The sequence below is a fragment of the Ylistrum balloti genome, unplaced genomic scaffold, assembly GCF_031769215.1.
Source record: "Ylistrum balloti isolate Yb309-2 unplaced genomic scaffold, AGI_CSIRO_Ybal_v1 Utg369612, whole genome shotgun sequence".
Classification (NCBI taxonomy): Eukaryota; Metazoa; Mollusca; class Bivalvia; order Pectinida; family Pectinidae; genus Ylistrum; species Ylistrum balloti.
In genome coordinates this window covers 1091454-1163542 of record NW_026781887.1, presented here as the reverse complement: position 1 = coordinate 1163542, position 72089 = coordinate 1091454, and the positions used below count along the sequence as shown (strand labels likewise).

The window sequence follows — 72089 nt, the reverse complement described above, 5'->3', positions numbered from 1 at the left end:
TTTCTTAAAGTATCGATGCCGTAAAAAATAGTTCAATTTCATATCAGAAACAGTATAAGGTGTCGAAAATGACCAATGCACTTCGTCATACTTTTCTTGGAAAGAGAACTTTCTGATATATTGACTGCCCTCGTCCATCTACAAACGTGAATGTCATGTTGTTTCTGACAGTTTCAATGTAGGCAAATCCCCCAAGGTCCTGTGCTTTGGCCCACATGAATTTGGAAGAGCCATTTGGAACAGACTTGCTGTGTTTGGTACTCGTATCAACAAAGTTTGCAGCACCAATCACAAACATGTTGATGGGAGGTTCAGAAGTAACCGATTCCAGGTGCTGAAAAGGTAAAGAAACTGTTATTATTTCGCGTGCTGTCTACTTCACATTGTTTCGATGATGAATTATTATTCTCTTTATTTCCTCCTTTAAGAAGATTTCATAAAAAGAACAACATTAATTTAGTGAAAGAGAACGTTGAATTGGCATGCAAATCAAAATTATTACCAAGATATTATAACATTAGGATAATTATAGTAATTAAGTCGTTCCAAAATCACATCGGAACATTGAAGTACATCATTTTTGCAATAGTAATTATTATAACATAAGTATAATAATGATTAAATAGTTACAAAATACCAAAGTAACATATAAGATGTATCATAATTACATTACTCATATATATATATATATATATATATATATATATACATTGTACTTAATGATAATTCTTTAGATGTAATTTGTATCATATACATTTTAGCCATAATATGCTTTAAGCATTTTTGAAACATAATGGACTGAATTAAGGTAAAACTGTGATATTTCTTTTAAATTCAATTCATACATTACTTCTCCACCAATCAAGATATGGAATAGGTCAAAATCTGAGTGATTATGCAAATATATGCTAAACTCATGATCACTGATATTGATCATTTGACACCATAATTGATCTCGGATTTCTTCAGTAAAATTGCACTGTAAGACTATATGAGTATACACATCTTCATACGTTTGGCCACATCTGTGACATAATTCAACTGTGTTTACATTTCTGATGGCCACAATAAGTTTCATAATACTACCTATGGATTCCTTATTCTGAGGAAACTTAATTAATAGCTTCCACAATATGTGTGGAGCTAGTTTATTATGAATTAATTTAAATCTATAGAACTCGCGGTCATCATCCATTCTTTCTTTCCACGAGTTTTCTTCGTATGAATGAACTGTACATTTTACTTTGTTCTTCCATTTACTTTTTGAAGGGAATGATCCGCGTGCTAAACATTCTTTTACCATTTCATACAGATCATATTTTCTCAAAACTCGAACAACATCATTCATGTATCCGCGATCATTCAATTTACTTTCATGCATATTAGTGCTTACATCCGCCATAAAAAGGCGAGTAAAACATACAGTACAAGACACACTCTCTTTCCCTAAATTACACAATCTTCCAAAAAATGTTAGCTTCCTAATATCTATATATGATTCTAAGGTAAGCCAACCAAGCAAGCTGCTACACATATCCGTTCGAGTCCTCATATGGAACCCCTGAATCGATTTGAGAATAAAACGTTGAGTTCTTTCCAACATTTAAACTTCTGCTTTTGCAAGACACCATAATTCACAGCCATATAGGGCTGTTGGATAAATTCTTGTTTTAATTATTTTACTTACTGTTATGGGGTTTAATGCACAAGGATGAGCACCACATTTAATGAGGCTCATCACACCACTCTTTAATCTGTTGCATGCACGTATTGTACGTTCTGTACTGTTGAAATTATTGTTTAACATGACACCAACATGCGTTATATTTTCTACTACTGGAAGAGGATGCTCATACAGATACAGTTGTATACTTGACCCTTTCTGCTTTCTTCTAGAAAAACACATAATATTACTTTTAACTGCAGAAAACACAAAGCGCCACTTTTTACTATAATCTTCACACTCGCTTAACATGTGTTGTATACTTTTATGTTGTGTACTGACTAGACAAATATCATCTGCCTGTGTTGGTATATTAATTCTTAAATCGGCAATAATAGCACCCATTCCACATTTTTCAACACAATCTAGTAAATCATTAATGAAGACGAGATACATTTTTGCAGATAATGCGCTCCCCTGTAAGATCCCCCTTTCCATCTTTATCCATCTTGATCTTAAACCATTGAATAAGACACTACTTCTTATGTCTGTATATATTGCTTTCAAAATGTGCCATGACTTATCAGTTATTCCCAATTGATGTAACTTATAAAGTAAACCGTCATGCCAGACAGTGTCAAAAGCTTTGTTACTGTCTAAAAAGGCTACAAAAACGTTTTCTCCCCTTTCTACATTATAATGTATACATTCCTGCAGGTTAAATGAGGTTAACAAACTACAGAGCCCTTTTTGGTAAGCTGATTGTTACTTATTTGGAAAAGAAACAGAAGAAAGAACTGGTTCCAATCTATTCGCTAAAATCATTTCGAACACTTTAAAGATGACTGGTGGAAGAGTTAACCCCCTATAACTATTAGGATCATCCTTAGGTTTAGGATGACCTTTGTACAATGTGATAATAGTCCCCTTCTTCCATCCATATGGTATATATTGACTCTCAACTACTGCATTGAATAACTTTGATAAATGAGCAAAAAGGTCTGAGTTTCCCAATTTCAAGTGCTCATATACTAGATCGTCCATACCTCCTGCCTTATTTGATTTTAGATTCCTGCAGATTATTTCGATTTCAGCTTGCGTGATTGGATCTTTTAAGAATCTCTCATCTTTCAAATCTTTTCTTTCTATTTCTTTCACTTTACTTGATATATGGATCCTAAAGTTTTCATCAAATATACTATTAGAATCATCTTTAAAAATTCTCTCAAAATGAGAAGCCCATTTATCTACAATAATTTCCGGGTCTCTGAAAGTTTTTCTGTCACATCTAAATTCAGTTTGGCAAAGTCTTTGTTTTGTCGTTTTATTTCTGATTAAATGCCAAAAAAGTTTCTGATCTATGTCATTTGCTCGCTCAATTTCTTTTAATTGATCAGACATGTATTTATCGAAAGCTTGTCTAAGGTTTCTCCTGAATTCTTTCTTCATCCATTTATATTCTTTAAAACTGTTCGAACAATCTCTAGGTCTCCCTTCAGCAATCCATTTTTGTCTGCTACTTTTCATATTACTATGAAACTTGTGATAACTGATCATTCCAGTATGGTTTTAAGTAGGGTTTGTATTTCGACACAGGTACAGATTCTATGGACGAATTATATATAGCAATCACAATATCACAATAATATTTCTCGATCACATTCTCACTTAGACTCACATTCTTATACTCAATATTCTCAGCTCCTACAATCTTAATACGAGCTAAATTCCGACTTAAAGCTACTTTATAGTTCTCAGCTACAGCTCTTTTCCAACTAAACCGTGTTTGGTTTACATGATTATTTAAGGAAGCATCTACTGGTATTCGAATTGAACTGATTACAGGAACATGTTCCGACAAATTAAGTTCACTTTCATCTAAAATTGACGCACTCTGTACTAAATCAAGGGAGCTTGCTTCAATGATAATATGGTCAATAAGTGTTGATTTACCCGTTTGGGATGGACCTCTACACGTATTTTGTACATTGATGGATATCAAATTACACCGGCTTAAAAACTCCTGAAAAATCTTAGACCTATCATTTTCAACAAAGCTACACCGAGGACCTTTAATCTTGACATTCATATCGCCCATAAACATAACCTGCCCCTTCTCAGAATAAACTGAGTATAGGCATTCCAGAAGTTCAACATGTTCTGTAAACATTTCAATTGTTCTAGACGCGGCAGGCATATATACAACAAAACAATACAAAATCAAATCGTCGGAAAGAGTAATCTCTGCCCCAACTATTCTTGGACTATCTACCTCTATTTCTTGTACTCTGAAAAATGGTCCTTTGTACAACAGAGCAACACCTCCTCTAATGTTACATTTGTATTTGAACGGATCTCTTTCAAAAACGGGTTTAGCTATAACACTATACCCTATGGATTTAAATGTGTTGAAAAAAGACATATTAAATTCACGTAACAAGTGTTCAGATATACCACAAATATTAATGTTGAATTTCTTGAGACAGTTCACTAGGTAAGGTGTTCCTGCCATGATACCCTCAATGTTCCAACACAGTGCGTTCACAAAGTCAGCCATGCCTGTGTTCACTCAAAAAAATTTCACGCAGCTGCCACTCCCTCATGTAAATTCCTTCAGGCCAGAAGGACTTGTTACTGATAATCTCCTCATCTTCCGCCACGATATTGAGTTGTGCCGAAGCGGTATTTTTCCAACGTTTCTCAAAGTATCTAATCCATGTTACACGTACGTTTGCCTCTTCGAGATAACTTCGCATAACGTTTTCAGAAGATATGTGGCGGTTAATACCATGTACATAGAAACGTTTGATTCTCCTTCTTGGCTTTTGACTGAATCCTACAAATCGATTTGCCACTGGATTGCAAACTGAAGAAGGAAAGTGGACCCTGATAGACTGTTGCGACTCTGCATCAAGCTCGTGACGCCTTAATACATTGTTGTTTCGCCTATTGTGAAGAGATTGCGTAGAACCGTTGACAGACGTGCGTTGCCTACCAGCCACCTTAATGGACTGATTGGAATCCTGAGAAGTGCCCGGGCCTGATGCAGTCTTGGCTGCTACACCTTTTGTGATATCTTCCTGGTTTTCTGAACACAGGACCTCAAATCTGTTGGATGTCACGATAGCCGGTATCGCTTCTATTGTACTCGAGTTGATGTTGGCTCTGACAGGATTGATATTTCTTCTTTTTTTTTCGTTTAGAAATTTTCATTATATAAAGTGTAGATTTCAATACAAAAAATTCTGTGTCCGTGGTTTTGTGAACAAAATCAAATGGCCCCCTTCCTTAACAAGAATGTATTCCAAGTAATCGATTCAGTTAATAAATATGTTTTTTATATACATGTACGTATATTTACCTGTATGCTGTGCTCGTGGGGACCGATTTAGATAAGATATATGTCATATATTTACCTATATGTTGTGATAGTGTCGTGACTGCAGATGTAAGATATTTGTTGATATTTACCTGTATGTTGTGCACGTGGGGACCGATTTAGATCAGATATATGCTGTATATTTACCTGTATGTTGTGATCGTGGGGACCGATTTAGATAAGATATATGCTGTATATTTACCTGTTTATTGTCGTGACGACTGATTTAGGTAAATAATTAGTTGTACATATGAGTGTTTGTCGTGGGTAACTACAGATGCGTGTAAGATATTTACCTGTAAGTTGTGATCGTGACCACTGAGGTAGGCAGTGACTTGATATTTCTGTAATAATGGTAAAAGTTGCTTAACCAAGCAATCTGTCGGGCCATGTTCTGCGATGGAATACACAGGAAAGTGACCTGCCACAAGCAAGAATTCAGCTCTGAAATACAAAAGTTATTTAAAACACAAACATATTTAACTAATATACCGGTAAGAGCTGCATCCAATAAGTCACAGAAACTGGGTTGCATGACATTTGTTTAATTTTGAAATGAATTTAACTTTCAGCATATATACTGAGACAGTGTTGATAAAACTAGTTTTTTTTAGTTATTTAGATATATATGTATGATATATATTTTATCGAAGCAGAAATATTGAGATCTATATAGATCATCAGACAGGGTTAGGAATCCGATTTCAGTGGGTTTTGTTATTGTGCAGAATTTATTGACAAATCATGACATCTACAATGTACAAATGTTTATAAATTGACACATAAAGCGGAAGAAAACGGATGGATGCTCTTGCTATTAACTTCACCAAAAAATCTAAACTTACAAAAACCTAAAACATTAGTCTATACAAAGAGCCGCTCTCTTTCAATGACCTAAATCAGATATCCTTCCTCAGCTACTCAATTCAACGACTGCAAACTTCAATGTTTCAAAGACAGTCTTAAGATATTCACCTTATGACAAAGTGATTACGCATTGACTAAAATCATTTAATTTAAACATGTATGTTACGAATCGCATGTTATCCTGGGCAAGCTATGATATTTAAAACGGAATCGATACCTCTTTAGTCGGAAATCGGACAGATCTACATCCTGACCCTTACTCTCCTGTGATCCTGTGAAATATCTACAACCTGACCCTTACTCTCCTGTGATCCTGTGAAATATCAACAACCTGACCCTTACTCTCCTGTTATCTTGTTGGGCTAGGTTTTGTTAGAGATGCCTCGTCTTGTCACATGTCTATAATCTTGTTGGCTAGTTTTTGTTAGAGATGCCTCGTCTTGTCACATGTCTATAATCTTGTTGGCTAGTTTTTGTTAGAGATGCCTCGTCTTGTCACATGTCTATAATCTTGTTGCTAGTTTTTGTTAGAGATGCCTCGTCTTGTCACATGTCTATAATCTTGTTGCTGGTTTTTGTTAGAGATGCCTCGTCTTGTCACATGTCTATAATCTTGTTGCTAGTTTTTGTTAGAGATGCCTCGTCTTGTCACATGTCTATAATCTTGTTGGCTAGTTTTTGTTAGAGATGCCTCGTCTGGTCTTCATCTTACTTGCTCGACTGCAGCATGCTACTGATCCAGGTCCATTGGTCATCTGCAGCTTTAAAATCTGTCGGTCCCTTGGGCTGGGCCCCGTCTTGGTCCATGCCTGTGTTCCCACAAAGTAATATTGTGTCTATCATAATGATGTCCAAGTTGGCGCCCCCTGGAACTGTTAGTGATAATTTGTAGTAGAAATAAGGGAAGTTCCTGAAAAAACAACAAAAATTTATCAGATTACTGAAATGACCTTGTAATAGGGAAATATGTCATATTACTGAAATGACCTTGTAATAGGTAAAAATATGTCAAATCACTGAAATGACCTTGTTATAGAGAAATATGTCAGATTACTGAAATGACCTTGTAATAGGTAAAAATATGTCAAATCACTGAAATGACCTTGTTATAGGAAAATATGTCAGATTACTGAAATGACCTTGTAATAGGTAAAAATGTCAAATCACTGAAATGACCTTGTTATAGAGAAATATGTCAGATTACTGAAATGACCTTGTAATAGGTAAAAATATGTCAAATCACTGAAATGACCTTGTTATAGAGAAATATGTCAGATTACTGAAATGACCTTGTAATAGGGAAATATGTCAGATTACTGAAATGACCTTGTAAGGTAGACAATAGTTATCTCTGGGGGAATGCTAACGTGAATCACCGTATATCCAACACCGACTGACTGACTGAAGGTCGTCGTGTGGTGTCACTAAACCCATTTTATTTTTATCACAGTTTGAACTTTTAAATTTCCAATACCTGGCCACTTAATGCTAGTGAACTTTTTTCTCTAAACATTTTAATGCTTAAAGTGTGTCATTGTCAAACTTGCCGTTGACAAGCGAATCAGCGAATTTGATGTGTAAAGAAAGGAACATGCATAATTGTCTCGACACGACATTTTACCTCTTGTCATTTACAGCTATGTACTTCATCTGTTTATATGCTGATATGCTACAGCCACTGTTGGAATTTTCGTCATAACTTGTCTGTGGTGATTTTAAACGCTCTCAAAAATACATAAAAGTGACGAAGGCGACAGACATGACCTTTTTAAAAAACTTTTTCAACAATAGATAAAGGTATCCAAACAATACTGATTTTTTAAAGAATGTTTTCTTTAAAAAGCTTACTGAATCATCAATCATTATAATGCAAACAAGCACAAACACAAGTGATAAACAAACCAAAACTTGTAACAATGTTTGTATGAATGAAATAACAGGTGAATCAAGAGGGGGACATCCGCACCCTCCAGATATAAAGACACTAGAGTGCTGACTAGGATTTTTTAGAAACAGACACCACAAGCTTGGAACTCCAGCTTCATCGTGATATTGTCCACTATGTGAATTTAAATTCCTAAAGATATTAAATCGCTGGAGCGCTGACAAGTATTTCCAAAACTAGGAACAGTGACCTTGACCCTGTTATCATTTGTCCCATTTACAGTTCCCGTATAAATCGATCCTGAGGGTGAGTTGTAACCTTCGGTCGCCAGTTCGAATGCGATCGGTACAGTACTACCAGCTACATCTGATAGAAGACGGACGTAAGGACAATATAGTACTTTAATGGACGCTTAGCGGTCTTGACTCAATATATTTCCAGGCAATAGTAACAGCACTGGCATGTTGTGTGAATCTTTAGGTACACATTGGTACGTAACCACAAACATAACCGAAGTATATCTAAGCGGTAGGAAGGTCCGACATTGTCACATGCTTGGGTACACAGGGTAATCGGGATCTGAACTGAAGGAACGAGATCCGTGAATTGATGTTGTAGGTTGTGACGGGTATTTTTTACTATATAATATTATATCGATGAATCTGTGAATAGTTTTCCTTACGTACTACAGTGTTACACGTGATGATCACCAAACCCATTGGTTCTGTTTGCCGTCCCTACATACTATACACGGAAGCTCTAATGGAGATATGAAGACAAAAGGGTTAGTTCAAACATGAAATAATAATCTTACCATCGGTCGTCAATCTTAGAATATGCGATTTGAGCAGAAACATTTCCCTTATGATCATGATTTCCTGCAATCACATGCCACGGTACCATCAACGACTGCCTGGTGAAAACGTCCTCGTATGTTTCCTTTAAAGATAAATAATTCATGTACACGTATCACGTTTCGGATCTGTCAATATGATTGAATATCTTCAATATATAAATTATCTTTCTATATCAAACATAAAAACAGCTTGAATATAAATAAATCGGTAAATGTATTCCAAACAATATATGAAGGCATGAACAAAACATACTGGTATCGTGAAATGATGGAATTCAATTCGATTGATATAGTATTTGTGTTAATGTAGAATCGTACAGGCTTCGGAATTCATCCAAAATCAACATATTACAAAATTAAACTTTAATAACATTTCATCAACTTATAGGAATAGGTATATTGAATGTTCATGTCAGTTAAATAGAAGGTTATATACACTATGAATAGTTATGACAGTTAATAGAAGGTTATACACTATGAATGATTAAGACATTAAATAGAAGGTTATACACGCTATGAATGGTTATGTCAGTTAATAGAAGGTTATATACGCTATGAATGGTAATGTCAGTTAATAGAAGGTTATATACGTTATGAATGGTTATGTCAGTTAAATAGAAGGTTATACACTATGAATGATTAAGACATTAAATAGAAGGTTATATACGCTATGAATGGTTATGTCAGTTAATAGAAGGTTATATACACTATGAATGGTTATGTCAGTTAATAGAAGGTTATATACACTATGAATGGTTATGTCAGTTAATAGAAGGTTATATACACTATGAATGGTTATGTCAGTTAATAGAAGGTTATATACGCTATGAATGGTTATGTCAGTTAATAGAAGGTTATATACACTATGAATGGTTATGTCAGTTAATAGAAGGTTATATACACTATGAATGGTTATATCAGTTAATAGAAGGTTATATACACTATGAATGGTTATGTCAGTTAATAGAAGGTTATATAGGCTATGAATGGTTATGTCAGTTAATAGAAGGTTATATACGCTATGAATGGTTATGTCAGTTGATAGAAGGTTATATACACTATGAATGGTTATGTCAGTTAATAGAAGGTTATATACGCTATGAATGGTTATGTCAGTTAATAGAAGGTTATATACACTATGAATGGGTATGTCAATTAATAGAAGGTTATATACACTATGAATGATTATGTCAGTTGATAGAAGGTTATATACGCTATGAATGGTTATGTCAGTTAATAGAAGGTTATATACACTATGAATGGTTATGTCAGTTAATAGAAGGTTATACACTATGGATGATTAAGACATTAAATAGAAGGTTATATACACTATGAATGGTTATGTCAGTTAATAGAAGGTTATATACACTATGAATGGTTATGTCAGTTAATAGAAGGTTATATACACTATGAATGGTTATGTCAGTTAATAGAAGGTTATATACACTATGAATGGTTATGTCAGTTAATCACATAGTTAAATAGAATGTGTTATATATGTACACACTTTGCATATTCATGTCAGGCAAATTGGATGTCACATACATTTTGAATATTCATGACATCCAAACTGAAGGTTATATATATACTTTAAATCGTAGTGAATTCTACATTGAAGGTTTAATATACGTAAGAAATAACTGAACAGTCGGTAAAATCAAATGGTATGGTTACCTACATTGAAAAAGTTCATGAAAACGAAAGGCAAAGTTCGTCTATTAATGACTGTATTTTTGCAGATGAAAGTTACAGGTTAAAAATTGCAAGCACTTACTTTGAAACGTTTGTCTGTGACATCCTTCACCCCATCAAAGTAGAAATTGTCTCCTAAGGCAAGAATATTCTGTGGTGCGTACCGATCTGCCAGAATACCCATCTGTTTAGCCACGCTGACCTCTACCAATGTCCTGTATGGCAGTATGTCGATTCCCCCCCAGTCCCCAAGTACTAACAGTCTCGTACTGTTGACAGCAGAACAAACTTGGAGACTCACTGAAAGTAAGGATAGAATATGACACATAAGATAAAGAGACAAAGTGGAGGCATGTATGGAACATGGAAAACTTACAAAGCAAATAGATAAACTGAAGTTCAAGCATGAAACGCAAACACGATTTTGGTCCTTATTCCTACATACATTCTGACTAAGCCATACCTACAAATGTTCATCAGACAAGTCTCCATTATTTGGCATATAGTAAATATAATAATTATATATCTTATATGTAAGTCAGATCCGTAACTACTTTTTAAATAAGTAATTAAGCACAACATCTATCTGAAACAAAACAGACATACATCATACCCTATAATCTTTTTATTTAAAAACTGGGTAAATCCGACCTTTGATCCATCAAAATTAAAAGTTGTTAAAAAAATCTATGTCTTCAATTTTATGTAATTATTTAGTGTGGACAAATAGCAACCGATGTATTTGCTTGGAAATAGCAATGTATACAACTTGATTAATGGACTGTATGTATCAATACTGATGACGTTACAATTGTATCTACGTGTAAAGTGATACATATGAAGATAAAAATAAAACACTCATCGTGTTTCGTAGTTTATGATCTTTTTTTTCTATATAACTGGACACTGAGAATTCAACAAAGTTTTAACACATACACACGTACACGCGCGTGCGCGCGCGCACACACACACACACACACACACACACACATACACACACACACACAAACACACACACACACACACACACACACACACACACACACACACACACACACACACACACACACCCACACCACACACACACACACACACACACACACACACACACACACACCACCGATGTGCTATCAAACAGAAACGACCGTATCTGCCTGTAGCAAGACATTTCACCATGCCAAGACATTCGTGGTACCCATTGGCCACTGCAGGAGTTGGGGTGACCAGCAACGCCTCCGTAAGGAGGGACACTGAATCAACCAAACCTGCTGCAACTTCCTTTCCAAATGTATTGCACTTCTCGTTTAGTTCCTAAGTGTCTGCTTTCGTTCAAATTTAAAATTGGCGCCGATTATTGACTCTAGTTCGTAAGCAGAAAATCTAGTTTTTCTGGGGAGAATTTTTGTAGGCGAGTTGATGAGTCTGGGGCCTATTCGACCATATTCAAAATAATATTTTGAAAACTTGTTTTTGCATTTCATTGTTGATCTCTATTATAAAATACTTTTAATTGTAAGTATACATTCATTTACTTTTTCACAACGATTTTTTAAAATTTTTTAATTAAAATATTCCTTTTTAAGAGAGGGACCGAGATGTACCGATCAACTCATTTCCTCGGAATATGACACAATGTTTTTTCTCTGCACTCACATACAAGCTCATTTTTTAATTACCATCTTTCATACCACAAGTTAAGATGTTTTTTGTTCCGTATAAAGGGCCTTCGGTGTCCATCGGTCGAGGGGATTAACGAGACACCTAAATTTACACTACCGTTCTCGATTTCACTTATAACTCTGTATTTGTTTTCTGTTCTTTGCATGTGATGTAATTTATGTAATATTTGTCGTGATAAAGGGTCAGGTTGCCTCGAAAATTTTACAATTCGCTCGTCCGTACTGTTGCTATTACTTCATTGATCATATATATATAAATGTGTGTGTATATGTAGGTGTGTGCGTGTGTGTGTGAGGGTGGTGTGTGTACGGATTTTTGTTTTTTATGGAAATACTTATTCATATTTGTTCGAGCGGATATAGATAGTCACATCAAATGATTTGTTGTAAACAACATTTAACGCTAATTTCAGATTATTTCTTTCATCTCGTCCGGTTTTTCGTTCCTCGTTTTAGTAACACCACACAGTAAACGGAAGGCACTGTAAGAACACAGTTGCATATTCAATACGCCACATTTACCTGTTGTGGTTGTGCAGTGCCGTGTTACCCGTCGGCTAGTGTGATGGTCAGTATACATAGACAATTTAACTGTATGGCTATCCGGCGTTGTCTCCGGTACACATAGTGTACATTAAATATTCCCGCGTTTCGGTAGTATAGCGGGAATAGTTCGTCTTCTCAGGCACGTAGAGCACGTGCGTATGCCCAGGTAAGGGTGGGTGCGCGGGTGAATAGTCATTCTCTAGCTCTCCGTCTAGCAGTGCAGTCCAGTTAATGTCTCTATCATATATATAGTATCATAGTTTCTACCATGCAGAACGATTCATTATGCACACTGTCGGACCAGATACAGGCTGCGGTTGGAAAGTCACAAAACGAAATACTCGGGCATTTGGATACATTAATTTCACAAAAGTTGAGCTCGTTTGAGAGAAAAATGTGTGAAAATTCTGAGGCATCTTTAAACAAGATACAAGAAACAATTCAGTGTACGGATACCTACAAATTCAAAAAGAGAAGTTGCGAGGAACAGTACAAGTTCAATACCAAAGTGCGCGGGAAATTATTGGGCGCCGCGCAGGCCGTCAGTACGGACATGGACACCGCCAGGCTTAAGATACAGGAGGGTATGTCGCTTATAGACTATCGCAACAAGCTAATTAAGTTGGCGGACAGTTCTGAAGCAGGCTGGAAAACCGTCGATGAGTATGTAGCAAATCCTATAGCGTCGGACTCCGACGATGAAAGGAAAATCGACAGAGCCAGCTCCAAGGCAGTTAAAAAGGCAAAGGCGGAAAAGTTAAAGTCCAGCAGGGGAAGACAGCGTTTCAACCCTTATCAAAGAGAGACTTTTGTGTCCAGGAGCCAGACAAACGCCGCTACTACGACCGACAGAACAGGTCCTTTCCCACGGGGCGGGACCAAGCCCGGTACATGCTTTGGGTGTGGAAAGGCCGGACATTGGCGACAAGAGTGTCCGGAAATCAAAGGAGTCGCCTCGGCTGTATCCGGATATAAGATAAGTGGTTCTTTATTTGATATGCATGAAAAAGTATCGGCGAAGCAGGACGCAGGTAAGGTAGGGGCGACACAGGACGCTCCACGTGTCACATGTGATACTTCGCCAGTGGGGCGCTTGAAGGGTAAGAGCCAGTATTGGGCAGACCAAGGTACCATTGAAGTAGTACAATCTATCATCGAGAGAGGTTATAAAATTCCTTTTCACGAAATTCCACCAAGGGTGTCTTTGTCAAATAACAAAACCGCAAAAGATAACCCCGATTTTGTCGTGGGGGAGATAACTAAGCTTTTACGGTTAGGTTGTGTGTCGGAAGTTTCGTCAGAGCCCGCGGTCATAAATCCGCTCACTGTAGCTTTCAATCAATCAGGTAAGCCCCGCCTAGTTTTGGATTGCAGGCACATAAACCCTTTTTTGCATAAATTCAAGTTTAAATACGACGATGCAAGGGTAGCACGGGATGTTTTCCAGCCAGGAGATTTTTTGTTCACTTTTGATTTGAAGTCTGCTTACCACCATATCGAAATTTTTGAAGAGCACAGGCAATTTCTCGGTTTTGAGTTTGAAGTGGAAGGCAAAACACGCCAGTTTGTTTTCAATGTGTTACCGTTTGGTATCTCTACTGCTGGTTACGTGTTTACCAAGGTTCTAAGGGAGGTGGTCAAATCTATCCGTTTATTAGGTCACAAATTGGTCATGTATTTGGACGACGGTATTGGAGGTCACGAGACAGAGGGCGGGGCTAACGAGTCCAGTAGGTATGTCAGACAGGCATTGATCGATTACGGTTTTCTCATAGCCGAGGAGAAGTCCAATTGGGTAGCTTCCCAGCATGTCACGTGGTTAGGTTACACGTGGTCGATGGGAGAAGGCGTGGTCAGGGTTACGTCGGGTCGTGTCGAGCGGCTTTTGTATTGGCTGACCAATACGAGGACACATGTCAAACAGAAAGACCTGCCTTTGCTCTCGGCCAGGTACATAGCGGGCATAGTAGGTCAGGTCATATCAATGCAAGGTGTTGTCGGTCACGTGGCTAGACTACGTACACGGGAGTTGTACAGGTGTGTATTGGCTAGAGCCAGTTGGAATGCGCGTGTTTTGCTCACGTCGGGAGCTCTAGACGAGATCCAATTTTGGTTGTCTAACGTAAAGGCACTGAACGATAAGGGTTCACAGTTAAAGCAACACCTAGTCTGTGACGCCATACTTTGTACTGATGCATCCGGTGAGGGATACGGGGGTTATGTTCAATATGTGGACACATCAGGCAGGTGTGAGCATGTTGGAGTGACGCAAGGTGTCAACGGGTGCACATACATACACGATACAAACAGTATCGAGACAGGTGCAAGCAAATGTTACCAAGGTGTAATCCCCCAGGGGGACTTTGTAACGGTACATGGTACAGATGTTTTTCAACACCCCCAGGGGGCTTGTGAGGTCCGACCCCGGATATATTTAGGCCATGATCATGATGGAACAAAATGGGGTCAAACGTTCGAGTTTCTTGGTCAATGCAACAGCACCCAGGGTGTTAGGGGGTCTCCGAGACCCGGGTTTTGCTACGGTAGCAGTATTAGTCCCACGGGAGGACTAGTAGGTGGCCCAGTGAGTGACGTGATTGGTCTGCAGGGCAGCGAGGTAAGCGTTTTGGATCGCTCTCTTCCTACAGTAAGGGATCTTTACCACATGGATAAACATGTCGCGTTGGGAACATGGGATGAACGGGAGAAAAGGTATAGCTCAACTTGGAGAGAGTTAGAAGCAGTCAAAAGGGTGTTGTTGGCTAAGGTCGATATGGTCAAAGGTAAGCAGGTAAAACTGTTAACAGATAACAGAAACGTTTGTTCCATAGTGAAAACTGGTAGCAGGAAGCCAGACCTACAGAGGGTCGCACGTGAGATTAACGAGGTGTTGGATTATAATAACACGGGCGTTAGTACACAGTGGCTACCAAGGATTAGTAACAGTACCGCCGATTACTTGAGTAGATGTAAAGACTGTGACGATTGGTCGGTGCAGTCATGGGTTTTTGAGGAGTGTCAGTTATTATGGGGTCCACATCAAATCGACCGGTTCGCGACAGATTATAACAGCAAATGTGTGCGTTTTAATTCCAAGTGGTGGTGCCCGGGTACAGAGGCAGTCGATGCCTTCACGGTAAGATGGCAGGGAGTCAACAACTGGTTAGTACCTCCCCCTAGACTCGTTTGCGGTGTGGTTAGCAAAATGAGGGACGAAGGAGCTTATGGGACCATAATTGTCCCCCATTGGAGGAGCGCGGCATACTGGCACTTATTGTGTCCTAAGGATGGGGCTTTCGATTCTTTCATAGTAGATTATCGTATACTGCCCAGTAGAAAAGTCACACTGAGGGGGAGGGGGAACAATGGATGTTTCGGAGCCAGTATTTTGGGTTTCGACATGTTGGCCCTCCGGTTAGACTTTAGACATTGAAAACTTACACATGTTCATACCATACTGAGCATTGTTTTACTGTGTTTATTGTTACAGGCATAGGACTGAGGAAGTCGATCAGCGATGCCGTCAAAGCTTCTGGGGTAACGGAGGGTTCCGATCTGCACGCTCTGACCGAGGGTATGGCTGGCAGACTTTTACTAAGCAGGAGTGTCAACACAGGCACCAAGTACTATGGAGCTTTCGCGAAATGGGAACATTTCATTTCCGGGCATGGTTTTTCGTCTATCCCGGCAAATCCCATACACGTGGCATTATATTTAAATTCTTTATTGGAAAAGGGAGGGACTTACGCAGTGGTGTCGTCTGCAGTATATGCTATCAAATGGGTGCACAATCTTAACGGACACATCGACCCTACAACAAACTCATTCGTACAGAACTTAATTGAATTTTCCAAACGAGAGGCTAAAAATCCTGTTTGCAAAAAGGAACCGGTCACGACTGACATTTTGATCAATTTGTGTGGAATGTTTTTGAATGAGAATGACTTGTTGGTAGTGAGAGATCTTGCCATGATTTTGTTAGGGTTTTCCGGTTTTTTACGTTTTAACGAGCTCAGTAGTTTGCGTTGCTCTGATGTTCAGTTTTTCGAGGGGCATTTAACGCTCAATATCAGGAAAAGTAAAACAGACAAATATCGCTTTGGTAGTCAAGTGGTCATCAGTAAAGGTTCGACTGTAGCTTGTCCGTACACCATGTTATCAAGGTATGTTGAGTTATCAAAAATTGACTTAAGTTCGGATCATTTTTTGTTTAAGCAAGTTTATCGTTCCGGTCAGGGTTGTAAGCTTATTAACAAAAATAAGCCACTTAGTTACACAGGGGCTAGGCAAGCTGTCATGAAAAGGTTGAAACTAGTTTCCAATGATACAAATTTTGGTTTACACTCGCTCAGAGCAGGGGGCGCCACAGTGGCCGCCAACAACGGAGTGAACGATCGATGTTTCAGGAGGCATGGCCGCTGGAAAGGCGAATCTAGCAAGGATGGTTATGTCGCTGACTCTTTGGAGTCTCGTTTACTGGTAACACAGAAGTTAGGTTTGTAATTAATATGGTTATTTGATCAATTATTCAAAGGCGGTTAGGTATTCCCCAACCACAACCCCCTTGCCCTTTCTTTGTTAATTCTCTAATTCGTGACGGGCTAGTACGGCAAATGAGTATTTGCGGGTTTGAGTTTTCTTTTCGGGCACGAAGTGGAGAGAAGACTTAAATATTCCCGCGTTTCGGTAGTATAGCGGGAATAGTTCGTCTTCTCAGGCACGTAGAGCACGTGCGTATGCCCAGGTAAGGGTGGGTGCGCGGGTGAATAGTCATTCTCTAGCTCTCCGTCTAGCAGTGCAGTCCAGTTAATTTAGTTAGTTAGTGTGCCTATCAGTATTATTATATGTAGTTGGTTTGCTCCGTTTTCTAGTCTTGCTATTTTATGCTTGCATTCCTGGCGAGGAAATCTGGAAGTCTGGGTATGCTTAGTGGGAGTGTGATTGGCTGATATTGTGTTAGTGGCGCTCCGGTAGAACGATTGTTTTTATTATTTTTTTTTTTTTTTCGACACCGGTCCTTGTGTCGGCCCGGAGAACGTATTGCAATTGGAGGTAATCGATTCCAGCCCCGTTGGACACAGGTTTCCGGGGATTATCTCCGGTTTTTCCTGGGCGCGCGATACATTCTGTGATGGGAGGTGAGTATGGAGTGTCTAGGACGCTCTCGTGGGTGAGGAGTGTGTGCGTTAGGGACGTTTGCGTCACGTCTGTCGGAGTGAGATTCGTACGTACAATGTATTTTCTACACCATGTATTATTAAACGCCTACTGCACTAATTCGTGACGGGCTAGTACGGCAAATGAGTATTTGCGGGTTTGAGTTTTCTTTTCGGGCACGAAGTGGAGAGAAGACTGTATATATACTGTACTAATCGCATGTATACTCACCGCGGATAAACTTTAACGGGGGATAATTTAAATGTGGTCTGTCAATTGAATCAGTATGTGACTTAATTCGAGGAATCAATCTATCCGATACCAGAACGAGAAGAGACTCACCAAGCAGAAAACAGGCCACAACTATCCATCGTGACACTCCTGTTTCCGACTCCATGTTGTTGTCATGTGACTCGTAATCACAACATGTTATCATATGATCGGTTCAAACTGAGATGAGTAAGAAGGGGTGATGTTTATATATGTGTATCTATTACCTATCTGTACACATTATGACAAGTTAAACCCGTTATCAAAATGGAATGTCACCAATTACACAATGATATGATTGAACTAAACAGTTATCTCTTGTGTTTATTCAGTGTCACATTGCAGTTGTCAAGCTCTCAACAGTTTGAATTAATATCTCGAGTTCTTTATGTACAAAAAAAAAATGTGTTGTTGAGTATTTCTAGTTAATTTCTTTCTCACAATTTAACTGATGTTTAAGCAGCAGAGTATGGTTTGCTATGTGATAGAAGGGAGAGCACTCGTATAAAAACAGTAACAATGCGGACACTGAAGAGGGGCGTCTGATTTTTAGGCTAAACGTACTCAGCACGTACAGCCTATTGCGACGGTCTTTCAGACAAAATTTACCGATCCTGGCCTTCTCATTGGCTGAAATATCGAAAACAGTTAGATCCCTCTAGCGGCAATTTTCTGCGTAAATAATGCCGCGATCTTTTAAATCGCTATTTTAAAAGCATTCACAATAAGTTTATTTTTTAATAACAAAACGATTACTATATATTTAAAAAAAGAAGCACAGTGTGGTTGAACTATTGATAAATTTTGAACAATATGTTTTACGGAATTTGCTCACGGACATCCCCGACCTGTGCTGTTGAAGAATATCGAGCTGACGTGATTCTTATCGCCTTCTGTGAATATTCCTAGAAAACAAAGATATTAACCGTAAGCAGAGATACGTCTCTGCCATAAGTAAGCAAAAAAAGGGTTTCTTGTATCTTCAAAGTTTATTGTAACTGCTTGACTTGATTTACAGTGCATTTACTGTATGGCAGCTTATGAATCCTTCTCGATATGACGTAAGCGTACAAAACACTGTACGTGTGAGTTGGCGCCATGATAAGAAGCTAGTCTTGGGGCTTGGTTTGAATTATTAACTAACAGCACTTATAAACAAACAAAACTTACTAACAGAACATCAATTTTGCTTTAATCCTTGTCGTTGTGGCAAGATCGTCTTAATATATAACATAATTTTACTTCATTAGACGTCAGAAAATTTAAGATCTTGGGCCAAATTAAAAATCAGAATGTGAACGTAATTGTGCGTTTCGTAAGGTATTATGACCGTCAGCGTGTTTTTGAGGCAAACGGTAATCTCCGCCATAATCCGGATAAAACTCTCGTAGTTGAAGCCCTGACCAAAAAGCGCCAGACCATTGTTAATGAACTTAACAAACTTCGGCATGAAAGGAAAATAGCATCTTTCAGAACACGTGACGGTAGGATCTTTGTGAAGAAAGACACAGACTCCCCAAAAGTGCAAATCAAAAATCTGTCTGAAATATCGAATGTGGTTCCCAATTATGTCTACTCGCCTAGGGTACCTGTTAGTACCCAACTCTGATCAGTAATCGTTAAAACTTACTGGTAGTGACTGACTGACAAACATGTATATCCATATCATGTTTACCATTGAGTGTTACCTAAACCAATGCAGACTTTCATTTATTTTTTTTAATCCCATACCATCTAGAAATTATCTGTGCTAATCCTAGTTGTAGATTCAACTAGCCGACAAAGTGACATGACCATAAATCTCCGATATGTTTGTTACTTGTTTTTCACGAGTAAAGCTGTTTTATATCTAAGTGTGTACCTTTCCTATGGCTGAATTCTTGTATATGCGTTCATCCCGAGGCCACAGTGACCTATGGACTGTCCCACTTTGTGGAGGCTATGGGATCTTGTTGCTCAGCTATGGAATTCAGTCACTGGCACGGAACACCAACTCCAAATTGCCAATCTCAACAATAAGTATTTTCGTTTTTTACAAGTTCTATAATTTCTGTCAATTTTTAAGCCACGCATAATCGTCAGTTACTACTCTTTGCAGTATTTAAAAAGTGTAGCAAAATGTGGTTGAGTCAATTGTCCGTTATGCACTTTTTTAAATAATTGATTATATAACAACAATTTGCAAATTTCAACAATAAGTATTTTCGTTTTTTACAAGTTCTATAATTTCTGTCAATTTTTAAGCCATACATAATTGTCGGATACTACTCTTTGAATTATTTAAAAAGTGAAGCAAAATGTGTTTCAGTCGATTCTCCGAAAGTGTTCAAAGTTGGTACCTGAATTGATACAGTAGAAATGATTCTACATGTATTATACACTGAATTAAATACTTAACTTTTTCTGATCAAAATATACGTCAAATATAAAAATGTTAAACCATCAGCGTACATCTGTTGTAGGCACAATCAAATAATGTTTTCTAGCTTATACATAATTTTCAAAAAGTGTATATGTATGTGTAATCTCCAGTTTTCCTAAACTTCCAATTGTGAAAGTTTTTGTATTTATGCATGTATACATCTTGATCAGCCCAGGGCGGTTCATCCAAGGGAGTGTTGCTATTACACTCATTCAATGTAAAACATACTGTGTTTATGATAAACAATCCCTACTACGTAATTATTAGTACTATGATTCGTTTACTTCCCACCGTAAGTACAGTCTGGCAAAACGTGTGTATGTCTTAGTTTGTATTCCTCAGACTAATTACATATTCGCGATCAAATGATTAATTGTGATTACATAATGTAAATGAAACATGCAGTTGGGTATCATCATATATGTATGTCTAAGTTATGGCGTACTTGTTGGTATTTAGTACTACCTACGTTCCTCTCTTACACATATTAATTGTACTATTACTGTTATAACTACATCATTACTACAGGTGTTGCTGCCCCTGTTACAATCCAAAATTGTCACCTCAGTATTTTAATTAGTACGTCTAATACTGCCGAAAACTATCTGTACCTTATATTCTATATTACTGCGGCGTTGTCCGGTAACTCGCTATACCCTGGCACCCTTACTACAATATAATACGTACATCCGGTACTATCCCGCTATTTTTACAGTACTGGGGTTATGATTACAATAATTATTTCAAAGTTTTTTATGTTCCCCGTGACTTGTTATTTCTTTTGAATTGCTTATGCACTATTTTGAAACTTTGATCACATAATAACTGTCATTGTCAAAAGTGTATATATGTATTCGATTCGTTCGTGAAATCGATGACGAATGTACGTTAAGACTTTGAAACACTAACTTGGTCTTGACATCATGCATAATTGATATAGCATGTCCATAACAGTTAATAGAGATTACGTGTATAACGTGATCCTGCTAAATTATACTGAGTTGAGGTATAATGACCAACCTGTGCCTCAGGATTGCATCTCGTTGTTTGGTATATTTAAACCCATCTTATTAGCATGGTATTTGGGACTACAAGTACACATGTAAACAATTCATATTATTCGTTTACCAAACATTGAACGTAGGAGTTTTAACATTGCACATATATTATTATTGTATTACTTGTGCTCACAGCTCGTTACCTTGTACGGTATTTCGTCCAGATTAGATATTTTGTCAGTTCTATACTGTAAGTCTGCTATATTACCTGGTAGGTCTTCAGGACTGGGTTACTGCGTTCTCTCATATTACGTAGTTCCCTAGTCAATTTTACTTTTATGGGGTCACGGGTATTTGCTTTATGCTAGTCTATAAAGTGTACAAATTACAGTTAGGGTGTGTGTGCAGTGTGTGTTTTCAAGAGTTATCCCCCTTGAACATTTTAAATACATGTAGATCTCTTCCTTTTCAAACCGATTTCATTTATAGGCTTATCAAACACGACATGAACCTGTTTTCTTGTTTTTCCTAAAGCGCATTTATTTTACTTTAACCACATTAATTGTTTAGCACTGTTCTGCGGTGCGGTTATTGCTACCATTGCTATCACAGTATTGTATTTATTACTTTAATGTTTGATATCCACTGATCACTCAATCGGGATGTTTCGTTAGATCTAATCATGTTTTTTTTTTTTTTTTTTTCTAAATGATTTTCAATTTTACTTTGATCAGATTATTTATTTCGTATTGTTCCGCTGTGCGGCACTCTTGTTTCTATTGTTGTATGACACAACACGTATCCTATCACAGTAACAATTGTATTTATAAATGTTTAATTTCCACTAACCATTGATGTTTTTGCTAGAACTTATCACGGCCTTTCTTAATACCATTTTATATTACCTTATTCAGATTGATTATTTTGTATAGTTCCGCTCTGCGGTACTTTTGTTTTCCACAGGATGTCATTGCTCAAACTTATCATGGTTCTATATCCAATACATACCGAATATAATTTGTATCCTTTAAGAGTATCAATATCTTGGTAACTTGGAGAGTGATTTACAGTTATTCTTCCTCAAAAATAATCATATGGATTGTATAGAATAAGGATTTGCTTATAGTAAATTTAGTTCGTGCATTTTTTCCTAATGTCAATTCAATCAAATACTTCCTCATAATTAATTAATCTATGAATAGTGACATATTTACTACATGTAGGTGTTATGACTCATGTATACTAAATGTAATATTTTGTAAATATATATTCCATATTGTCCTTTTCTGTCCACTAAGTCACCCCGATCCTGAATACGTTCTAGCCATTTTCTCACAATGACTCTTCACTCTGCGTTCTTTCAAACGCTCTCTGTTTTACTCTCATTTTACCTCTCTCTCGGGTCACATCTCTTACTATCGTCATATCCCTCTTGTCTCTTATGCTTTTTATATTTCGTTCTTTATCCTACCTTCCTTCCTTCTTCCTTACTTCCCTTCTCTCTTCCCTACGTCTTTCCTACTTATCACCCTCTCAAACTATCTACCAGATCGCCCATATATGGCATTAGCACACTGTCTATGGCGGCCAGACAAGCACACATTCATTATCCGCCGTAGTGGGTAATGATTTGTGTGCATGGAGGGCCGCCATAGGTAGTTTTTACTCTAAATTATCGACAGTTCTAATCAGTTTCCACTTTTCAAAAACTTCATTCGATGCATTATCATGCATATTTATTACTAACATTAGATGTTGGATTTTTACCTTGTTCCTTACGTTTGTACAAATGTCTACTCCAAATTCAAACATAGCAATTCTTATCTATATTCTTTTGGCTATTGCTGGGGATATCCATCCCAATCCCGGTCCTAAATCAAACAACAGTTCCATCATCCACTCATTAAATATTCTGCACTTAAATATCAGAAGCTTGAGAAACAAACTTGATTATATCCAAACACTGACTGATGACATAGATGTCCTTTGTCTGACAGAAACACATCTTGATAATACTGTTTCTAATGATCAAATTATAATAGATGGTTTTTGTAAGGAACCCTTTAGAAAAGATAGAAATATGTTTGGAGGTGGTGTAATAATGTACTATTCTTCTTCTTTAGTTGCAAAACGTCTAATTGATCTTGAATGTCTTAACGATGAAATTATATGGGCTCAATTTGTTTTTAAAGGTAAAATTTTTGTTATTGGTAATTTATATAGACCTCCTAATACAAGTAACTTGAACGGGCTGAGGCAACGTATAAATTTCTCTCTTGATCGGGCTTTTGAACTCACAAATAATGTTATTCTATTGGGAGATCTTAATATAGACTTTCTTAAACCTCTCCGAGGTGAACCTTCTACCATATTTACATCTTACAACTTAAAAAATATTATTACAGAACCTACCAGAGTCACGGCTGAATCTTCTTCTTTATTGGATCCAATTTTAATTAGTGACAGCGTGAATATTCTCTACTCGGAGGTTATAACTATCGATAGATCTATTAGTGATCATGATGCTGTCTTTGTTATTATTGATGTACCTAGTATTATAAACAAAGTGGTCAAAAGAAAGGTCTGGTTATATAATAGAACTAACACTGACGGACTTAGGAAATTTATTTCTGATATTCCATGGAGTCACGCTTTGAATGAGTTAAATGATGTAAATGATATGTGCGAATTTTTAACTACCAATATTTTAATTGCTGCAAACACCTGTATTCCTTTTAAGGAAGTTCAATTACGTACTCATGATAAACCCTGGATGAACAACTCTGTACGTCATCAAATTAGAATAAGGGATAGATTAAAAAAACAATATATTCGAAGAGGTAGTAACTTTAATAAGAACAAATATAAAACTGCAAGAAATAAGGCTAATAATATGATTAAACGGGCCAAAGAATTTTTTTATGAAAATATTGATACTATTATCGATAAAAGTAAATCCGAACCTAAAACTTATTGGAAACTCTTGCGTCTATTGATGAAAGGAAAGAAAAATGTTGAAATACCCCCACTCTACGATGAAAAATCACATGAATATATTTTTGATGACAAAGACAAGTGTGAACTCTTAAACAACTTTTTTTCTTCCATATCTTCACTTTCTGATAATGATTAGTCTGTACCTCACTTCAAGAAAAGAACTAATTCTACTCTTTCTGATCTCATTATTTCACAAAATGAAATTGAAGATGTAATTCACTCATTAAATGTAAATAAAGCTTCAGGTCCAGATGGGATTAGTCATAAAATGTTGAAATTTATTTCCAAAGAAATTTCCTTACCCCTTTCTATTATTTTTAATTTTTCTCTTTCCAAAGGCTCATATCCCGATAAATGGAAATTTGCTAGTGTAATGCCTATCTTCAAATCGGGTGATCACAACAAAGTGTCAAATTACAGACCCATATCTCTTCTTAGCTGTATCGGTAAACTTTTTGAACGTGTGATATACAAACACATATATAACTTCCTTTTTGACAACAGTCTTGTCTACAAATTCCAGTCAGGTTTCTTGCCAAATCATTCTTGCACGCATCAACTTATCGAGTTGTATCATACCCTCCAACTTAGTTTAGAAAATTATGAGCATACTGCATTTGTCTTTTGTGATTTTTCTAAGGCATTCGACAGGGTTTGGCATATTGGTCTTCTTTATAAATTAGAAAAACATGGAATTAATGGTAAACTTCTTCAATGGCTTTCAAGTTATCTTTCCAATAGAACCCAATCTGTCTTTATAAATGATTCTCGCTCTACTGTTATGAATACCTCTGCAGGAGTTCCTCAAGGTTCTGTTCTAGGGCCTCTACTTTTTCTAATCTATATAAATGATATCTACACAGAACTTACATCTTTATCACGCTTGTTTGCAGATGACACATCACTCTCCTACTCTTCTCGTAATATAGCAGACATAGAAATAGCCGTTAATACTGATCTGAGAAAATTAGAAAAATGGTCGAAAGATTGGCTAATGTCTTTTAATCCACACAAAACAGAAATAATGATAATATCTAACACACGACCTGATCACCAACCACAATTTATTTTTAACAATACTTATATAGAACTTACAGATCATCACAAACATTTAGGAGTCATACTGAGTAATGATGGATCATGGAATAAACACGTAGAAGAAGTTACTAAAAAGGTATCTAAATATATAGCAACTTTACGTAGGTTAAAATTAATTCTAAACAGGCACACTTTAGAAAAAATGTATCTCACATACATAAGGCCATTATTAGAATACGCCTGTGAAGTTTGGGATAATTGTGGAGTTAATATGTCATCAAATATTGAAAAAATTCAATTAGAGGCAGCCCGAATTGTGACTGGTTTACCCATTTATACTAGATCTGACTTTCTACTAAATGAAACGGGCTGGGAAGAACTTAAATTACGACGTCAACATCGCAAGTTATCTCTTTTTTATAATATAATTAATGGGATCGCACCATCTTTCCTCACTGACTTTATCCCTGAACATATTGGTAATCTCACTAGGTATCACTTACGAAATGCAGATCAGTTACGACAACCAACTTATCGTCTTCAATCTATGTGTAACTCTTTTTTTCCTTCTACAACTGAACTCTGGAATAGATTAGATGAATCTTTTAAAACGGCTGGTTCACTAAAATTGTTTAAAACCAAACTACGTCCAAAAAACTCCAACAAGCTTAAATCGTGTTTCCTATCATATGGCCCCCGTCAACTGAATATTCTTCATTGTCGTTTAAGAAATAGGGCAAGCTCACTCAACTATGACCTATTCAGAGCCAATCTCATGAACTCAGCATCTTGCTCCTGCGGACATCCCTCTGAAGATTCCTTTCATTATTTAATTCATTGTTCGAACTACATTCAAATTCGTAACACCCTGTTCACCGAACTGTCGTGGTATCAGGGTGATATCTCGATAGATGTACTTTTAAATGGAGACGTACGACTAAGTTCAGCTGAAAACTCACTTTTAGCTAGAGCTGTTCAAAAATTTATTGATGCCTCTGGGCGATTTGGCTAGTTTCTGCATTTCTTCCTTTGTACTATATATTCCCTTTTTCCTTCCTCACCTATCCTCCTTTCTTCTTTACATCCTTCTTTTTTTTGTTTCAATGAAAAATATTATGATTCAATATATTGTTACATTGCTTGTAGTTAAGTATTGTTTTACCATCCATGTAATGGAGAGGGCTTAATAAGTTGGAAAAACTTGTGCCCAATCCAATTGTACAAAGTTTTGCAATAAAATAATTATTAAATCAAAAAACAAAATTTGACTGTTCGTCCCACGCGCATACCCGCCGATATGACACTTTTTCAGGTTTTTCACACCCACCACCATGACACTTTTTCAAGTTTTTGTCGATAAAAAGTTTGCGCTTCGTAGGCAAGGTACATTTGATGCTCATGATTTAAGAATAATACATATTTTTAATACTGTACTGATCATGATGTTAACTCTGTTATAACTTATATTTTTTGTCTTTTAGTTTTATTTGATGAAGGTTGATTGTGCTGATTTCTCAATGTTTGTTAATGTGTATCAAAGTTCCTTGAAATGGAAATATTCCTTCAAACAAAACGCGTATAAAAAAACCCCCAAAATATTCATGTATATAATTATCAATTAACAAGAACGAAATATTTCCATAACATATTTATTCATTTTGCGTGTCATGGTGACATTATCTGATGCATTGGAGATCAGAAATAGTAGTAGCTATAGTGAAAATATTGTAAATTTTGTATATATATGGAAGTCTAGTTTAGTCTCATAGAACTATGTCTTTATAGATATAATTACTGGAATAAAAACCTAACCATGATACTTCAAGGAAGATAGGCATGTAAATACATTTAATATAATTACTTACACTTTTATCTATCTGAATTGCCGTGTACACCTTATCTACTTTCCTCAACTACAAATTTAATTATAATAAGAAAGGACTATTACTTTGCAATACATAATAGGTGTTTCTCATACTTATATCTTTTTATTCAACTTCATCATAGATCCCCTTGTTGGCGATAAATATATGGTTGTGTGTATTTTGTTATTATTTTTTTTTTTACCATTTCTTACGTTAACAGTATGCTTCTAATCACTTTCTACCTCTGAAATGTATTTTCTACTACAAAATTTAATACCAATAATAAATATTGAACAGTAAGTAAAGTGTCATATGTAGGAACTGAACATTTAGAGGAAGTAGATGAAGCACTCCACATGCACATCTATGTATCCAATATAGTACAACGGATATTTCTGAAGACACAAGTAAACAGCACATTGCAATACGAAATTAGATTTAGATAAGTTAGAGCCAAACAATGAATTTAACTACATCATACAGCTGTTTCGTCCTTCTAAGACTCGTCAGTCATGCAGCATCATACAGCTGTTTCGTCCTTCTAAGACTCGTCAGTCATGCAGCATCATACAGCTGTTTCGTCCTTCTAAGACTCGTCAGTCATGCAGCATCATACAGCTGTTTCGTCCTTCTGGCACTAGTCAGTTATGTAATGGATCAAATTGTGAAACCAAAAAGGTGACCGAGTAAAATTAAATGTGATTATAAAAATGTGGAGATGCACATGGATATTGTACCTTATATATATATGATAATTTCAAGAGAACGTCAAATGTTTTATTTAGTTTACAACGGCGCGATAGTTATAAATCAAATATCGAAGAACTGATGAAACACTTACTTACTTTGATATGTGTCAAAGCAATTAAAGGCTGTCAACCAAGTACTAATTTCCCTTGACAACTTTTCTTTCTAACATATTTACAATGACCACCAGTATTCGGAATCTCTCTAGACTTTTCCTCTTAGTTTTTAGGCTTATTCGAATGGATTATCCGTGGCATTCAGGTTACGGCAAAAGTCGGTGATTAAAAATCTACAAGCAGTGGCTACCACCGGCATTCTCAAGGACTGTACAATAAACACAGGTGTGCCAGATAATACGACACATTAGAGCCAATGATGAATTAAACGTATAAATAAACATATATATATAACTATAAATTCTAACTTCCTCAATAGGTATTCCGGTTTTCTCGATGGCTATTGTTATAGAACATATTTTCCAATATTATTCTTTATATTGATATTTTGACAATTGAAATGGTTGAAATTTTCTTTAGTTTGCATTAAAATAAATTTTGATACGAAGAAAACATAATTATCTTTTGCATACTTTGATAATATTGCATACGTCTAAGTGTTACACTATGACTGTTTCTACAACTTAATTAATAAATTAATAATAAGTAAATTAAATTATTAACTGATAAACTAATAAATACCAGAAGAATTTTACTTGACAAATCTATAATAAGAAATTACCTGCGAAACATACGTGCAGGTACAAGAAACAAAGTTGATTTATCAACTAACACGAATGTAGATAAAGCGCCAGGTTAATAAAGTGTTATTTGGAGCCCAGTTAATAAATATAACAGAGGAAGTCAGTGGGCGAAAATGGCGGGGTTATCATTCACGGACTTAATTATAAACTGGTTATCAGTATCACGGACTTGTATATTTAAGTCCGTGTCAGTATCAAATAAACTATAATAATATTTATATCTTTTATTTTGGTTAAAATATTTTAAGCCATATGATATATTTAGTTACAAAGTCATTCATGTAGCTTTCATATGCCTTGAGATATGTCAGTTCAACTGTCAACATATTAAGGGATTCCACGAGATGATGTAGGTGGTCGTTTGGTCAGTGCTTAGATGGTTCCTCAAAGTGATGGATAAAGTTTTATTGGCGCTAATTACTAATTGTGATTTGACTTTCTATATGTATATAAATGTTTATATATTGCACACAGGTTTGATTCGTGTGTTTGTTGCCTGTGATAACTTTAGCTTGACCCTGTGTCACATCGTTATGGCCAAGCAGTCATGCCAGCTGCCTTTCTTGGACAAGAACTCCAAGTCCTATAAACATCAACAAATGTTAGTCATGTTGAACTCTATGTCATATAAACATCAATACGTGTTAGTCATGTTGAACTCTATGTCATATAAACATCAACACATGTTAGTCATGTTGAACTCTAAGTCATATAAACATCAACACGTGTTAGTCATGTTGAACTCTATGTCATATAAACATCAACACATGTTAGTCATGTTGAACTCTAAGTCATATAAACATCAACACGTGTTAGTCATGTTGAACTCTATGTCATATAAACATCAACACATGTTAGTCATGTTGAACTCTATGTCATATAAACATCAACACATGTTAGTCATGTTGACCCTATGTCATATAAACATCAATACGTGTTTGTCATGTTGAACCCTGTTTCATATAAACATAAACACATGTTAGTCATGTTGAACTCTATGTCATATAAACATCAACACATGTTAGTCATGTTGAACTCTATGTCATATAAACATCAACACATGTTAATCATGTTGAACCCTTTGTCATATTAACATCAACACATGTTAGCCATGTTGAAATCTAAGCCATATAAACATAAACACATGTTAGTCATGTTGAACCCTTTGTCATATAAACATCAACACGTGTTAGATATGTTGACCCTGTGTCATATACACATCAACACATGTTAGTCATGTTGAACCCTATGTCATATAAACATCAACACGTGTTAGTCATGTTGAACTCTATGTCATATAAACATCAACACATGTTAGTCATGTTGAACCCTTTGTCATATAAACATCAACACGTGTTAGATATGTTGACCCTGTGTCATATAAACATCAACATATGTTAGTCATGTTGACCCTATGTCATATAAACATCAACACGTGTTAGTCATGTTGAACTCTATGTCATATAAACATCAATACGTGTTAGTCATGTTGAATCCTGTGTCATATAGACTTAAACACATGTTAGTCATGTTGACCCTATGTCATATAAACATCAACACGTGTTAGATATGTTGAACTCTATGTCATATAAACATCAATACGTGTTAGTCATGTTGAACCCTTTGTCATATTAACATCAACACATGTTAGTCATGTTGAAATCTAAGCCATATAAGCATAAACACATGTTAGTCATGTTGAACTCTATGTCATATAAACATCAATACGTGTTAATCATGTTGAACTCTATAATGAATTCCAGTAACTGAATACAGTTTTGCATCAATAAGACAATCTTTGTCAAATAAAGTGACAGGAAATTTTTTATTAAAAATATGAATAATTTTTAATTTACAAAATTACACGTTCTCAACATACACTTGAGTCACACGAGATAAACAATCTTTTCTGTACTACAAAATTAAATCAGAAAACCTACATTATTTGCTGGACGAGGAATTTCTTATTACAATGTTGAACTCTTCAATAGCATAAATCCCTTTTATTTCCACAACAACCGATAATGAGAAACTGAGCAGAATTTTACTTTTATTCGGGTCAAAAACCTTTGTTCTACGTTCAAAACATGAAAATATCCAATGCTGAAATTGCGGGAGAAATAATTCTATAACATTGCCCCAAAAAGGTGCATCTTTGAACGACAAATGATGTCCAATCCTAGACCTGGTGAATAATTTAATTTTTATTCTCAACACAGTTATTATTATAAAGCAGTAATTAATCTTTAACTCGTACTAACAAAATGGACAAGTTTTGACCAACAAATTCCGCCCAGTTAATTTCGCAATATTCATATGTACAAAATATTGTAAATTAAATAGCAGATGTGTTGATGAGCTTATCGTAAATTGCTTTTAAATGCCACCAATGAAATATATCACAGCGAGAAAAAGAAAGAAAAACGTAATATGAATATATGAAGTAATATAGTTTTAATGATAACCTATTCAAAATCATAATTCAATATCACAAAGGTTAGTATAGCATACATGCAAAAACCTAATGCATCATATAAAATATTTTTCTTGATTAGAAATACTTAAAAAAATACTTCGGAACATTTCCTTCTGACTGATAATGTCTATATGTAATAATCTGATGAAAGTGAACGTGTAATCATCGGAACGTCACACACAGTCACACTCTAATCTTCTACTGGTTGTGTTATGAGATGAAGATGACCGTGTAATCATCGGAACGTCACACACAGTCACACTCTAATCTTCTACTGGTTGTGTTATGAGATGAAGATGACCGTGTAGTCATCGGAACGTCACACACAGTCACACTCTAATCTTCTACTGGTTGTGTTATGAGATGAAGATGAACGTGTAATCATCGGAACGTCACACACAGTCACACTCTAATCTTCTACTGGTTGTGTTATGAGATGAAGATGACCGTGTAGTCATCGGAACGTCACACACAGTCACACTCTAATCTTCTACTGGTTGTGTTATGAGATGAAGATGACCGTGTAGTCATCGGAACGTCACACACAGTCACACTCTAATCTTCTACTGGTTGTGTTATGAGATGAAGATGACCGTGTAGTCATCGGAACGTCACACACAGTCACACTCTAATCTTCTACTGGTTGTGTTATGAGATGAAGATGACCGTGTAGTCATCGGAACGTCACACACAGTCACACTCTAATCTTCTACTGGTTGTGTTATGAGATGAAGATGACCGTGTAGTCATCGGAACGTCACACACAGTCACACTCTAATCTTCTACTGGTTGTGTTATGAGATGAAGATGACCGTGTAGTCATCGGAACGTCACACACAGTCACACTCTAATCTTCTACTGGTTGTGTTATGAGATGAAGATGACGGTGTAGTCATCGGAACGTCACACACAGTCACACTCTAATCTTCTACTGGTTGTGTTATGAGATGAAGATGACCGTGTAGTCATCGGAATGTCACACTCTAATTTTCTACTGGTTGTGTTATAAGAACATTCTATCAATTCACGGAAATTTTCCAAATTTGCAAAGAAAAACGTGGGTTTATTTTTGTATACATATTCTTTTTAATTTCAATAACAACGATTAATGAATCAACTGTGTAAAAAAAAAAACAAAAAAAAAAACAAAAAAAAAACATATCTATTATTCTGTTTTAACTAGTCAGGTATCACCTCTGGCGAATAAAAGGCCAGTCATAAACCAGTCTGACGCATTTCCATTGTAACGTACTTTTGTGTTCCGACCGACAAACGAGACAAGAATATAAATGTTTGAGAATGTGATATGGTATTATTTAACTGAATCATAAACTTAAAGTATATCATAATATGTTAAATCCATTACCAAATAGAATTATGAAATCAGCATATGATTCTTAAAGTTTTGACTCTGAGTTGTAAAACTCGTCATAAAACTGATATTCATATAACAACCAGCATGTTCTTTAAAACTTACATGGAACTGTCGTATATGTCTTTCAAAAACAACTCAACTTAGTTTCAATAAACAGTGCTCTATAAATCTATGTCGCACGCTTCTACTTTTGTAGTAATTACTGACACTGAGCCTCGTTTTTCAATGGATATATCATGACTAGAGGTCATACAGCAAGGTCATATAACTGTCTATTTATAAATTTTCCCTTATATGGACATGATTGATTCAAATGGTTGTCATTGATTATCAGCATTGAAAAAGTAACGGCAAATTTATTTACCGAACACTTTAATGAGATGATCAAACAAACGGTTGTCTGCTGGAAATCCAAGCTTTGACCTTGTTTCTTTCCTTTCTTTTGCCAAGTCTAAAACAGATTTTCCATCCTCGTCAAGTATGGTTGTGATGTCATATTTACCTCCTGTTGATTCTAAGTATTGTTTTATGTGAGTCTCACACTCAATGAATGTGTCTACATCTGCCCAATATGACTCAGCTACTTGATGTAGACAATGACGGCCACGGTTATCTACAGCAGTGGTCAGTGATGGGAAGTTCTTGCATAAATGTACACAAATGGCACTTTTTGTAGTCACATGTAATACAGTTTGTCCTTTATTATCGACAGTTGAGGTTAGTGATGGGAAGTTCTCACATAAATATAAGCAAATCTCCTTGTATCCCCTCTCACAACTCCAATGTAACACAGTCCGTCCCCCATTATCGACAGCTGTGATCAGTGATGGAAAGTATTCACATAAATATACACAGATTTCCCTGTGTCCTTGCAAACAACTAACATGTAACACAGTCCACCCATCATTATCCACTAACTGAGAAATGTGCTGAGCACACACACAATTCCTGTGTACAATACGTCCGTCTATCGTCTCACACTTGTGTTGTTGATGTTTATACAAGGTTTCAAGTATAGTTCTCTCCACTATCTGGAATATAGAAATGCTTCCTTTCGCTGCTGCAACATGGAGTGGAGTTTGTCCACCATCATCAGTGTCATGTACCAAGTATGGATATCTATCACACAACTCAGTCACCATTTCTTCTTTTCCCGTCAGACACGCCTTATGCAAGACGTTGTGATTGTACTCAAACTTCTCTGTTGGATTGACGTCATACAGCAGTAAGTTATGTAACAATTCCACGTTTCCTCCCCACGCCACATACATCAGTATGTCATTTGCAGGTTTCACTCCCTCACTCAGAAGATATAAACCACATTCTTCCGAACCAGATTCACATGCTTTATTCAACAATTCAATCTTTATCTCATCATTCAGGTATCCAGCAACTTTCTTAAGTACATCAACATCTCCCTTACCAACACCATACGTACTTCCTGTAATCAATGACCATAATGGTGTGTCCTCGTCAGGTTTGACTCCCTCATTCAGAAGATCTATAACACATTCTTTTACACAATAACGACATGCTTTATTTAACACAGCAAGCTTATCAACTTTTCTCTCATTTAACAACCTGAAAAATCGTACAACAAATACAGAATCTTTCCATACATCTAGAGAGCCAATCATAATATCATAAAGAGACTCTTTACACTCAAACTCTCGGAGTAGACGTTCACACAGACATGCGTAATGATCAGATGATATGACAATCATGTTTGAAGACGTTTTTGAGATGGTAAGATAACTGAGGAATTTTGAGGGACAATTCTGTATATAGCCACATGTTGTTTTCTCCCCATACAAAAGAGCCACTGTGACATGTACAGAATCATGATTAAATCTGTATTCTTCATCATGAAAGCACGTTGGTTTATCCTTCACCACTAAAAAATCTAACAATCTGTCTAAACTTTCTTTAACAAATCCTACCTTTTTCTTGTAAGTCAATGAGGATTTGTCCTCCTCACCATCAATCAAATTAATATCAAATGATTCCTCTAACAATGTTTTGTTGATTTTATCACTGTTTGGATCTAAATCTTTCACTTTTATCTTCCCTTCATTGAGGAAGAGAAACAAAATGGCAGAACATTCTGGTAATCTTGACAATGCTTTGATAAAAAATTCATAAGGTTTCTCAAAAAATTTGGCACGTTTCTCCTGCAATTTCACAGACTTATAGAAAAGCTGACAGCATTGAGGAAACCCGATGCCCGAAGCACATGTCAAAATGCTCTCTATTTCCTTCTCTGTCCAGGAAATATTGTCTGGTTTATACATATTTAGAAGTTCTTTTCTTTCCTCTGATATTTGATATTTAACAGAACTGAAATCAATGGTGTTATCTTTGGTGAACACTGGTTCGAAGGACCGCTTTCCTAAAACATTAAATATTTCATTACGAATAGTAACAAGCAAAAAATTGGGATTGCTTTGATCATCAATAAAAAGTGTTTTTACATCGGTGATTCTTTTGTTCCATTCTTGTACGTCAATACTACCTACATTTTTCTCCCCAAACATATCATCAATAAAAGTAACCAGATTCGAGTTTGGAGACAATAAATCTAATTTCTTAATTTTATGAAGTTGAAGAGGTTGTCTGCATTGCTGCTCCTTGATCAGCCAGTCCATGAGTTGAATGGAAGTTGAAGTCTTGCCGTCTCCAGTATTACCCTTGATTATTATGACTCTTTTCTTTCTGAGTTTGTCTTGAGCATCATGAAATGCTTTGGTCTCCAAAAACTGTTTCTCCCTTTTTTCCGTTTTGATCCTCTCTTTAGCTTTAGCTGTAAAGAAAGATATTAAAATCTATAGCAGTGATTTATTGCCCATTTTTCCATTATAAGATATGTGAAGTATGTACTGATTTATTGCCCACACTTTTCCATAGTTAGAAGTGTGAAGTATGTACTGCTTTATTGCCTACACTTTTCCATGGTTAGAAGTGTGAAGTATACAGTGATTTATTGACCACACTTTTCCATTGTTAGAAGTGTGAAGTATACAGTGATTTATTGCCCACACTTTTCCATGGTTAGAAGTATGAAGTATACAATGATTTATTGCCCACACATTTCCATTGTGAGACAGTGACGTATACAGTGGTTTATTGCCCACACTTTTCCATTGTGAGACAGTGAAGTATACAGTGATTTATTGATTTTCTATTGTGAGACAGTGAAGTATACAGACCACACTTTTCCATTGTGAGACAGTGACGTGAGACAGTGAAGTATACAGTGGTTTATTGCCCACACTTTTCCATTGTGAGAAGTGTGAAGTATACAATGATTTAATACACAACACTTTTTCTATTGTGAGAAGTGTGAAGTAAAGAGTGGTTTATTGCCCACACTTTTCCATTGTGAGACAGTGAAGTATACAGTGATTTATTGCCCACACTTTTCCATTGTTAGAAGTGTGAAGTATACAATGATTTATTGCCCACACATTTCCATTGTGAGACAGTGACGTATACAATGATTTATTGCCCACACTTTTCCATTGTTAGAAGTGTGAAGTATACAATGATTTATTGCCCACACATTTCCATTGTGAGACAGTGAAGTATACAATGACACACTTTTCTATTGTTAGAAGTGTGAAGTATACAGTGATTTATTGTCCACACTTTTCTATTGTGAGACAGTGTGTAGTTTACAGTGTTTTATTGACCACACTTTTCCATTGTTAGAAGTGTGAAGTATACAATGGTTTATTGCCCACACTTTTCCATTGTGAGACAGTGAAGTATACAGTGATTTATTGCCCACACTTTTCCATTATTAGAAGTGTGAAGTATACAGTGATTTATTGTCACACTTTTCTATTGTTAGAAGTGTGAAGTATACAGTGGTTTATTGCCATTGTTAGAAGTGTGAAGTATACAGTGATTTATTGACCACACTTTTCCATGGTTAGAAGTGTGAAGTATACAATGATTTATTGACCACACTTTTCCATTGTTAGAAGTGTGAAGTATACAATGATTTATTGCCCACACATTTCCATTGTGAGACAGTGACGTATACAGTGACTTATTGACCACACTTTTCTATTGTCAGAAGTGTGAAGTATACAATAATTTATTCCCCACACTTTCCCATTGTGAGAAGTGTGAAGTATACAATGATTTATTGCCACACTTTTCTATTGTTAGAAGTGTGACAGTGAAGTGAAGTATACAGTGATTTATTGCCCACACTTTTCCATTGTTAGAAGTGTGAAGTATACAGTGATTTATTGACCACACTTTTCCATTGTTGGAAGTGTGAAGTATACAGTGGTTTATTGACCACACTTTTCCATTGTTAGAAGTGTGAAGTATACAGTGATTTATTGACCACACTTTTCCATTGTTAGAAGTGTGAAGTATACAGTGATTTATTTTCCCACACTTTTCTATTGTTAGAAGTGTGAAGTATACAGTGATTTTCCATTGTTAGAAGTGTGAAGTATACACACACTTTTCCATTGTTAGAAGTGTGAAGTATACAGTGATTTATTGCCCACACTTTTCCATTGTTAGAAGTGTGAAATCCAAGCTTTGACACACTGAAGTATACAGTGATTTATTTTTTCCATTGTTAGAAGTGTGAAGTATACAGTGATTTATTGTCCACACTTTTCTATTGTTAGAAGTGTGAAGTATATAGTGATTTATTGCCCACACTTTTCCATTGTTAGAAGTGTGAAGTATACAGTGATTTATTGACCACACTTTTCCATTGTTAGAAGTGTGAAGTATACAGTGATTTATTGACCACACTTTTCCATTGTTAGAAGTGTGAAGTATACAGTGATTTATTGACCACTTTTCTACACTTTTCCACACTTTTCTATTGTTAGAAGTGTGAAGTATACAGTGATTTATTGACCACACTTTTCCATTGTTAGAAGTGAAGTATACAGTGATTTAGTTTTCTATTGTTAGAAGTGTGATTTTCCATTGTTAGAAGTGTGAAGTATACAGTGATTTATTGACCACACTTTTCTATTGTTAGAAGTGTGAAGTATATAGTGATTTATTGCCCACACTTTTCCATTGTTAGAAGTGTGAAGTATACAGTGATTTATTGCCCACACTTTTCTATTGTTAGAAGTGTGAAGTATACAGTGATTTATTGCCCACACTTTTCCATTGTTAGAAGTGTGAAGTATACAGTGATTTATTGACCACACTTTTCTATTGTTAGAAGTGTGAAGTATACAGTGATTTATTGACCACACTTTTCCATTGTGAGACAGTGAAGTATACAGTGATTTATGAGACTTTTCTATTGTGAAGTATACAATGGTTTATTGCCCACACTTTTCCATTGTGAGACAGTGAAGTATACAGTGGTTTATTGACCACACTTTTCCATTGTTAGAAGTGTGAAGTATACAGTGATTTATTGCCCACACTTTTCCATTATTAGAAGTGTGAAGTATACAGTGATTTATTGCCCACACATTTCCATTGTTAGAAGTGTGAAAGTATACAGTGATTTATTGCCCACACTTTTCCATTGTCAGACTGTGAAGTATACAGGGATTTATTGTCCACACTTTTCTATTGTGAAGTATACAGTGATTTATTGACCACACTTTTCCATTGTTAGAAGTGTGAAGTATACAGTGATTTATTGCCCACACTTTTCCATTGTTAGAAGTGTGAAGTATACAGTGATTTATTGCCCACACATTTCCATTGTGAGACAGTGAAGTATACAGTGATTTATTGTCACACTTTTCTATTGTTAGAAGTGTGAAGTATACAGTGGTTTATTGCCCACACTTTTCCATTGTGAGAGAGTGAAGTATACAGTGATTTATTGTCCACACTTTTCTATTGTGAGACAGTGAAGTATACAATGGTTTATTGCCCACACTTTTCCATATTGTTAGAAGTGAAGTGTGAAGTATACAGTGGTTTATTGCCCACACTTTTCCATTGTGAGAGAGTGAAGTATACAGTGATTTATTGTCCACACTTTTCTATTGTGAGAAGTATATACAGTGATTTATTGCCCACACTTTTCCATTGTTGTGAAGTATACAGTGATTTATTGACACTTTTCTATTGTTAGAAGTGTGAAGTATACAGTGTTTTATTGCCCACACTTTTCTATTGTTAGAAGTGTGAAGTATACAGTGATTTATTGCCCACACTTTTCCATTGTTAGAAGTGTGAAGCATAAGTATACAGTGATTTATTGTCAACACTTTTCCATTGTTAGAAGTGTGAAGTATACAGTGATTTATTGCCCACACTTTTCCATTGTTAGAAGTGTGAAGTATACAGTGGTTTATTGCCCACACTTTTCCATTGTTAGAAGTGTGAAGCATACAGTGATTTATTGACCACACTTTTCTATTGTGAGACAGTGAAGTATACAGTGGTTTATTGCCCACACTTTTCCATTGTTAGAAGTGTGAAGTATACAGTGATTTATTGCCCACACTTTTCTATTGTTAGAAGTGTGAAGTATACAGTGATTTATTGCCCACACTTTTCCATTGTTAGAAGTGTGAAGTATACAGTGATTTATTGACCACACTTTTCTATTGTGAGACAGTGAAGTATACAATGGTTTATTGTCCACACGTTTCCATTGTTAGAAGTGTGAAGTATACAGTGATTTATTGCCCACACTTTTCTATTGTTAGAAGTGTGAAGTATACAGTGATTTATTGCCCACACTTTTTCATTGTTAGAAGTGTGAAGTATACAGTGATTTATTGCCCACACTTTTCCATTGTTAGAAGAGTGAAGTATACAATGATTTATTGACCACACTTTTCCATTGTTAGAAGTGTGAAGTGATTTATTGACCACACTTTTCTATTGTTAGAAGTGTTAGAAGTGTGAAGTATACAGTGATTTATTGCCCACACTTTTCCATTGTTAGAAGTGTGAAGTATACAGTGATTTATTGACCACACTTTTCTATTGTGAGACAGTGAAGTATACAGTGGTTTATTGACCACACTTTTCCATTGTTAGAAGTGTGAAGTATACAGTGATTTATTGCCCACACTTTTCCATTGTTAGAAGTGTGAAGTATACAGTGATTTATTGCCCACACTTTTCCATTGTTAGAAGTGTGAAGTATACAGTGATTTATTGCCCACACTTTTCCATTGTTAGAAGTGTGAAGTATACAGTGATTTATTGCCCACACTTTTCCATTGTTAGAAGTGTGAAGTATACAGTGATTTATTGTCCACACTTTTCTATTGTGAGACAGTGAAGTATACAGTGATTTATTGCCCACACTTTTCTATTGTTAGAAGTGTGAAGTATACAGTGATTTACTGCCCACACTTTTCTATGCCCACACTTTTCCATTGTTAGAAGTGTGAAGTATACAGTGGTTTATTGCCCACACTTTTCCATTGTTAGAAGTGTGAAGTATACAGTGGTTTATTGCCCACACTTTTCCATTGTTAGAAGTGTGAAGTATACAGTGATTCATTGCCCACACTTTTCTATTGTTAGAAGTGTGAAGTATACAGTGATTTATTGCCCAAGTATATTGTGAGTGATACAATGGTTTATTGCCCACACTTTTCCATTGTTAGAAGTGTGAAGTATACAGTGATTTATTGCCCACACTTTTCTATTGTTAGAAGTGTGAAGTATACAGTGATTTATTGCCCACACTTTTCTATTGTGAGACAGTGAAGTATACAATGGTTTATTGTCCACACTTTTCCATTGTTAGAAGTGTGAAGTATACAGTGATTTATTGCCCACACTTTTCTATTTTTAGAAGTGTGAAGTATACAGTGATTTATTGCCCACACTTTTCCATTGTTAGAAGTGTGAAGTATACAGTGATTTATTGCCCACACTTTTCTATTGTGAGACAGTGAAGTATACAGTGATTTATTGTCCACACTTTTCCATTGTTAGAAGTGTGAAGTATACAGTGATTTATTGCCCACACTTTTCTATTGTGAGACAGTGAAGTATACAGTGGTTTATTGCCCACACTTTTCCATTGTGAGACAGTGAAGTATACAGTGATTTATTGACCACACTTTTCTGTTGTGAGACAGTGAAGTATACAATGGTTTATTGCCCACACTTTTCCATTGTGAGACAGTGAAGTATACAGTGGTTTATTGACCACACTTTTCCATTGAAGTATACAGTGATTTATTGACACTTTTCCATTGTGTGAAGTATACAGTGATTTTTTCCATTGTTAGAAGTGTGAAGTATACAGTGATTTATTGCCCACACTTTTCCATTGTTAGAAGTGTGAAGTATACAGTGGTTTATTGCCCACACTTTTCCATTGTTAGAAGTGTGAAGCATACAGTGATTTATTGTCCACACTTTTCTATTGTGAGACAGTGAAGTATACAGTGGTTTATTGCCCACACTTTTCCATTGTTAGAAGTGTGAAGTTAGAAGTGTGAAGTATACAGTGATTTATTGCCCACACTTTTCTATTGTGAGACAGTGACGTATACAGTGGTTTATTAACCACACATTTCCATTGTTAGAAGTGTGAAGTATACAGTGATTTATTAACCACACTTTTCTATTGTGAGATACAGTGTTTATTGACACTTTTCCATTGTTAGAAGTGTGAAGTATACAGTGGTTTATTGCCCACACTTTTCTATTGTTAGAAGTGTGAAGTATATAGTGATTTATTGCCCACACTTTTCCATTGTTAGAAGTGTGAAGTATACAGTGATTTATTGCCCACACTTTTTCATTGTTAGAAGTGTGAAGTATACAGTGGTTTATTGCCCACACTTTTCCATTGTTAGAAGTGTGAAGTATACAGTGGTTTATTGCCCACACTTTTCCATTGTTAGAAGTGTGAAGTATACAGTGATTTATTGACCACACTTTTCTATTGTGAGACAGTGAAGTATACAGTGATTTATTGACCACACTTTTCTATTGTGAGACAGTGAAGTATACAGTGATTTATTGTCCACACTTTTCTATTGTTAGAAGTGTGAAGTATACAGTGATTTATTGCCCACACTTTTCCATTGTTAGAAGTGTGAAGTATACAGTGATTTATTGCCCACACTTTTCCATTGTGAGACAGTGAAGTATACAGTGGTTTATTGCCCACACTTTTCCATTGTGGGACAGTGAAGTATACAGTGGTTTATTGCCCACACTTTTCCATTGTTAGAAGTGTGAAGTACAGTGATTTATTAACCACACTTTTCCATTGTTAGAAGTGTGAAGTATACAGTGATTTATTGACCACACTTTTCTATTGTGAGACAGTGAAGTATACAGTGATTTATTGTCCACACTTTTCCATTGTTAGAAGTGTGAAGTATACAGTGATTTATTGCCCACACTTTTCTATTGTTAGAAGTGTGAAGTATACAGTGGTTTATTGCCCACACTTTTCCATTGTTAGAAGTGTGAAGTATACAGTGATTTATTGACCACACTTTTCCATTGTTAGAAGTGTGAAGTATACAGTGGTTTATTGCCCACACTTTTCCATTGTTAGAAGTGTGAAGCATACAGTGATTTATTGACCACACTTTTCTATTGTGAGACAGTGAAGTATACAGTGGTTTATTGCCCACACTTTTCTATTGTTAGAAGTGTGAAGTATACAGTGATTTATTGCCCACACTTTTCCATTGTTAGAAGTGTGAAGTATACAGTGGTTTATTGCCCACACTTTTCCATTGTGAGACAGTGAAGTATACAGTGATTTATTGACCACACTTTTCTATTGTGAGACAGTGAAGTATACAGTGATTTATTGTCCACACTTTTCCATTGTTAGAAGTGTGAAGTATACAGTGATTTATTGCCCACACTTTTCTATTGTTAGAAGTGTGAAGTATACAGTGGTTTATTGACCACACTTTTCTATTGTTAGAAGTGTGAAGTATACAGTGATTTATTGCCCACACTTTTCTATTGTTAGAAGTGTGAAGTATACAGTGGTTTATTGCCCACACTTTTCCATTGTTAGAAGTGTGAAGTATACAGTGATTTATTGCCCACACTTTTCCATTGTTAGAAGTGTGAAGTATACAGTGGTTTATTGACACTTTTCCATTGTTAGAAGTATACAGTGATTTATTGCCCACACTTTTCTATTGTTAGAAGTGTGAAGTATACAGTGATTTATTGCCACACTTTTCTTTCCATTGTTAGAAGTGTGAAGTATACAGTGATTTATTGACCACACTTTTCCATTGTTAGAAGTGTGAAGTATACAGTGATTTATTGCCCACACTTTTTCATTGTTAGAAGTGTGAAGTATACAGTGATTTATTGCCCACACTTTTCTATTGTGAGACAGTGAAGTATACAGTGGTTTATTGCCCACACTTTTCCATTGTTAGAAGTGTGAAGTATACAGTGGTTTATTGCCCACACTTTTCCATTGTTAGAAGTGTGAAGCATACAGTGATTTATTGACCACACTTTTCTATTGTGAGACAGTGAAGTATACAGTGGTTTATTGCCCACACTTTTCTATTGTTAGAAGTGTGAAGTATACAGTGGTTTATTGCCCACACTTTTCCATTGTTAGAAGTGTGAAGTATACAGTGATTTATTGCCCACACTTTTCCATTGTTAGAAGTGTGAAGTATACAGTGGTTTATTGCCCACACTTTTCCATTGTTAGAAGTGTGAAGTATACAGTGATTTATTGTCCACACTTTTCTATTGTGAGACAGTGAAGTATACAGTGGTTTATTGCCCACACTTTTCCATTGTTAGAAGTGTGAAGTATACAGTGATTTATTGACCACACTTTTCCATTGTTAGAAGTGTGAAGTATACAGTGATTTATTGCCCACACTTTTCTATTGTTAGAAGTGTGAAGTATACAGTGGTTTATTGCCCACACTTTTCCATTGTTAGAAGTGTGAAGTATACAGTGGTTTATTGCCCACACTTTTCTATTGTTAGAAGTGTGAAGTATACAGTGGTTTATTGCCCACACTTTTCCATTGTTAGAAGTGTGAAGTATACAGTGGTTTATTGCCCACACTTTTCCATTGTTAGAAGTGTGAAGCATACAGTGATTTATTGACCACACTTTTCTATTGTGAGACAGTGAAGTATACAGTGGTTTATTGCCCACACTTTTCTATTGTTAGAAGTGTGAAGTATACAGTGGTTTATTGCCCACACTTTTCCATTGTTAGAAGTGTGAAGTATACAGTGGTTTATTGACCACACTTTTCCATTGTTAGAAGTGTGAAGTATACAGTGATTTATTGCCCACACTTTTCCATTGTTAGAAGTGTGAAGTATACAGTGATTTATTGTCACACTTTTCTATTGTTAGAAGTGTATACAAGCCCACACTTTTCTATTGTTAGAAGTGTGAAGTATACAGTGGTTTATTGCCCACACTTTTCCATTGTGAGAGAGTGAAGTATACAGTGATTTATTGTCCACACTTTTCTATTGTGAGACAGTGAAGTATACAGTGGTTTATTGTCCACACTTTTCTATTGTTAGAAGTGTGAAGTATACAGTGATTTATTGTCCACACTTTTCCATTGTTAGAAGTGTGAAGTATACAGTGATTTATTGACCACACTTTTCCATTGTTAGAAGTGTGAAGTATACAATGATTTATTGACCACACTTTTTGTGAGAGATAGGAAGTAGACAGTAAGATTATCACGGACCCGTGTTTACCATGTTCTTCAATGTGACGATTCTAACTGACCAGTAGTACTTTATGTGTTCGAAAGTGTTCGACACCGAATTGTTGTATGTGTTGAATGTATCTGAATTGATTTGTCGAATATGAAAATGGCCGGTCATCTAAGACAATGGCTGATTCAACGATGCCTTTTCCGAACCTTCCTGATCCTTGAAGTAACTATATTGGAAGAACAAATTATTTTCTACGCAAACCGTATTTGTTCAAAAACACTGAAATGTTTATCAAATTATAGCTGTATTGAAACTGACCATTGTGTTATCATGACTGTACATACTGCACTTAAACAAAAATAGAGATCATGTGGTATTATAAATATCGTTAATGGGAGAATGGAGACAATTTACCACTGAACTTAAATTAGTGCAATGACTTGAGCCCAAAAGACATTGATATCTCAATAACCTGAATTAAAACACTCACAATAACCGATATATTTTTGTGGAATTTCTAGATACAGTAAACTTGCATTAGATTGAGACCAATTGAACACATTATAAGATCCTACGGACACCGTACTACATTTGATAGGCACAGAGAAAGAATTTGAGATTAGTTATAATGGGTCAAATGATGACGTTTCTGTTGTGAATTTAGTAAGAGAAGCTTAGTGTTCAAATTAAGTTGTTCCCTTTCATTTATTGATGATGCAAGTTGTTCAGATCTGGTTCTAAGGCATCTGCTTTATTTTCTCACAGCACGCCCAGTCAAGATGATGAAACTCACCTATCAAGGGTCTTAAGTCAGCATGGATTTCTGTAAAATAAAGATTCATATATTTAGCACAACGTATTTTTTTGGAATTTAAAACAGATGATTATTCTTCTGAGGTTTTAGACTAATAATATCCCGCAGACAGCGCCTTGTGACCTTTCCATTCATAAAGATTTTACAATATCTTGTCCTGGAGATATTTTTTAATATGACTTTAAGATTTCACCTTCAAGATCTCAGGGTGAGGTCCACAACATTTTGTTTTTACCGTCTAACTGTTATCGGAAGACAATATATATAATTAAAAACAAAATTGAATTAGATATGCATATCTCACAAAACAAAAGCATACACCCGCTTCCTTGAGGGTTCTGTGGGATATGTGAAGTAGTTCAATTTTGCGATTTTTCGATCGCCTTTGCTTATGAAACCCTTATGCAAAATTTTAATGAAACTACCGCAACAGTTATCAAAAGGAAGTCAGAAATAGAAAAATTTATCGGACGACGGACAGATAAAAACGAACAGCTGACATGAAAATATAAGAATTATGGAAAGGAAAAACCCTGGTTAAATAGGACAGATGACTGATATTTATATATAAATAGAATTGTGTTTGCAGTCAAATCAGTTATACGATTCATGATGTATACAGAATGTTTCATGAACATTCAAGAAGAAATCTGCATACAAAGTTGAAGAAATAACATTAACTGTGCTGTGACATAAGTATCCATGGAAACGAACCTGTAGATTGTTGTTGGTGTTGATCTGCCGGTTTAAGTTGTTTGGCTTTCGATGGACCAGCCCCACCTACAAATAAAACGATGTTGTCACTACATGATAGGATTTTTCTGTTCATCTGAAAATACCAAACCGTGACAAATGTTACAAATAATTGGATTTAACATCAATTGGATGTACGCCTTTGACGTTTGACTAGAAGAAAGACATAATTCAGTATAGAATAAATTCCAACACTTTCCTATACTTATACTTTATTCATAGTTGTACTTATAAACTTAAATAGGGCGATTGTCACTTTGGTTCTACTGTACCTAGTATCTAGCTCCTCTAAATTTGTATTAAAAGGTGTTATTCACGTGTTTGTCCTTATACATTCTTCGACGCTACAGGTGGTAGACACTGCTGGTAGACTTTTAAACCCGAGGTTTGTCGTAACCTGCATGCCACGTTTAATTCATTCTAATAGTGACAGAATATACACATGTCCTTGTCGTTGTTCCTATTATCAGAAATATGAAAAATTACGAAACCCATTCAACTGTGAGGCTAGTTCACCTCCCCATTCATTTTCTTATGTTTCTATCTATCATATCAAATTTCCCTCTTCCGCCTCCAAGGCTTCAATGATTAGGCCATTAAGCATCACTGCCGAGCTCTAGCAGGACAAAACAGATGTATTATGTAGTTTAATATATTGTTATCTTTACTTTGTCTAATTTCAAAGCTGTATTGAAAAGTAATGATAACTTGTTTGTCGTTGATACAACTTGTTCACGTTTTTGTTGCTAGGTATTTCTATTAAGTATAACTCTGGAAAAGTTTTGCATATGAATTATCAACACAAATAACAGATATCAAAAATTCCATATGGTGGACCACTTTCCCAGAATTTAAGGACCTGAAAACACAAATTTCAGTTTGTTCCGTGGAACATTTTCAGTCTTTAGTAACTATGCAGTTTAAGGCATGTCAAATCAAGTAAAAACCTAGCATTTTTGCATTTTTTTGATATCCAAGTTTCCAACCCTATCCTTGTAATGAAAGACGAACAATTATTTCAAAAATGGGTGGCGCCAAAATAACATAGAATGTCTGTTATTGGGGGAAAATAAGAATATTATATGAACATCAATTATTTGCTGTTACACATTTTTTTTTATTCTCCGAGCAGTACATCCTTAAATTTTTAGATGATCTGCAAGTATTGGTCAATTTACTTAGGACTATTGGTTGAATACATTTCTATTACCCAAAAGACAGCACGAATGAATAAGAAAAATATTGAAAATAAAGTATGAACAATACTGAAGACGGATGTGATAATATGAGCTAGTAATCATTACAAGTGTGATAAACAAGAGCGCATATAAACTTTGATAAATGTTACTGAATTGTCATTTCTCACCTTCATTTAGGATGCCTCTGATTATGTCTTCTTGTGCTTTCACATAATTAGCCAATCTAGGATTAACCATTCTTAATCTCGGTGTAAATTGTTCATAGTTTCCTACTGAAATCTTCTCATAGATAAGAAGATATTCAAATAGGTCGAACACAGTGTTAATTTTCCCGATCTGTCGCGGAGTTAGTGGCGTATCTCTGAACAGTTCCTTCAACTCTTTAATGTCGTAGTCGGTTAAATGTTGGTGGAGGTAGAACACCAATACGTTGTGGGCAGTTCTGGCTTCGTCGTTGTCTAATACTCTTCTAGATGCCATCATTTTTTTATTTCTGAAAAAGAAAACATATGATCACAAATCTTAGAAATCTTAAGAGACATTTACGGCCCAAGATGAAATGAAGTGTTACTTTTAGAATTACAGGAAGTATTTATTTCTAGTTACAACTATTTTAACAACTTGCATTTCTTTGGGTTCAGTAGTTTTTCTTCCTCAACGCCAATGAGTAAACCCGTAGTTCTGGATAATTTTGATAGAGTTACTAAGGAGTCAAACAAAACTTCTAGGTAATTTTGACAGAGTTACTCAGGAGTCAAACTATATTTCTGGATAAGTTTGACATATTTGTGTAGCACACAGGTCTCAAACACGTAGGTTTGTATAGATATAATATATTTGTACAGCCATTAATGATTGATAGATCTGATATACATATCCCATGTTGACAGAATTGTTGACTCTCAGACAGTGTAGAATAGATTCAGTGTGGCCATCGATTTGGAATGATTATCCTGATATAGCGCAGTATCTTTATAATGATTGCGATTAAATAGAACCTGGTGTAGTCTTGTTTGTCCATAAGCTTGTAATCGCCTTTCTAACTTTACCTTTTCTGTGACAATTAATTATTCATGAAGGACAAGTTTATAAATGACTCCCTTGTGCATTTTATCTCAATAATCGGCTGTCTATAGAATATTTATAGTATCTGGGATGTATCTGTAAATGTATTGGCTTGGGGATATGTTTACTTTGTGTATAATATACCTACTTTCTGTTTAATATGTTTACTTTCTGTATAATATGTCTTCTTCCTGTTTAATATGTTTACTTTCTGTATAATATGTCTACTTCCTGTATGATATGTCTACTTCCTATATAATATGTCTACTTCCTGTATGATATGTCTACTTCCTATATAATATGTCTACTTTCTGTATGATATGTTTACTTCCTGTACAGTATGTCTACTTTCTGTATAATACGTTTACTTCCTGTACAGTATGTCTACTTTCTGTATAATATGTTTACTTCCTGTACAGTATGTCTACTTTCTGTATAATATGTTTACTTCCTGTACAGTATGTCTACTTTCTGTATGATATGTCTACTTCCTATATAATATGTCTACTTCCTGTATGATATGTCTACTTCCTGTATAATATGTCTACTTCCTGTATAATATGTCTACTTTCTGTATAATATGTTTACTTCCTGTACAGTATGTCTACTTTCTGTATGATATGTCTACTTTCTGTATGATATGTTTACTTCCTGTACAGTATGTCTACTTCCTGTACAGTATGTCTACTTTCTGTATGATATGTCTACTTCCTGTACAGTATGTCTATTTTCTGTATAATATGTTTACTTCCTATATAATATGTTTACTTCCTGTACAGTATGTCTACTTTATGTATGATATGTCTACTTCCTGTACAGTATGTCTACTTTCTGTATGATATGTCTACTTCCTGTACAGTATGTCTATTTTCTGTATAATATGTTTACTTCCTATATAATATGTTTACTTTCTGTACAGTATGTCTACTTTCTGTATGATATGTCTACTTTCTGTATGATATGTCTACTTCCTGTACAGTATGTCTACTTCCTGTATAATATGTTTGCTTCCTGTACATTATGTCTACTTCCTGTATAATATGTTTACTTCCTGTACAGTATGTCTACTTTCTGTATGATATGTCTACTTCCTGTATAATATGTCTACTTCCTGTATGATATGTCTACTTCCTGTATAATATGTCTACTTCCTGTATGATATGTCTTCCTGTATGATATGTCTACTTTCTAAATAATATGTTTTTTTTCTATATGATATGTTATCTTTATGAAAAAATATTTCCTATTTGCGTAATATACTTACTTTCTTAACAATGTATAATTGCATATGTGTCTATAAACTATGCCCATTCTGAATATTGAAAAGACCTTATACATTTTTGAAACCACAATAAATGAAATTGCATTGTCTCATTTATCTAAAAAAAATTGTGATATATTAACGATCTTTGTAACATGATTAGTGCCGTGATAAAATCAGCTGATGATATGTACTACTACACCATATAAACAAATGTTACTTACCAAGCATAATGCTTCCAACTCTTTTAAGGTGGACACTAACTGATGACACGATTTAATAAAGACAAACACGACAACCGTCAGTTGTACACCTAGTCTGATTGACAGAAGGAAGTACTTGGCATGTGGCTGGTACTTAACGTCGCTGATACTGGAATTGTATAGACACGGATAATTATCGACTGCACGGTCATCTTCATCAGACAAATGATCAGCGTGAAGCGTACTGGTTCTGATGTAGAGTTCTAGCAAATATTGCAAATAGTGTGACGAAATGATCAACAGATTATAGTAAAATGCATAACAATAAACACTTGGTCAAAAATGTAAAAGAATCTGTGACTCCTCTCAGCCTGAAAAGATGTTTCCCTGTAGACTATCCCTAAATTTTACGCGCCAATTTTGCTGCGTGGAAATGACCTGTTTGTGCCGAATTACATGATATACTGATACGTGACTGAGAATGCTTTCACTCTGATCGGGTGAATTGTTTGCTGTGTTTCTGCGACTGCCTGTTGTTCATCAAATCTGACCTCGAATATCCTGCCCGTTTCTCCTTAGGATGGACTGTGAGAGAGTCATGTGATGTTTCATGGTTGTTGTAATACCATCTTGGAAGTCAAATTAAAAATGGTAAGGTGCCTAACTATGATGATATCCTGAAGTTGGTGGTCACCTTAGTCCTCGGCTTACTTATGCTGATGATATCCTGCCAGTTGCTGGTCACCTTAGTCCTCGGCTTACTTATGCTGATGATATCCTGACAGTTGCCTGGTCACCTTAGTCCTCGGCTTACTTATGCTGATGATATCCTGCCAGTTGCTGGTCACCTTAGTCCTCGGCCAGTTGCTGGTCACCTTAGTCCTCGGCTTACTTATACTGATGATATCCTGACAGTTGCTGGTCACCTTAGTCCTCGGCTTACTTATACTGATGATATCCTGCCAGTTGCTGGTCACCTTAGTCCTCGGCTTACTTATGCTGATGATATCCTGACAGTTGCTGGTCACCTTAGTCCTCGGCTTACTTATACTGATGATATCCTGACAGTTGCCTGGTCACCTTAGTCCTCGGCTTACTTATACTGATGATATCCTGCCAGTTGCTGGTCACCTTAGTCCTCGGCTTACTTATACTGATGATATCCTGACAGTTGCCTGGTCACCTTAGTCCTCGGCTTACTTATACTGATGATATCCTGTCAGTTGGTGGTCACCTTCGTCCTCGGCTTACTTATACTGATGATATCCTGAGAGTTGGTGGTCACCTTAGTCCTCGGCTTACTTATACTGATGATATCCTGACAGTTGCCTGGTCACCTTCGTCCTCGGCTTACTTATACTGATGATATCCTGACAGTTGCCTGGTCACCTTCGTCCTCGGCTTACTTATACTGATGATATCCTGACAGTTGCCTGGTCACCTTCGTCCTCGGCTTACTTATACTGATGATATCCTGAGAGTTGCCTGTTCACCTTAGTCCTCGGCTTACTTATCCTGGATGATATCCTGAGAGATGGTGGTCACCTTAGTCCTCGGCTTACTTATACTGATGATATCCTGACAGTTGCTGGTCACCTAAGTTAACGGCTTACTTATCCTGGATGATATCCTGTCAGTTGCTGGTCACCTTAGTCCTCGGCTTAATTATACTGATGATATCCTGTCAGTTGCTGGTCACCTAAGTCAACGGCTTACTTATCCTGGATGATATCCTAAGAGATGGTGGTCACCTTAGTCCTCGGCTTACTTATACTGATGATATCCTGACAGTTGCTGGTCACCTAAGTTAACGGCTTACTTATCCTGGATGATATCCTGTCAGTTGCCGGTCACCTTAGTCCTCGGCTTACTTATGCTGATGATATCCTGACAGTTGGTGGTCACCTTAGTCCTCGGCTTACTTATACTGATGATATCCTGAGAGTTGGTGGTCACCTTAGTCCTCGGCTTACTTATGCTGATGATATCCTGACAGTTGCCTGGTCACCTTAGTCCTCGGCTTACTTATACTGATGATATCCTGAGAGTTGGTGGTTTTTCGGCTTAATACTGATGATATCCTGAGAGTTGGTGGTCATTTTCATTATTTTGAAATGCCAGTTGGTGGTCACCTTAGTCCTCGGCTTACTTATACTGATGATACTTCATTCTACTCTTTAGTAGCTGTGTACATACTTGAAGGCATCATAGGTCTACAACTTTAAATCAGATCAAGTGACATGTTATTAGCTGCCAGCATGCGTTTGCATTGTCTAGGTTTCATATATATGTTTTTACTGTTTTAAAAAGTCCCTGTATAGGGTTTGAAGTGTTAAAATGTTGTTTTACAGTGAAGTAAGCGATAGACCAATGGTACAAGTTTTACCCTTATCTGTTTCCGTTCAATACTTATTGTGTACAGGTTTGCATCTTGTTTATCCCAATTCGCGAGGTCTCATCCGATCTCTTAAAGTACCAGAATAAAGCTGCGTCCAAGGTTACATAATGACTAACATAATTAACAACTTCCTACTCAGTGTTCACAACAGTGTAGAAACTGCGCGAATGCATGTGTCTAAAGGTACTCAAACGCTTCTCATACTTGACAAAAATATACAACTGATGTATGCTGCAAGCAGAATAATTCACATTAACTACCTTTGCATCAGAATAAAATTGATAGTGACAAAATGAATAACGATTATAATCTAACCGAGGAAATATATCTGTGACCTCCCTCACGTGTCTTGTTCAGTGAGGTAGCCAACAATTTAAGGAATGATTCTGTTCACATAAGATTGATACTTCAAACAAAACGAGGAATATATATACACATTTGTGTATCCCTGATATGATCAACAGTGCCTTGATCATTAAAAAGCGTGTAGTAGAGACGTATGATATAACCAGTGTTGTTTGTTAATATCTATATTACTATTTTTTTCATCACAATATGTCATAGGTTGCAGCACATATTACATATGATTGATATTTCCTTGTGATTTCATTTCCGTTTTGGACTAAGTGCTATATGCGGTCTAGCGTGATGTAGGAATAGGGCAATATTGTATTTTATATACATGTATATATACTTAACTGTGTGTATATTATTTGGTGCATTTAACTGGTGATTTAAATTTGATTTTTTTTTTAATTTCTACTAAATATACATTTATCAAAATCTTTACAATAAAATTCTTTGTTTTCGATCAACTTCTTACTTAAAGTAGAGAGAAATCCTCTTTTGTTGGAATGTGATACTTAAAAGATATTCTCTGCGATCACGCTATACACTCAGTGGCTCTCGCAGACATCCTATTTAGATTTACTTTTTGACTCCTTCAAACTCCAGCTTCGCATTGATTTTTGCTCTTTATTGAGGGCTTTTGAAGTCCATCTGCTGAAGGGTTTATCGAGAAACCTAAAATTTCTCTAACGACTAAAGTTTGTGACTTTGTCTTTGCTTTATATTCTATGTATGTGATGTATCTTGCATGGTGGAGGAGGGGTGTCGCTATTGAAGTGACAAAAAATCACGTTCATCACATATACCCACTAGAAATGAAAATCAAAGACACGACAGATTCTTCTACATTAGCTACTTATCTCCATCTTTTCTCCCGTCTTTGAACTTTTCCCCTTAAACATTTCACATCCTCTTTCTACATTATTAGTACTTCCTGTAAAACTATTTTGCACAAATACAAAAAAAAATTTATCCGATAATTTACCTATTCTTTATCGTTCTACATATTAATGTATTGCAAAAGGAGACAGATTTACAAGAAGATTATGGCCACCTACTTCAGACGTTCCTAAAGCATCGTGTTTATATCCTTCACGTCTACATACATAATTTTGCATGTGCAATTGAAATACCAACAGGTCAAGATAATCACAATCCGAACTCAAGTTTAATAAAACTAGGGATAAATATGAACAAAAGAATAATTTACGCGAAGACTCCTGAAAAAAAAAAACAAGGAAAATAAGACCAGGAAGAATAATCATTTTCTACTTCGATGACTTCCGCCATGTAAATTTTGGTTAATCCAAGTAAGTATTATCACGTTCTCAGATAAGAACAAGCTATACCACAACGATAGCAAACGCTAAACTAACGAACAGCAATCGCGCCAGTTTCATATCGCAGAAATAAAACGTTAACCTTTTTTCATATTTTACTCTGTCTTCTAATTCATTTCTGTTTGCTCTAATGAAATTGCTGAAAATTGCATCAATAAATAATTTGAGTGATTTGGGAATATCATTTATGATTTTTTCTTAGTGCATGGAAATTTTATTCCAATTCAGTGATTGTTGCTTCATGCCTTCATAAATGAAAAAAAGGCGTGGTTTGTCTCACCTAATTAAAATTATATCAAAGACTCACATTCTCTTTATGGATATTCATTATTCGACTTATTGTAAATTATGATTAGATTTAGGGATATCCGTAATTAGATTTAGGGATATCCGTAATTAGACTGAGGGATATCCGTAATTAGATTTAGGGATATCCGTAATTAGATTTAGGGATATCCGTAATTAGATTTAGGGATATCCGTAATTAGATTTAGGGATATCCGTAATTAGATTTAGGGATATCCGTAATTAGACTGAGGGATATCCGTAATTAGATTTAGGGATATCCGTAATTACATTTAGGGATATACGTGATTAGATTTAGGGATATTCGTAATTACATTTAGGGAATGGATATCTATAATTCTATTTGTAGATATCCATAATTCAGTCTAAAAGATGTATGGATATTGATAATTAGATTTCGAATCTGGTTTCCCTATCAGTCTCAAAATGGATAATGAACATATAAGGACCAATGGGAACTGCCATGATAATTTATTACCCTGGAAGCAATATATTTGTAGGATTACATTTAAATGTGCATTAAAGTTATTTCTTATCCTATAACGGCTTGAGCCGGCATAAGATTGAAACTAACACAAACATAAGACAAACGTCACCTGAAGTTATCACAATACGAATGTGTATAGTATGTATAGCTTTAAAACGAAGAAAAATCAAAAGTACTGCTATATATTAAAATCTTTATTGATAATGCAGATAACAAGGCGTATAGGGGTCATAAGACTCGTATATAATGTATTATATTATTGTTGTCATCTAGGCATAAATATGTCCTTGTACAATTGTAGTGCATTTGATCTGACATCTGACTGTTGGATGATACAATTTTGACACATCAGTCTACCTCACTTGACAAAACATATGTCGAAATATTTAACAGATGTAAATGTATAGCGTCTTTATAATTGTATCGTTATAACCTAAGATACAGTAACGAATCTTATATATAATATTGTATCTAAAACATGTATATTGAACTATATAATTTTAATTTGTATTTAAAACATATATTTACATAATGCACAAAGTAAACATCACTTTAATACCTCATCATAAGATGTTTGTCAAAAGCAGAAAAATCACTTCATTCAAAATTATCTTAACGATTTTTATCATTTCCACAGGGTAAGTCTTACTTAAGTTAAGAAGTTATCTTATCTCCAATAATTAGTAAGCTGTAACTCGAAATTCAAAATAATCTAAAATGAGTTTTGATAACAAAAATATTCCGAATTCATCATTCTTAGGATTGACTGGTTTTATGTCGCTAAGATCCGAAGTTTTATATTTGAAAAACTTGAATGTTTTCTTTACCAGTTATAATCAATTAACCGAGAACAGATATATACAGATAGATAAAAAGATAATTTTTATTTTCCCATTTTCATTAGATTTCTTCGCCAGTTATAATCGATTATCACAGAACAGGTAACCTTATATATATACAGATATATAGGTATGGATAATTTTTATTTCCCCATTTTCATAATATTATAACCAGGCTATTATAATGTAGTGCAGAATATTATGTTGTGAAATAGAATGGACAGTTCTAAGTAAAGATATAATTTTACTTGTACAGATATCATTACAAAAGTGCAGGATTTCGCCGATGCTATCCTAATAAAAACATTTGTATTCGTCACGCTGTTTTACTTTGAAATATTTCCGTGTCATTTAGTGCAGTGTTGGAAACTCCAGGAATCACAAATAAATAGAATATACAGCTAATTATTTATTGATTGTGTAGCCGATGATTTCTGTACCGCCTGGTTAGTATTTATTGGTGGGTGTAGTAGGATGTTTTGTGAGTGTATAACTAGTAATTTATTGGTGGGTGTAGTAGGATGTTTTGTGAGTGTATAACTAGTAATTCATTGGTGGGTGTAGTAGGATGTTTTGTGAGTGTATAACTAGTAATTTATTGGTGGGTGTAGTAGGATGTTTTGTGAGTGTATAACTAGTAATTTATTGGTGGGTGTAGTAGGATGTTTTGTGAGTGTATAACTAGTAATTTATTGGCGGGTGTAGTAGGATGTTTTGTGAGTGTATAACTAGTAATTTATTGGCGGGTGTAGTAGGATGTTTTGTGAGTGTATAACTAGTAATTTATTGGCGGGTGTAGTAGGATGTTTTGTGAGTGTATAACTAGTAATTTATTGGTGGGTGTAGTAGGATGTTTTGTGAGTGTATAACTAGTAATTTATTGGTGGGTGTAGTAGGATGTTTTGTGAGTGTATAACTAGTAATTTATTGGTGGGTGTAGTAGGATGTTTTGTGAGTGTATAACTAGTAATTTATTGGTGGGTGTAGTAGGATGCTTTGTAAGTGTATAACTAGTAATTTATTGGTGGGTGTAGTAGGATGTTTTGTAAGTGGATAACTAGTTAATTTACTGGTGATGCATCAAGATGTTTTTAAAAAATCATATTAGCGGAGTTATTAAGTATTTGTATGGAAGACGATAGTTCGATCCGTAACAATGTGCATGTTCTTTAGTACAAATGTTATTACACAATTATTCACTTGTGTGATCCTCGTTCGTCTCCCAGATCGATATCGAATAAACAGTTCCTTTTCCACAAACTGACGGGAAATGCAGTACTGCAGGTGAACATTTGTCTCCTCATTAGTTACAATCGGTCCATCATCACCTCATTCCATAGAAAGGCAGCCTTTCAAAGACAATAAAACAACATATGGTAACAGGGTACATTTAGAACTCGTCAATGAATCTTAGCAAATTGTTGAAGCCTTTGGGTTGAGTGAGGATAATCAAGATTTGTCAAAGTATATATCAAGGATGACTGACCTTCTACATTGTTGATGCTCTAAGATACCAACAAATATAATGTAAAGGACAACGTGGATTTATGGGAATCTAACAATCAATGGAATGAAATTGTTTAAAAAAAAATAAAATGCGTACGATTTTTAATATAGATTTGTAAAGAAGACAAAGCAATTAAGTGGTATTTTATTCAAGGCCTCAGTGAAATAAAATGAACACTTACGTCTCTGTTCAAAGAGAGGATGTTTACGGGCTTCGAATGCCGTGATTCTCATGTTCATGTCCGGTTCCAGTAACCGCAGCACCAACTCATTGAAAAGTGGAGGTATATTCTTCAAAACAAAAGGAGAATTAGATATAAAAGACATTGTGATACTATGCCTCCATAACAGAAGTTTGTATCTCAGGAACGTTAACCTAAGGACAATTAATATCTCAGGCACGTTAACCTAAGTACAGTTAATATCTCAGGCACGTTAACCTAAGTACAGTTAATATCTCCGGCACGTTAACCTAAGTACAGTTAATATCTCAGGCACGTTAACCTAAGCACAGTTGATATATCAGGCACGTCAAACCAAGTACAGTTAATTTATCAGGCACGTCAACCTAAGTACAGTTAATATCTCAGGCACGTTAACCTAAGTACAATTAATATCTCAGGCACGTCAACCTAAGTACAGTTAATATCTCAGGCACGTTAACCTAGGTACAATTAATATCTCAGGCACGTTAACCTAAGTACAGTTAATATCTCAGGCACGTCAACCTAGGTACAATTGATATCTCAGGCACTTTAACCTAAGTACAGTTAATATCTCAGGCACGTCAACCTAGGTACAATTAATATCTCAGGCACGTTAACCTAGGTACAGTTAATATCTCAGGCACGTTAACCTAAGTACAGTTAATATCTCAGGCACGTCAAACCAAGTACAGTTAATATCTCAGGCACGTTAACCTAGGTACAATTAATATCTCAGGCACGTCAAACCAAGTACAGTTAATATCTCAGGCACGTCAACCTAGGTACAATTAATATCTCAGGCACGTTAACCTAAGTACAGTTAATATCTCAGGCACGTTAACCTAAGTACAGTTAATATCTCAGGCATGTCAAACCAAGTACAGTTAATATCTCAGGCACGTCAACCTAGGTACAATTAATATCTCAGGCACGTTAACCTAAGTACAGTTAATATCTCAGGCACGTTAACCTAAGTACAGTTAATATCTCAGGCACGTCAAACCAAGTACAGTTAATATCTCAGGCACGTTAACCTAGGTACAATTAATATCTCAGGCACGTTAACCTAAGTACAGTTAATATCTCAGGCACGTTAACCTAAGTACAGTTAATATCTCAGGCACGTCAAACCAAGTACAGTTAATATCTCAGGCACGTTAACCTAAGCACAGTTGATATATCAGGCACGTCAAACCAAGTACAGTTAATTTATCAGGCACGTCAACCTAAGGACAGTTAATATCTCAGGCACGTCAACCTAGGTACAGTTAATATCTCAAGCACGTCAACCTAGGTACAGTTGATATATCAGGCACGTTAACCTAGGTACAATTAATATCTCAGGCACGTTAACCTAGGTACAATTAATATCTCAGGCACGTCAAACCAAGTACAGTTAATATCTCAGGCACGTCAACCTAAGGACAGTTAATATCTCAGGCACGTTAACCTAAGTACAGTTAATATCTCAGGCACGTCAAACCAAGTACAGTTAATATCTCAGGCACGTTAACCTAGGTACAATTAATATCTCAGGCATGTCAAACCAAGTACAGTTAATATCTCAGGCACGTCAACCTAGGTACAATTAATATCTCAGGCACGTTAACCTAAGTACAGTTAATATCTCAGGCACGTTAACCTAAGTACAGTTAATATCTCAGGCACGTCAAACCAAGTACAGTTAATATCTCAGGCACGTTAACCTAGGTACAATTAATATCTCAGGCACGTTAACCTAAGTACAGTTAATATCTCAGGCACGTCAACCTAGGTACAATTAATATCTCAGGCACGTTAACCTAAGTACAGTTAATATCTCAGGCACGTTAACCTAAGTACAGTTAATATCTCAGGCACGTCAAACCAAGTACAGTTAATATCTCAGGCACGTTAACCTAAGCACAGTTGATATATCAGGCACGTCAAACCAAGTACAGTTAATTTATCAGGCACGTCAACCTAAGGACAGTTAATATCTCAGGCACGTCAACCTAGGTACAGTTAATATCTCAAGCACGTCAACCTAGGTACAGTTGATATATCAGGCACGTTAACCTAGGTACAATTAATATCTCAGGCACGTTAACCTAGGTACAATTAATATCTCAGGCACGTCAAACCAAGTACAGTTAATATCTCAGGCACGTCAACCTAAGGACAGTTAATATCTCAGGCACGTTAACCTAAGTACAGTTAATATCTCAGGCACGTCAAACCAAGTACAGTTAATATCTCAGGCACGTTAACCTAGGTACAATTAATATCTCAGGCACGTCAAACCAAGTACAGTTAATATCTCAGGCACGTCAACCTAGGTACAATTAATATCTCAGGCACGTTAACCTAAGTACAGTTAATATCTCAGGCACGTTAACCTAAGTACAGTTAATATCTCAGGCACGTTAACCTAAGTACAGTTAATATCTCAGGCACGTTAACCTAAGTACAGTTAATATCTCAGGCACGTTAACCTAGGTACAATTAATATCTCAGGCACGTAACAATTAATATCTCAGGCACGTCAACCTAGGTACAATTAATATCTCAGGCACGTTAACCTAAGTACAGTTAATATCTCAGGCACGTTAACCTAAGAACTCTGGTGTATTATTTCAGTACCTGATTGATTGTAACCAATGAACATCAGACCCTTGTTACAGGTAATACAGGTGTGCTAAAAAGGGAAGTCTTTGACTTCTGTTATAGCTATACGTCAGTCAAACATTAATTTTTTATCTGATCATGCTCCATACGAAGCCAGTGACTACAGGTACCAGTAAAGTATGTTCTTGTACCTGGACTGTCAAAAGCATCCTCTGCAATAGCTGACCAATGCTAAGCATATCCTTAGCTTTGTCTTCTCTTTCGCGTCGTTCCAGGGGATCAACTCCTTCTCGTAAGCATTCGGCTTTGAAGTTGTCTGTTGCATGCAATCCAAATAAAATAGGAAATAGAGTTTTAATGTTAGCGAGTTAATTTAACTAAATCACACCCTTAAGCATTCTACATATTATAGTATTCCTAATTATATAGATTACTCATAATGGGTGCTAATATCGCAATATCACATCGACTTTTCAGGAAGAAACAGCACAAAAGTCTTCGTTTTACGTTGTACGGAGTTATTTCTATTTTGAAAATATCAATGAATCAACTTTAAAGTCAATCAGAGATGATAACGTTAAACCAACGTACCACTGAAGATTTGTTGTACCATTGATTTCTCCAAGTGCTTTCTCGTTCGTACAGATCTTGACGGGAATATCTGAAGAATGCTAGACCGTAGCTTGGAATCTAACAGAATCATGTCACCTTAGACAGAAAATCAATGTGAACAACTGTTAATATATTTTTTATGTTTAACGAATATCACAACACATGGAACAGTCATAATTGTGAAGTACATTACATTAGCCGCAGACAATCAATGGAAAGTCTTAATGTAAGTCTGTATTAGTAACAATAACTGGACAGCACCTTTCTATATATAAAAAACAAGAATGAATAGCACCTTCAAACGTTAAGAGTTAAATACACTAAAGATAAGTATTGAATTAAGCTGCATACACAGCTGTTTCGTCCTTCTAGGAGTTGTTATTGACAATAAGACACTGAAACCTAGGAGGCGAGTGAGAAAATCGAATATGGTGGAAACAAATGCCAATGGTCATCGGAAAAAGCTATGGCCTAGCCAAAAATTTAAATAATTTCAGAACGTTAAGCGTATGTGCATTTCCGAAACCGTGTCAATATTCAAATAAGTTTTAAACCATGTCGTGTTAATTAGATAATTATTTGTGACGTCAAAAACCTGTGTGATATGTCATACGTGTACGTACCACTGATTTCTCCCAAGATCACGCCGTCAGCGTGCAATTTGGCCATCCCCCGAACTAACTGTTCCAGGAAGAGTAGTAGCCCTTTCCTACTACCTGTGTGCCTGCCCAAATTCACCACAGTCGATAGCAGATTATGTTCTGAATACAAAATAAAGCCAGTCAATATATTTAAAACATGAACCCGAAACAGTGAACAAACTTTACATCTCGTCAACTCACTTAATAAATATACGTAATTAACATTTTCCCGTTAAAGCAAATGATTTTGAGGCAACACATTGTATTCAGTCACAAAACGTACAAAAACGATTTGTACTTATCAAAATTATTTTGGTAATAATATCTTATATACATATATCTACATGAGAATGATAAAGGTGTTCAAACCACACTGTATATACATGTATATTGTAAAGATCTAGAAAGTTATTTTCCTTGAAGTTTACGGATATTACTCTCCGTCTCCTTCAGAAAAAGTATTGCTTATTATGTGATTGCTATTGATATAAGATTTCATTCTCGTATGATGTAACTCCTGTGTCCAGCAACATATCAAACATTTATATAACAGACATGCATTATCTAATTCCATCCTCTACGATGATCTACAAATCCAGTAACACATGCAGTTTCACTAAATGATCCGTCTGTGTCCAGCGACATTTGTGTGATATTATACTTCAATATAATAGACATGCATTACCTGATTTCTTCTATTATACCCAGTCTAACCAGTCAGATGAGTTGTTAAATGTAACGCTTATGAACAGTGAACGGGGAAGAACACAAAGCAATCGTAATGATAATGCCATGGACACATCTCTAAACAAAGGGAGGTGCAGAAAAATACAGTCAAACTTCGATAATTCGATATTCAAGGGACCGTCATAAAAATATCGATACATCGGGACTTCGATACAAAAATAGTTCAGTCAAATAGCTGGTTCACGTAATAGGGGTCCGTATTTAAAAGTTTTTTTCATTATGTTTTAGACAAAAGATAACAATTATGTGTGTATTAATGATTTAGATAAAGACTCAACAATCAAAAACAGTTAAATTGAATTTTATTACGACCAAACAACAATAAATAACATGAAACATTCGAAGTACATGGCAATGAAGTATCACACGTAAATGACGAAATGGGTAAATGATAATTTATACGGAAATCAACTCAAACATTGAGTATGAGCAATGCAACCAAGCCATCTCTCTAGAGAGTAAGGTGCGTTCCGCATGTTTTTACAGTACGGTAATTAGTACAACCATAACATCTCAAAATGGCGTCATGTGATTTGACAATAATAACACTTGCCTCAATTCGGCGGGTGTATGTATCAATCTTTCTAACATAGCATATCTTACTGTTCAAACTAATTATTGGTCATTGACTAATTGGATACAAGAGGTGGTAAAATGCCATTGTCCTGATCGACCGTAACGGTAAACAAAAGATTAACGCTGGAGGGTCTCGCTACAGGTGTGAATTTGTTTCGGTCGACTGACCATCGAGCACAGTGACCACAGGTAAATTTTGATCGATTTATTCATGGTGATTTTGAACGAATTTATATGACTTGTACTGTAGAAAATTATCGAAACACCGAGAATATCGAAACATAAATGATCGATTCATGAGTAGTGAGTTAAGTAGAAATATATAAGGAAAATAGTCGGGACCAAGTAAAAATATCGACACAGCGAGAATATCGAATCATCGAAGATCGATTCATCGAAGTTTGACTGTACATAAAACTAGAGGAAAACCAAGTGACGTCATACATATACATCATGCTTGGGACTGTGCATGCAGTTTACCTTTCATTTTCTGTGGTGAAATGAAGAAAAAGATTTGTATCAATATATAAGCATAAGCTAATTGCGTATATTTGATATTGCACTTGAAGAATTATATCAAATCCAGTGTTTTGTAAAAATAAGTAAACGGCGTTCATACATTTTAGATAAACTTATTAGTCTGAATCATTCGCCATAGCCCAGATTGTAAAAATATGTCAAAATGTAACTCTGTGTTAGAAAGCCATCGGAAACATTGACAATACTTTCAAATAACTTTTAATCAGAAGCAGTATTATAAAAACGGATAGTGAACCGATTCACGCAGCGTGCATTTCAGTAAAAAAGGACGGTATCATTTGTATGGTCACTCACAGTCTTCAAACTATCATTATACAACAAAATACCATACAATGAAATAGTGCTTTATCAGGCTATTTATCATGTGGTGGTAGTGGTGGTGTGTGGTAGTGGTGGTGTGTGGTAGTGGTGGTGTGTGGTGTTGGTGGTGATGGTGTGTGGTAGTGGTGGTGTGTGGTGGTAGTGGTGGTGTGTGGTAGTGGTGATGGTGTGTGGTGGTGGTGGTGTGTGGTGTTGATGGTGATGGTGTGTGGTAGTGGTGGTGGTGTGTGGCGTTGGTGGTGATGGTGTGTGGTAGTGGTGGTAGTGGTGGTGTGTGGTAATGGTGATGGTGTGTGGTGGTGGTGGTGTGTGGTGTTGGTGGTGATGGTGTGTGGTAGTGGTGGTGGTGTGTGGTAGTGGTGATGGTGTGTGGTGGTGGTGGTGTGTGGTGTTGATGGTGATGGTGTGTGGTAGTGGTGGTGGTGTGTGGTGTTGGTGATGGTGTGTGGTGGTGGTGGTGTGTGGTGTTGGTGGTGATGGTGTGTGGTAGTGGTGGTGGTTTGTGGTGTTGATGGTGATGGTGTGTTGTGTGTGTGGTGGTGTGTGGTGTTGGTGGTGATGGTGTGTGGTAGTGGTGGTGGTGTGTAGTGTTGATGGTGATGGTGTGTGGTGGTGGTGGTGTGTGGTGGTGGTGGTGGTGTGTGGTGTTGATGGTGATGGTGTGTTGTGTGTGTGGTGGTGTGTGGTGTTGGTGGTGATGGTGTGTGGTGGTGGTGGTGGTGTGTGGTGTTGATGGTGATGGTGTGTGGTGGTGGTGGTGGTGTGTGGTGTTGATGGTGATGGTGTGTGGTGGTGGTGTGTGGTGGTGGTGTGTGGTGGTGGTGTGTGGTGTTGGTGGTGATGGTGTGTGGTAGTGGTGTGTGGTAGTGGTGGTGGTGTGTGATATTGGTGGTGATGGTGTGTGGTAGTGGTGATGGTGTGTGGTAGTGGTGGTGGTGTGTGGTGTTGGTGGTGATGGTGTGTGGTAGTGGTGGTGGTGTGTGGTGTTGAAGGTGATGGTTGTTGTGTGTGTGGTGGTGTGTGGTGTTGGTGGTGATGGTGTGTGGTGGTGGTGGTGGTGTGTGGTGTTGATGGTGATGGTGTGTGGTGGTGGTGGTGGTGTGTGGTGTTGATGGTGATGGTGTGTGGTGGTGGTGTGTGGTGTTGGTGGTGATGGTGTGTGGTAGTGGTGATGGTGTGTGGTAGTGGTGGTGGTGTGTGATGTTGGTGGTGATGGTGTGTGGTGGTGGTGTGTGGTGTTGATGGTAATGGTGTGTGGTGGTGGTGTGTGGTGTTGGTGGTGATGGTGTGTGGTAGTGGTGTGTGGTGTTGGTGGTGATGGTGTGTGGTAGTGGTGGTAGTGGTGGTGTGTGGTAGTGATGATGGTGTGGGGTGGTGGTGGTGGTGGCGTGTGGTGTTGGTGGTGATGGTGTGTGGTAGTGGTGGTGGTGTGTGGCGTTGGTGGTGATGGTGTGTGGTGTTGATGGTAATGGTGTGTGGTGGTGGTGTGTGGTGTTGGTGGTGATGGTGTGTGGTAGTGGTGTGTGGTGTTGGTGGTGATGGTGTGTGGTAGTGGTGGTAGTGGTGGTGTGTGGTAGTGATGATGGTGTGGGGTGGTGGTGGTGGTGGCGTGTGGTGTTGGTGGTGATGGTGTGTGGTAGTGGTGGTGGTGTGTGGCGTTGGTGGTGATGGTGTGTGGTAGTGGTGGTGTGTGGTAGTGGTGATGGTGTGTGGTGGTGGTGGTGTGTGGTGTTGGTGGTGATGGTGTGTGGTAGTGGTGGTGTGTGGTGGTAGTGGTGGTGTGTGGTGGTAGTGGTAGTGTGTGGTGGTAGTGGTGGTGTGTGGCAGTGGTGGTGGTGTGTGGTGGTGGCAATGGTGTGTGGTAATTGTGTGGTGGTGGCGTATGGTGGTGGTGGTTGTGTGTTGTGCGTGTGTATGTGTGTGTGTTTTTTTGTGTGTGAGTGTAGTGATGATGGTTGTGATGTTGGTGGTGTGTGGTTGTGTGTGGGGATGGTGGTAATGGTGATGGTGGTGGTAGTGGTGATGTTGGTGGTGTGTAGTGGTGGTGGTGGTTTTGGTGGTGGTGGTGCGTTTGTGTGTGTAGTAATGGTGGTAGTGGTGATGTTGGTGGTATGTGGTTGTGTGTGGGGATGGTAGTGATGATGGTGGTGTGTGGTGGTTGTGTGTGGGGTTGGTGGTGATGGTGGTAATGGTGATGGTGGTGGTAGTGGTGGTGGTTGTGTGTGGGTGTGTGTGTGGTGATTGTGTATGTGATGGTGGTGGTGGTGGTGGTGGTGGTGGTGTATGGTCTGTGGTGATTGTTGCTGTTGTAACAAGTAAATGTACCGAGGGAACTTGTTCTTCGTTCAGGCATGAAAAGTATTCAAGTCATTAATTTTAGCTTGGACTTTCAACCCTGGAATATCAGTCAGTGAACAAAATACATAGACATAGAAGCTTAACTTGTCCAATCAAGCTTCCAGTTCATATAAAATATATTTACAATGTGTTTTGTCATTGTATATGGAAATTCAAGGTCAAACTGGACAATTTAGAAAATATGTCTAGAATGTCTAAACTTTTCTGGAGGAATTTTTCAGTACCATTCAAAAGTATACCAATATCATCTGGATATTGAAATAGTTTAAGATCTTTATTAACTATTTTATATGTTTTACTTCGCCGATTAATCTTATCATAACACCCATTATTTTCACAAATAAGACAAAATATCAGAAAATATGTGATCATCTCTTCGACATTCCCTCCCTACATTAAAGAAATTGGAGAATATGTCATTTTGTAAACCATATATAAATGTAGTATTGCATCATCGTCAAATATTTTTATCCATCGGATGAATTCCTGGTGAAATTTTAAAAATCTAAAACATTGTCCGTAAATTACAAGTAAACAGATTCAGATGCCTTTTCAAAGTCAATTAACAATATGATTCTGGGTAGTGCAAACCACTTAGATTTTACAAGTACTTTATTTCGTAGTGTCACTGTACACGGCGTATTTCATTGGAATGTATTTTATTTATATACAATACGTAACATTCTGAAGTATCCCTATTTATATACAATAACATTCTGAAGTATCCCTATTTATATACAATACATAATATTCTGAAGTATCCCTATTTATATACAATACATAACATTCTGAAGTATCCCTATTTATATACAATACATAACCAAGGTGTTTATTTAAGATATCATGTTGATTTACTTCGCAACCATAATACATCTGTACGGTTCCAGTGCCAACCAGGTTGTGATTTCAAATTTGGTTTAAATTGGTTAGCCAAATATTTACAGCACTTAATACAATCTAGTGGCAGGATCTATCTGTATATTTGGTTAGGCACTTGTGATCTCCCACAAAAATCCAAATTTGGTTTGATTTCCTTGGCTCACGGCTCTAATACAGAATGTAGAACATATGTGGAGGAAAGTGTTAGGCAAATCACAAGCTTTTTGGCACAATTTCCATCGGTGTTTGTTACATTTCTAGAAATCCCTTCATACAGCATTAAACTGTGAAATAGGTTCAAAGGTCACAAAAATCCCGAGGTATTTGAACCTGCAGACCAAGTTTTGTTAGATAGGATAAATATCCTGAATAGTCATCTACAAAAGGTGAACCAAGCTGCCGGGGTTTCATCCATCAGCTTTAACCTGGATTTGCTAAAATACTCTAGGGCAAAACGTAAACCGTCTCTCTGTTTCAACCTATTCAAAGACAGTATACATCCTATTCCACTCCTGGCAAGGTGTTGGATAAAACGACTGTTACTGAAAATCATTGAAGATTGTGCATAGTATCCATTTTTCTGCATCGGTCCTTATTGTTATAATTATGACTAAGAAAGGGGAAGAGAGCAGGGACATAGCTACTCAATTTGAAAAGAAGGTCGGGGTCTGGACTGAGGCCGATTTCATTCCATCTTTAAATGCCCTGGGTAAGTACGCTATTGTCGCCCTAGACGATGATGGGCAACGTCGCAAGTCTAGGACAAGTTCTGTTATAGAGGATAACACCTCTGTACTTGAACTGCCTAGCGCGATACAAAATAACATCCCTAAGGTGCATCAGTTTTCAGGTGATTCTCTTAAGGTTGATATCGCTTATATGTACTGGCGTTACGAAATCCGTTGTCTGATGATGGATTCAGATATCACCGAAAGCACACTGGTGCAGGCCATACGTCGATCCCTTCGTAGCACAGCGAAGAGGTCTCTAATTTCACTCGGTAGTGAGGTAACACCCCATAAAAAAACAATGACATGATTGGAATCGTTGTTTGGAGAGGTAGCCACGCATGTATGATCATACAAGATTTTTTTTTTTAATTTTGCTCAAAAGCCTGAGGAGTCTGCAACTTCCTTTGGTTGTAGACTGGAGTGGCCATAATTAATGGTTCCGTAAACTCCAAAAACGGCTTATTACGTCATAAGTTCTGGAAGTCTCTCTATTCTGACAACCTGAAAAGTCAAACCCGTCGGCCATTCCCCATGCTAAACGTAATCTTTGCCAAATCAACTCTTTTCAAATGTTTTGATAAATCTGTTCTTATTCTTATATGTGTTTCCATCTGTTGATGTTTTTTGTCTAAGTGTATAATCTCTGTCTTTCATCTTTCATTATAGCGGGATCGCTTCTCTCCTTTGAATGCTGCCTTTCTTCATTAGCTACCTCCTTTTATTTAGGTGATATTTTATGTACGTCCTGTATGATTATCTGGTCTACGGTCGTAAGATTTACTTTAAGATCTAAGCACCTAAGTTTACTAAAGCATGCTCCTCCATAGCGAAGATGTCTGCATCTTTATCATCTTATTGATCATATTTTCATCTATTCTGTCAACTCTCTTCTCGCACTTACTAATTTTTTGGTAATCTCTAAAAAAGTGAAGTCATGGTTGTGAAAACGCTTAATATCAATTATTTACCACACTCTAGGTCAGTAAACGTTTTAATTATTCCGATTATGTCTTATTTTGAAGCCAGCGATAACCATGACCGATCAATTCTAAGTGGCATGATAACTTCTGTCGCTTTCAATACTGAAGCAATGGTAAGTAAAATAATTGAATAAATGAGTAACAACCAGCTTTGTTTTGTTCAGTTTATTAGATCATTCAGGGGAATGTACCCTTTTTATACTGTACAATACTCGCATAGCATGAACGAAGTCATATTTTACACCTGAAAAAAGGAAGGGTACCTAACCCATCGGTTACAAAATCATCTGGAACACTATTTCTGTGAGTGGAATATGCATAAGTAAATCAATAAATAAAAATGAATGTTAGACATTTAATCTTTAATGCATTTATTGTTACAATCAAATTTTTGACTGTCTTGTGTTGAGCAATGAAACAATGTAAATCACTTGTAATTCTAGAGAAAATATTTTAGACAAGAAGAGAACTGAGCTGCTACAGTTTTAAGTATCTAATGCATGGCAAGAAAATGTATGTCACTGTACCTGGAGTGAACGGGAACATCATCCTCACACAGCCATCCTCCTCAAGGACACCAATTAACTCTGCAACAATTTGTACCTTTCCGCCAAACTCCGCGTAAAAGAGAAGCTCATCATCTCGAAACGATTTTGAATCCCGCTAGAGGACAAAAAACAGGAAGACTTGACGTGAAGTATATATAACTAATTTGTACTTATCAATGTGTTTGGGTAAAACGTATGAACAACTTTTTTCATTATTTCAATGTGTCAGTGTAATTTGGATTTTTGTACCATATCACCAACCACATCAATACACCAGCTGTGGCAAAACACTTGTGATACCAATATCAGGACCTCTTTAATATAGAATATTACATGACTGTTTCAACAGTCTTCTCCGTCTGGAAATTCGACTATATGATAGATATAATGATACACTCGTTATGATGTTTTCTTTAGTATCCTCCAACTTGTTGATATTCTATATTTACCTGTACTTATGTAAGATCGTATTTTACAAACTAGGTTTAGGGTACATCTGGGAAACGGTAAACAGTGATGATACATATTTAAAAAACTTTTTTGAGGCAGGATTGAAAAACACATCAGAAAAATAACAACATGTCAACATAATCATAATCCAAACTCGAATTCCATAAAACTAGGGCAAAAATGAACAAAAGAAAAATATTACACAAAGACTCCAGAAAAGGAGAATGAAGCCAAGTGTTCCAGAAGAGTAAGCGTCTTCTGATTCAAGGACGACATCTGCAGGTGCGAAAGGACATATTGATGCGCATTTGACTACTGAGTTTAAGCAACATGAGAAAACCAATACATAAGGATTATTTGAAAGAAATTCAAATAAAAGATTATTAGCCCATACCTTAACCCAACGATACAAAAATATACAGAGCAATAAACTGAATATGTACCGTTTGTAATTTAATGGAAGTTGATGATGATTTTCTAGTATTTTGACTTGAACAGTTTTTATTATAGGCGAAATGCACGATATTTAACATTACTTCTACATTCTCACCTCTAACATGAGGAAAGTTTCCGAACTATTTTCGCCAAGTCCACGGCATACCACCATTCTTCCAAATTCACCTGTTGCCAAGTCTTTCCAGTACTCATAATGACGGCCTAATTGAAATCCCTCACATGTAGACATGTTCAGCAATCTCTATATCATAAAAATAATGATATTATGTATTTTTGTTGCTTCATTTACAGATTTGCTTCACTGTTCCAACGCTTCATGTAGCGCTTACACATACATATTCTTCACTAAATCTAGAGTTTTTATAAAGTAAATAAAGAATGTTAACAACTATGAACTATAATATTTCTTCTTATCTGTTGAATGACATGCATTTGTAAATCACATTCATTTATTAGAACCGTCTCTAATAGTGTTCTATGTAAATACTTACCGGATCCCGTAACAGTCCTCTCATCCCACCAGCCTTTTTACGCTGTTCCAGGAAGTTTGAAACATGCTTACAGCTTGTACCATATTCCAGCGGTCCCCGGGAATTTTTCTTTCGCTTATGTATGTCTATTGTGTTCCTTGGTTGATTGTTGATTCCTGTTCGATGAATCTTGCCTCGCTCGAATGACGGTATATTGGAACGATCGGAACCAGTGTCGTTTGTCACGGGTGTCTGCTGTGAATTCGTAGGGCGGTTATTATTGATAGTGCCTTGAGATTGCTTATCTCCATTGGTATCTTCAGTCAGAATTCTGGTAGGAACTGGAGGCATAGTTACCTCAGTAAAAGCCTCACCAATATCATCAGGTGAACTGCCATCAGGAACAAAATACTGCATTATCTCGAGAAAGACTAACGAAGTATTAACACACTGACTGAATGGAAGGCCGGAGGACTGTGTGGTTTGTGGAAATACTGAATCATCACGCAGACATTGCTCGAAATCTGTATCAACAGTCAATCTGCGTTTGAGGGAGCGCGGTACATCCTGTAAAGTCTGATCAGCATCACTAGGATTTAGGGGGTGCTGGACATCCTGTAAAATCTTATCAGTATAAGTAGGATTGAGGGAGTGCGGTATATCCTGTAAAGCCTCGCCAGTATCACGAGGATTGAGGGAGTACGGTGCTTTCTGTAAAGCCTCACCAGTATCACGAGGATTGAGGGAGTGCGGTATATCCTGTAAAGCCTCGCCAGTATCACGAGGATTGAGGGAGTACGGTGCTTTCTGTAAAGCCTCACCAGTATCACGAGGATTGAGGGAGTGCGGTATATCCTGTAAAGCCTCGCCAGTATCACAAGGATTGAGGGAGTGCGATACATCCTGTAAAGCCTCACCAGTATCACGAGGATTGAGGGAGTGCGGTATATCCTGTAAAGCCTCACCAGTATCACAAGGATTGAGGGAGTGCGGTACATCCTGTAAAGCCTCACCAGTATCACAAGGATTGAGGGAGTACGGTGCTTTCTGTAAAGCCTCACCAGTATCACAAGGATTGAGGGAGTACGGTACATCCTGTAAAGCCTCACCAGTATCACGAGGATTGAGGGAGTGCACACCAGTATCACAAGGATTGAGGGAGTACGGTACATCCTGTAAAGCCTCACCAGTATCACAAGGATTGAGGGAGTACGGTGCTTTCTGTAAAGCCTCACCAGTATCACAAGGATTGAGGGAGTGCGGTACATCCTGTAAAGCCTCACCAGTATCACAAGGATTGAGGGAGTGCGGTAAAAGCCTCACCAGTATCACAAGGATTGAGGGAGTACGGTACATCCTGTAAAGCCTCACCAGTATCACGAGGATTGAGGGAGTGCGGTACATCCTGTAAAGCCTCACCAGTATCACGAGGATTGAGGGAGTGCGGTACATCCTGTAAAGCCTCACCAGTATCACGAGGATTGAGGGAGTGCGGTATATCCTGTAAAGCATCGCCAGTATCACGAGGATTGAGGGAGTGCGGTACATCCTGTAAAGCCTCGCCAGTATCACGAGGATTGAGGGAGTGCGGTACATCCTGTAAAGCCTCGCCAGTATCACGAGGATTGAGGGAGTGCGGTACATCCTGTAAAGCCTCACCAGTATCACGAGGATTGAGGGAGTGCGGTACATCCTGTAAAGCCTCACCAGTATCACGAGGATTGAGGGAGTGCGGTACAGTATCACGAGGATTGAGGGAGTGCGGTACATCCTGTAAAGCCTCGCCAGTATCACGAGGATTGAGGGAGTGCGGTACATCCTGTAAAGCCTCACCAGTATCACGAGGATTGAGGGAGTGCGGTACATCCTGTAAAGCCTCACCAGTATCACAAGGATTGAGGGAGTGCGGTACATCCTGTAAAGCCTCACCAGTATCACAAGGATTGAGGGAGTACGGTGCTTTCTGTAAAGCCTCACCAGTATCACAAGGATTGAGGGAGTACGGTACATCCTGTAAAGCCTCACCAGTATCACAAGGATTGAGGGAGTACGGTACATCCTGTAAAGCCTCACCAGTATCACAAGGATTGAGGGAGTGCTGTACATCCTGTAAAGCCTCACCAGTATCACAAGGATTGAGGGAGTGCG

At 36.6% G+C, this 72089-nt stretch overlaps 2 protein-coding genes across 2 annotated transcripts; both read right to left on the bottom strand.

Moving 5' to 3' along the window:
* Positions 1-3: 3 nt before the first annotated feature.
* Positions 4-18121, bottom strand: LOC132547139 (tartrate-resistant acid phosphatase type 5-like). Its single transcript, XM_060210897.1, has 6 exons — positions 18067-18121; positions 10425-10642; positions 8609-8733; positions 6622-6819; positions 5339-5486; positions 4-334 (listed from the first exon to the last, which is right to left on the bottom strand). Exons 1-6 carry the CDS (start codon positions 18119-18121, stop codon positions 86-88), a joined length of 993 nt encoding a protein of 330 aa, XP_060066880.1. The 3' UTR covers positions 4-85.
* Positions 18122-32993: 14872 nt separating this feature from the next.
* On the bottom strand, positions 32994-47546 carry LOC132547117 (uncharacterized). Its single transcript, XM_060210875.1, is given in 4 exon segments — positions 32994-33324; positions 33418-35472; positions 45094-45123; positions 47201-47546. Coding segments are annotated over 4 exon segments (2727 nt in total). The 3' UTR covers positions 32994-33028.
* Between the last annotated feature and the right edge of the window lie 24543 nt (positions 47547-72089).

Excerpts from the sequence above, each read along its gene's own strand:
- LOC132547139 (XM_060210897.1), bottom strand. The coding sequence starts at position 18,121 with ATGGAGTCGGAAACAGGAGTGTCACGATGGATAGTTGTGGCCTGTTTT. Across the intron at positions 10,643-18,066 it reads TGTGGCCTGTTTTCTGCTTG|TGAGTCTCCAAGTTTGTTCT; the intron begins GTGAGTCTCTTC and ends CCTTACTTTCAG. Across the intron at positions 6,820-8,608 it reads TCTAAGATTGACGACCGATG|GAACTTCCCTTATTTCTACT; the intron begins GTAAGATTATTA and ends TTGTTTTTTCAG.